General features: G+C 49.2%; 2 protein-coding genes across 2 annotated transcripts; one reads left to right on the forward strand and one right to left on the reverse strand.

Annotated features, from left to right (window-relative positions):
- The first annotated feature begins 9,676 nt into the window (after nt 1–9,676).
- Nucleotides 9,677–19,775, forward strand: LOC144175531 (uncharacterized). The gene is made up of 5 exons (XM_077704606.1): nt 9,677–9,720; nt 10,143–10,236; nt 11,815–11,910; nt 13,308–13,475; nt 19,665–19,775. The coding sequence occupies exons 1-5, from the start codon at nt 9,677–9,679 to the stop codon at nt 19,773–19,775; spliced, it is 513 nt and encodes a 170-aa protein (XP_077560732.1).
- Nucleotides 19,776–27,216: 7,441 nt separating this feature from the next.
- LOC144173533 (uncharacterized) lies at nt 27,217–33,285 on the reverse strand. Its single transcript, XM_077701915.1, has 2 exons — nt 32,733–33,285; nt 27,217–29,467 (listed from the first exon to the last, which is right to left on the reverse strand). Exons 1-2 carry the CDS (start codon nt 33,015–33,017, stop codon nt 28,388–28,390), a joined length of 1,365 nt encoding a protein of 454 aa, XP_077558041.1. The 5' UTR covers nt 33,018–33,285; the 3' UTR covers nt 27,217–28,387.
- Nucleotides 33,286–71,807: the final 38,522 nt, after the last annotated feature.

Raw genomic sequence — 71,807 nt, forward strand, 5'->3', positions numbered from 1 at the left:
AGTTATCAAGCCGCTATAACGCCGCTGAGTCGCCAACGCACGCCGCTGACGACGTAGTTTGAATGCGCTAAAGATATAAGGCGCGTCACTAACTCTGATATCAGCGTCGCCTCCGTGGCTTGGTCGGTAGAGCGTCGCGCTGCGGCCGCAAAATCCTCGGATCGAAACCTGGCGCCGGATGCTGTTTCTTTTTTAAATATAGAGGAGCACTGCGGACGCCGCCGCCGCCGCCGGCGGTGGATGGTTTGGGGTCGCTTATAAAGTGCATTCGCACTTAAAAAATGTTAATACACTGCCGCCAATGCTCTCCGTCATCATCGCTCGTCACTGCCGCTCGCTTGTGGGCCGCTGCTGACCGGCGAAAAACGAGCTACAGCGATGGCCCGTCGCCTGCCGCTGTCGTCGACCCCGGGGGCCCGTTTATAATTTTTTAACCTGTGGCTGTCGCACACACTATCTGCTAGCTGTACCCGATGAATTGGGGTTTACGTCACTCGCCGCCGCATGCGATCACCCCATCACCCGTCGTGTTGTCCTCCAAAAACCTCCGTCGCATGCCCCAGCGCGAGGGACACGAGTAAATGCAGAGCATTTGGGGTGGTCACGTGGCGTAGGTTGTGGTAGTTGGCAGTGGTAGTTGTAGTTGTTGTTGTCGTAGGGGTTGGGTAGTTGGGTTGCGAGACGAGAGAGAGAGAGAGAGAGACGAGAGACGTAAGTACGTAACGTGTTATTTATTGCCATCGTTTGCACACCACCCTCTGTGCATGGCAATGGGTTGGATCTTTATTATTATTCTTTTCTATCTTTTCTTTTCTTTCTTATTATCCTTCTCGGGAGGGCAGTGCGCCATCGTCGAAGTTCATAACCGATGGAAGCAACACCTCCAACCAGTACCGCAACGCAAGCCAACGTCAGCATTGCAGTACCAGTTCAAGACATCGTGCCATCCTCTTCATCGACGGCGGCAGAAGACAAGGCAGCGAGACGGCGCGCTGCCGACGCCGAACTTCGTGCACGAGAAGCCGCGGCCAAACGTCAACGTCGGGCCGCGGATCCTTCGCTCGGGCAACGAGTATATTCGTAGCGCGCGCAGTAGAGGGAGAGGAGGTAGCACCTGCTGCTGCAACGCCTCTTTCAGCGCCGGAGCACGCGCATGCGCGCCCGCACCTGTTGTTGAGAGCGAGGAGGAGCGGGGGAGGGGCGGTCGTGCTGGGTAGCTGCGGACGCCGAGTTACGGACGCATAACATCGTGAGTTAAAGAAATGCTCTGCATTTAAAAATGTTGATCGAGTTTACGAAACCAAGCAAGCGGACATTTAAACTGCATGTAGACAGCTTAGACATGAATCGCAAGACAAACGTCTATGACAGTTCTAAAAAATCGGTTGTTCTTTCTCAGAGGTAGCTAAATAAAAAAGCAGGCAAAAATACACTTCTGAAGCAACAATGGCCACGTTCCTCACCCTCCGTACGACCACTAACAGTGACGTTGACTAACATCCGTACCCCGATGCCGAAACGTGAAAATATTTCTTCGATCTTGAACGATAGCAATAGGGACATTGCTTCCTTACGGAGACATGGCTCTGCCCAAATATTCACGATACAGAATTCTTTTCGGGTGTGAATATTTTCAGTATTTATCGGTGTGACCGTTCTGAACGAAAGGGGGTGGTATTTTCATCGCGATGAAGAATACACAATCATCGTATTTGAGTAATACACACTCACCAGTCGAAATAGTTCGGGCTGCTACTTTTCCGCGTCCTCAAAAATAGTGATAGGCGCTTGCTACCGGCCACCCGATGCAGATCCTTCCTTTAGCGGTAAACTTAGAAAGAGTATAGCGACCGCTGTGCAAAGCTATCAGTGTGAAACCATTTAACTCATCGGCGACTTTAACTTTCTCGTTGTTGATTGGCCGTCTCTTTCTTCACCTAGCCGTGCGTCTGTAGAATTTATAAACTTAACTCTGGATTTTAAAATCTCCCAAACTGTTGACGCACCAACACGTGGATCTAATTTATTCGATCTAATTCTATGTAATGCTCCTGAAACTATCGGACGGGTAACTTATCGGGACGGTGTAAGGGACCACAAGTTACTCCATTTTTCTATACAATTGCCATTTAGCCACACAGGTAAAGATAGAAAAATTATAAGAGATAATAATGAGACCGATTACGCAGCAATCAAGTAAAATCTTGAAGTATTCTTTCTTGAAGGGATGATGCCGTTGTTTGATACTGGCACCTTCAACGAGAACTGGTGTCTCTTCGGGTACAGGGTTTGTGGCCTGGTCGATAAGTTTGTTCCCATAGTTACAATAACGAATGACAGGTTGAATCCGCTGTTCACTAAATCACTCCGCCGGCACAGAAACAAAAAAAAAGCGGTTGTACAAAAGCGCCCAAATGGGGCAAACTGAAGCTGCATAAAAATGTACGATGAGTGCGCGGTGAGCTACTGCTCTGCATTTAAGGATGTGAAAGACAAATATTTTCCCCATGATCTCCCTTCTCTTTTGAAATATAATAACCGAAAGTTTTGGAACTCGTTATCTCAGGAAGAGACCGCCAGCATATCTCGTTACATGGTGATGACCACAAACCCCTCTCAGATAGTGACTATCCTTTCGCCTTTAACAGGTTTTTTCATCAGTACACACAAGAGACGACCATTCCTACATATCATTCATTGCAGATTACGACTGCGCGTTTATAGAACCAATAGCTCTTACCGTGGAAAGTATTGCTTCTTTCACTGACCAACTTAAACTGTCTACTTCATCGGGGACCGACAACATTAACACAAGAATACTAATGAACGCAAAAAACATATCCAGCAAATTCTTACTTCTTATTGCTGCGAACCATGCATTCAGTTTGTTTATTTATGTTTTGCTTTTACCACCCCGCTGCACCGGTCTGTGTTATCTGTATGCCAAGGAAAGCGCGTGTTCGATTCTTCCTTTCTGTGCCGCATGCGTTATCTCTTCTGATAGGGAGACCATTCCGAACTAACGTGTACATCCTAGAATATTCTTCTTTGTTGTGGATGTAAATCGACGGTTTGAGAAAGAATCGGGCTGAAAGATAAAAGCCTGCAGAGCAGACGCCGCGGCTTTAATTCGACTCTCCGATGCTCGCCGACGCGCGTCACTTTGTTGACTGCTGCGTCGCCACCTGTGTACTTTTTGAATTGTTAGGAGAGCACAAGTGCTCTCCGAAAAAACGTGCTTTTCCATCAAGACAACTGCCTCATCTTTGGCAACGTGAGATCTGGTAGAGGTGCTGGGTACATCACCATAAGTCCTCGTCAAGCCGACAAGTGAGCCCAACTCATGTCAGCCGCCGACAGCAACGTCTTCAGCCAGAGTTTGGCGACGTGAAAACCACCTTCATCAATGCAGGCACCATGACCAGCGCTTCTAATCCTGACCTCGTCCTGCAACAGCCCCGGGAACCACTATCGTTCAGCGGATTCCCCGGAGACGACCCTGAGGACTGGTTTGAGAAAGTGGAACGCGTCCGCATCTTTAACAGGTGGGATGACGAAGAAACTTCCCGCCACGTTTTCTTCTATTTAGAAAATACGACACGAACGCGGTTTGAGAACCATGAAAGCTCTCTAACCGACTGGACTCTCTTTAAGGGCGAGTTCCTCAAAACATTCGCTCCCATCGTGCGGAAAGAACGAGCCGCCCTTTTGTTGGAAACGCGCGCGCAACACGCCAGCGAAGGGGTCGTGATCTTCGTTGAGGAGATGGAGCAGCTATTTCGCCGCGCGTACCCTGAATTGACGGAAGAAAAGAAATGCGCGATGTGAATTGTTTGCTGGACTTGTCCGTTTTGCGCCCAAAACCGTCGCCGAATTCGTGTAAAGCCCTCGAAATGCGTGCTAAGCAGTATGACCGTAACTATTTTGGCACGGCCAATGCGAATCGCGTCGACAGCATGCGCATTCCCGCAGATAGCCTGCGCGAGACTATTCGCGAAATAGCGAGGGAGGAGTTGCGGAAACTGCTGCCAAAGCCGCCGCAACCACAAGTCACTTCCCTTACTGACGTCATTAGAGAAGAAGGGCAGCAAGCGCTGGGAACATCAAGGACGCCTGTAGCACCTCGTGAGCCGCAAGCCCTGACCTATGCGGCTGCTGTCCCTCACTCTCACCCACCGGCGCCCTATCATCACGAGGCTCCGTACCGTCGTCCACTGTCACCGGCCCGACCACCTGCGGTACAACCCCCCTCCCCAAGGAAGACCAACGTGTGGCAAACGTCCGACAATCATTCGCTGTGCTACCACTGCGGAGAGGAAACCACATCTACCATCGCTGCCCCTACAAGAAGCTCGTTTTGCGAGGGTTCTCCGTCGACGCACACCGCCCACGAACCAGCCAGCGCCCATCGGGGATCGAAGTATATCTGTCCAATACCAGCCGTCAACCAGCCCGTTTCAACCGTTCGCCGTCGCCCTACCCATACCAGTTGACGAACCGTCATAGCAATGCTAAGTTCTCACGTGGAAGGTCCCCCAGACCACGGGGGGGAAACTAAAGGCAGCAACGTCTGGAGGTGAGGTTGCACAATGGCGGAAAAATGAAAACCCTCCAACGACGCAAGGGCGCGCCGAAGACCGTGATTCACGACATGCCCTCATCCCGACGACCCGACAATTCTCTGACGAGACTCCCGAACACGACGGCAGCTACGCGGTGCGGCGCGTACCCAACATGACCGAGACAGCCGCTGAGAAGACGACGCACAGTGCCCGACCATCAACACGTACAAGCCGAGATGCGACGCCCCGATGCACCCGAAACTTGAGGAAGGTGGCGTCCAACGTCTAGTTGTCCATCGACGGCCTTGACGTAGTCGCCCTCATCGACGCGGGAGCCGACTACTCGGTAATGAGAGGGTCATTCGCGTCTAAGCTGAAGAAAGTTACGACAAGATGGGGTGGTCTGCATATACGCACAGGAGGAGGCCATCTCCTAACTACAAGTGGAACGTGCACATCACGCGTCACCATAGGCGGCACCACGTACCCTGCGGGGTTCGTCATTTTGCCTTACTGCTCGCGCGACGTAATTCTCGGAGTGGACTTTTTGACGGACAACGGCGCAATAATTGGTATGCAGATCAAGTGGATAACTTTTTCCTCCTATCACTCCACGACGCCGTCACCGAACCCTGATCACCGTGCTGCCGTAACGATCGCCGACGATCACGCCATCCTGCCACCCCGCGCAAGCTTGTTGATCGCCATCTACTGTGAGCATGCTGATCCTGACATTGACGCTATCATAGAGAGTGACAGAAGGTTGCTTCTCAACCGCGGTGTCTCCGTCGCAAGAGGAATTACGCGATTTAAGTAAAGCAAATGCAACGTTTTAGTCACCTATTTCATGGCACATTAGGGTTCTGCGTTGACTACCGGCGTCTGAACAAAATCACCAAAAAGGACGTGTACCCCCCGCCACGAATCGACGACGCCCTCCACCACCTCTGCCATGCGAAGTACTTCTCAGCGATGGATCTGAAGACCCGCTACTGGAAAATTGAAGTGGACAAGAGAGACCAAGAGAAGACTGCATTTATAAACCCGGACGGCCTATACGAGTTCAAGGTGATCCCTTTTGGGCTGTGTTTGGCGTCGGCAACGTTTCAGAGTCATGAACACTGTGCTAGCTGGCCTGAAGTGGCACACTTGCCTCGTATACCTCGACGACGTTGTGGTATTCGCCCAAACTTTCGACGAACACCTCGCAAGTTAGGCGTCTGTACTCGAGGCCATTCGTATGTCGGGGTTAGCGCTGAAACCTGAAAAGTGCCGTTTCGCGTACAAGGAACTCAAGTTTTGGGGCCACATCGTGAACGCCGCAGGAGTCCGACCTGACCCGGAAAACTTGAGCCATAGCCAACTTCCCAAGACCCAAAGACAAGAAGGGCATCCGAAGATTTCTCGGACTGTGCGCATACTACCGGTGCTTCGTCCCAAACTTCGCACGCATTGCAGAGCCACTCACGCGCTTGACGAAAGATAGAACCCCTTTAAGCTGGAATAACGACCAAGAAAAAGCATTCAGCGAGTTGCAGCAACGGCTGCAAAGCCCGCCAGTGCTTGCTCATTTCGACGAAAGCGCCGAAACAGAAATGCACACGGACGCCAGTGATGTAGGCTTGGGTGCCGTCCTCGTCCAAAAGCAAAGCGGTTGCGAGAAAGTAATTGCCTATGCAAGCACTGGTCTTTTGAAGGAGGAGAAAAACTACTCTGCATCCGAGAAAGAGTGCCTGGCCACCGTATGGGCGATTTAAAAAGTTTGCCGAATGGTAGACCATTCAAGGCTGTGACAGACCCCCATGCTCGCCCACTTGAAGGACCCCTCTAGCCGTCTTGGGCGGTGGAGGTTGCGCCTGCAGGAGTTCGACATTACAGTCGTCTATAAATCCGGCAGGAAACACTCTGACGCCGAATAATTTTCCCACGCCTGTCACCTGTACCGGAATCTTGGAAGAACGCAAACATCAATCATCCTAATCCATATGAAATGTGACATTAAGGACTTGAAAAATTACAGACCGATCAGCTTACTGTCAGTCGTCTACAAGGTACTTACCAAGGTAATTGCTAAGAGAATTTCTGCAACCTTAGATTTCAGTCAAGGTAAAGAACAAGCACAGTTCCGTAAAGGCTATTCAATAATGGACCATATTCACACGATGAATCAGGTGATAGAGAAGTGCGCTGAGTATATTGAACCCCTATATATAGCCTTCATAGATTATGAGAAAGAATTTGACTCGGTCGAAATCTCAGCAGTCATTCAGGCATTACGGAACCAGGGTGTAGACGAGCATTATGTAAAAATACTAGAGGATATTTCAATGGGTCCACAGCTACCATCATCCTCCATAAGGAGAGCAGTAAAATACCTATAAGGAAGGGCGTCAGCCAAGGAGACACAATATCTCCAAAGTTATTCACAGCATGTTTACGAGAAGTATTCAGAAAATTGGATTGGGAACAGGTGGGAGTAAGGGTTAATGGAGAAGACCTCAGTAACCTCAGATTTGCTGATGACATTGCCTTGCTAAGTAACCCGGGGGACGAATTGCAAAGGATGCTTTCCGCACTGGACAGAGTAGAACCGTGGGCCTGAAAATTAATGTGCAGAAAATCAAAGTAATGATCAATAACCTTGGGACAGCACAGCGATTTGGAATAGGTGCCGAGGCAGTGGAAGTGTTAAGCGAATATATCTACTTAGGCCAAGTTTTGAACCCGGATCCCAACCATGAGGCAGTGATAATTACAAGGATACGAATGGGGCAGAGTGAATTTGGCAGGCATTCTCCGATAATGAATGGGAGCCTACCATTGTCAGTGAAAGAGAAAGTGTATGACAGCTGCATCTTACTGGTACTCACCTAGGGGGCAGAAACTTGGAGGCTCAAACTAAGAGGGTTCAACTTAAATTCAAGACGATTCGGCGGGCAATGCATCGGAAGGTGATAGGCGTAACATTAAGGGACAAGAAGAGAGCGGAGTGGGTCAGGGAACAAACGCGTGTTAAGGACATATTAGTAGAAATTAATAAGAAGAAATGGACGTGGGGAGGGCATGTAATGCGAAGGCAAGATAACCGCTGGTCATTAAGGGCAACAGAGTGGATCCCAAGAGAAGGCAAGCGTTGCAGGATGTGGCAGAAAGTTAGATGGGCAGATGAGACCAAGAAGTTTACGGGGATAAATTGGTCGCAGTTAGCACAGGGCCGGGGTAATTGGAGATTAATGGGAGAGGCCTTTGCCATGCGGTGGGCGTAGATAGGCTGGTGATGATGATGATGATGATGAAGTGTGCATGTTTACTGTGCGGAAAAGGGTAGGTGCGAAAACATTTGACAGAACACAGTGCTATTTGATGGAGGGTAGTTATTTGTAAGCAGGAAGCAGTATGCCGTCAGAGTGGCTTGTTCTCATGCATGGTTGATTTTGCTTGAGTTTTAGGACATGTTCAGTTGTGATCTTTGCCAGTTCGCTTTTCATAGGCTCCTGGGTAATGCCATATTGAGTTTCGCTATCCGACTTCTGGGAATCGCGCTTTTGACTTAGTATCTTATATGTTGTAGCTCAGCTCTATTGCTGATGCCTTTTACTGGGGCGACAGATGAGGTTTTATGCAGAAATGCAATATAGTCGGGGGTTGTCGTGCGTCCCTTGGCCGGCGTCCGCAGCGCGTCTGATGATGATTGTGGCATGATGCCCCTAGGGATTGGCCAACCAAACAATCCACCACGAGATAGCTTCGCGTACAACCACCATCCTCATCTTCCCGTAGGGGAACCGCTGAAGAAGAAGAAGGAGAAGAAGACAAAGCTGCGAGAAGGAGGACTGCGTGAGTTTTGGCTACCGTTATCCTCCTCGGCCGGGGCATCTTCCCGATCTGAACCCGGTCGAAGAGCGGCTCATCGCGCCTCGACTCCCCTTCATGAGCATCAGGCAGCTGACTTGGGGCAACGGGCAGTTTGGAATCAAGGAGCAGGCGGTGAACGTGCCCATCGACGTATCGAAGGTTATGCGGTGCCTTCCTCGCATGGTACCCGAGGACGTTGCGTTCGACGTTCGCATTTCTGCATCCTCACAATCCCCCTCGGGGAGGTGCGGGGGAATTTTTTTATTGCTATTGTGACAATAATAAAGGCAAATAGCTGTCAAAATGTTCATACAAAGGCCGTCTGATCTTTTCTACGGTGCAAGAGAAACGAAGTTGATGAGCATATTGAACTCCACTGTGATGGAGGTCATATGCAGTAAAACTTCGTTGCAAGAGACAATCAATGGACCTGAAAAACGAGGTCCCGCATATGCGATATTGCGGACATGGGAAACCTAGGAAAACCAACCAAACTGTATTAATTGCAGAGCATTTCAGTAACTCACGATGTCACCCGCGTTGACGTCCGCAGTCCGCACCGTCGTTGTCCCTACTATATAAAAAAGGAAATACTATCCGGCGCCAGGCTTCCATCCTTCGACCCTGCGGCGGAACGCAATGCACATGGTGCTCTACCCACTGCGGCACAAAGCCGACGCAGAATGGGATGCTACTAACGCGCCTTATATCGTTCACTCATTCAAATTACTGCTGACGAGCGCTCTCTCGTCAGCAGTTGCCACAAGTGCAATAACAGTAACGTAACGCAAAGTACTTAACGTCGTGCGCCCCCGGAAATGCTCTGCATTTGATCGGGCCCATAGCGAGGGGGATGTTTATTTATTTTAATGTCTCTTATAACCAAGTGTCTCTTGTAATGAGGTTTTATACTGTACATACATAGTCCAAGCCATGCTTGATCATTCATTTGTATTTTTTTTTCAGGCATTGTACGTAGTTTCTTTTTCTTTTTTGCAGCCCTTATGCGATAGCATGACAAGAAATGCCCCCAAAACCATCACCACTGTGTTGTGTACAAAAATATTTGCTAGTGGCCAGGAATGTCAGAAGTATTTGCGAGTAAATGGGGGGGGGGCAAAGGAAAGCAGGGGTGGAAAGTCAAAGCGGCCAAATTTGAAGTGTTTGCATTCTTTGGCAGCCTACAAAAAAGAAACAAAAACAGTAAGTCCTATATTGTACAGGTGCTTGTCCTCTTTCCTTCAAGCTAGCACTAAATCATGGTTCAGAGGAGCTTGTCCATGCTGGCACTCACCGAGCCCCGGTGTTTGTTGAGGAAATGACGACGAAGGCTAGATAGCACACCATCACCATCATTGGCTAGGGGAACAAATGGAGTAAAAGGTGTTCCACTTCCCGCAGTGGCTCCATGGCTAAGATGTTGTGCTGCTGAACACGAGGGCGCGGGTTGAATTCCCGGTTGCGGCGGCCGCTTTTCTGATGGAGGCGAAAAGCAAAAACGTCCGAGTGTACGAGATTTCGGCGCACGTTAAAGATCTCCAGGCGGTCAAAATTAATCCGGAGCTCTTCACTACGGCGCCCCTCATCGCCTGCGTTGCGTCGGCCCGTTAAACCCTACAATCAATCAATAAAAGGTGTTCTGAGCAACGCCATGGCCCTGGGTCCAGTTCCTCAACAGTGTTTTCTATCACCTGTTGTTCAAAATGTGTTTCCTTGATATCCCAGGTGGCAGGGGGCAAAGGTTCACCTGGTGGGGGGCAAGGGCCTGGAGGTCGTCCTGATGCGCGTCTTCCGGACGGACCACTTCAGCCTGCCAGGGGTGAGTCCGGCTGGAGACGGATGCACCAAATGCTGGACGGCATTTTCTTCTTAAGTCTGCGGCAAATGTGAAACTGATAATTGATAAGATTGACAGAGGATATGTTTATGTTGGCACCCGATATTGTACGTGCAATGAGGAGCAAATTACCGTACTTTTGCGCGCATAACCCGTACCAAAAATGCCAAAATTTTAGTGGCAAAGTAGGGGTGCAGATAATACCCGGGGATTTTCCTTTAGTGCAGCTTCACGACGATGTGTGTTGTGCCGTGAAGCCCCTTTGCAGTAACACTGACCACGTCTTCCGTGGCAGCGATTGCGCAAAACGTACAAGGACAAGGAAGAAATAACAAGAACGAAAACAAGAAAGAAAGAAAAACACAGACAACATGGATGGAACCGAAGATGACCTTGTTTACAACAGTCAGGGCTGCTGCTCAAGTGATAGCTCTAGCGAGAGCAGTGACACTGAGTGAATTGTTACTTTCGCCCTGCAGTCAGTGTATTCACTCGCTTTTTCTTTTTACATAGTTTTTGGTGTGTTGCTTGAGCAGTGGCTTTGATGCAGCCTTTTCTGTATCAAATATGCAAGCAATACGTGAGGATTTTTACTCTTTTCCGTTGGGCTGAAAGTGAAGGGTGCGGATTAGATGCAGGGGTGGGTTATACGAGCGAAAACACGGTATGTAAACAAGTGTAAATTTTCCATTGAAGCCATTTGCAAGATACAAGCTTCGTGTTCCTGATAAAAGTATTTAAATGCGTAAGCCATTTTATGTGCACTCATTGAGGCAAACCATCTTGGGCGCTTGGAGTGTAAGTTTACGAAGGGAAATTACAGGAAATTATCTGATGCCGCTTCTACCGAGCAGTTGTAAAAGTTACGGCGCCACCTACCTGGCAGAAGACATTTTATTTGGTGCATGTAAATGTCATAGCAAAAATCACTTGTGATTCATAAACTTACTTATCTAACTCCTGTTGGAAATAAAACTGGACCGAGGGCATTTAAAGCGTTTGCAAATTCAGCTGCCTTGAACATGATAATTTTAGACGTGACGCGCTAATTGCATCAGCAGAGAAATGTGCGACAGCTGACATGGCGCGCCCATTGACTTATAGATTCGCCGAAATTTCCTCACGTTATGTTGACGCAGAGTTCTTGATAGGATTGAGTTGGATTCTGAGAGGATTTCAGGTCCATGGTGGTGTTGCTGGCCACTTTGAAGCTTATTTAGCTTTTGAAAAAGCTTGTAACGCGCCCACCAATTTGAAGGCCACTTTTATCAAAGTAGGGTTTGTGTCACAATCGTGCAAATATGGTGAGTTATTCCTAAGGAAATGTCTTCCCAGCAAAGCATCTGCGTGTATTAGTGAAGACCAATTCCAAAGGGACCCAGTGTATAGCACTTGGTATTTATAAAACACAATGTTTTATAAATTGTATAAGGCCTTGCCTATGCAAACAGAAGGCCAGTCTGTCTGCTGGTTGGAACTTGGCCATTTGCTGGCAACCTAAATTGCACCACACTTTAACGTTCTGTCTCCGATTTATAAAACACCTTGTTTGGATTTCAGGACTTTGTCCCTGGAGAGGACAAGTACGCCATGCTCAAATTGCTCTTCAAGCCAGAAACGCTGTCAAAGTGCGACACTGAGGAGGACGTAAAGCAGGTGAGCTGTCCTTTTTTTTTTGTTTTTAAGCGAAAGCTTTCTTAGTGGGACCCCACAAAACTAATGCATTTCCCCAGGCACTGGTGGGCTCACCAAAAAGCCCTGATACGATCTTTTGGCACACACCTTGTTCTCAATACTGGGCTTTTCCATCGTGTGAAAATGGTTACTTGAAAATTGCGAAAAAGGAACGTTCTAGATAACGCAATACACGCATCGATCGTGAAGGGGTACAATAGTAAACCTGTATGTTATAACCACGTATCGGTATGCATTTAATCCTGCAGAGATGAATTTACTTAGTACTACACGAAAAACAGTTGCATATGGGTTCGTTTTTCGGCGGTGATTTGGGTTTTTCAAGGTTTGACAATCACTTGGATGCACTTTCAGTAGGAAGCACTTTTAGTTTTTGCGCTTCTGTCAACTCTTTCTTCGGGAAGAGAAGTTAATTTTTTTTTCGTTACCAAAAAAAAAAAGCAACGCTTGCGCCTAAATTTAATTACAAAATGTTCCAGTCATATTGCAATCTGTTTACTGGCTTCTTTGATTGAAAGCTGTGGTAGTAGAGTATTTATCAATTAGCTCTGTACTGACTTCTTTTTGTTTGCTGAAAGCCTTGCCTGCCAACAATGGTGTCCTCACCACCCTGGTAAGGGTGACTCTGAAGGCAGCCTATGGTATGGTCATTACAATGTCAGCAGTTTCGAAGACTACCACTAATTGCCGGAAAGGGCATTTAACAGATGGTTCTATAGACTCACAGCATTGACGTCGTCAGTGCTATGCTGCAGGGAACTAAGAGGTCGACATACACTCAGTGTCTGGTTTATTATTTCACTGCTTCTTAACGTGCGGCTGAAGTCATTGAAGCAAATGAAAGGAAGAAGGTCACACTTGTAGCGCTCTTTCCTGCAGCTTTAATTGCTGGGGTCAAACTTTAGGCCCACTGGAATGTTTTTTTTTCTTTTTTCTTTTTTAACAGTTGCCCATGATTGCTCTCAGTAATTTTTTTTTTCAATTATTTTATCCTTTCTTAAATAGAAAGCGTACTTGGGGCCATGGCATGGGGTACTTTCTTTTTTTTTAAACTCGAAACATCACCTGCCACAGTCCTATAGACACTGCATCAAATACATTTAGCAGAATTTTTCTTGAAAGTTTCTATAAGGCATGGCGGAAGTAAGGCTCCTGCTTTTTTTAAACTGGAGATACCCAGGGTTGAGAGCGAGCCAGTACTCCTTCTTTGTGGAGCAATTTTTGGTTGTGGAGCAATTTTTCTAGTTAAGCGTTAGCAATCACTACGTGGCTTGAAATAGTATGATGGCGCTGAACCAGAACCAGCTTGCACTGCGTTCTTTGCAAACTGTCTGACGGCTGCCGTTTCCCCGCCGCAGTTCTTCCGCGGCTGCCACGTAGAGGAGGAGGGTGTGGATGACCCGAGCGTGGAGATCCGGCAGCGCGGTTACATGGACGACCGCATGAACACGGACCACTGCTGGCGCGAGATCGAGCTGTGGAACGTCCACTACCACGGGCAGGACAGCCTGCTGGATAAGATGCAGGCGAGTGGCCCCGTGGCTCGGCTTTCTGTTGTTGTTCTTTTTATAACCAGAGTTAGTCACAGGGTTCGCACAGGTCCTTGAAAACCTTGAAAACCCTTGAATTTAGAAGTGTGAATTTCAAGGCCTGGAAAGTCCTGGAATTTTAAATGGTCCTTGAATACCCTTGATTTTTCCGGAGAGAACCAATTGCCCTGTCTTTTCGCAAGAATTTAAGGTGTTTGTCGTGGATTTTGGGTGTTAGAAATGTAAAGAAACGTTGTAACAATCAAGTTTCAGTGTATTGCGTGAAATTACGAGTTTGGTGGATTGCCATTATTACGAGACAACATTGGGAGCAGCACTCCTCAATAGAATCCATGTCACGATACAATCCAGTGGAGGCCGACTTCTGATCTCTACCTTGCATGTTCCATTTAGTCTGTGGGCGGCTGCTCATTGCATGTTTGCTGTGCCTCATACACTCTATCTGCATTTGCTTTTATGTGCAAATGGTGGACGTGTACATAGTTCATCCTGCCTTGCAGCAACACTTGCTGATTTAATTTCAGCCCATACTCTTGCTGACAAAACAGAAGATGCAGGCGAAATTACCGTATAAACCGGAATATAGGTCGACCCGGTATATAGGTCGACCCCCTACCTTGAGGTGGGAAAAGTTGACAAAAAAAAAATAATTCGGCACAGAAGCGCACTCACAATGTCTATATTTATTTTCGACGCCCGTCCGTCACTGCCACTCACTATGCCTCCCGAAGTCACTCGTCCGAGCTCTCAGAGTCGTCTAAGGATGACTGCTTCGCACTGTCATCTTCCATGCCATCAGGCGCGTTGCTGATGGAGCACTTCCTGAACGCTCGTGTAACCATGTCGTCGGGCAGCGACTGCCCATAGGACACCCAGCTTGACACGGTCGCAACCGGCCCGTATAGGTCTTTTTGTTGTCGCCGGCTATCCACTCATTGTACAGTTCGCGGAGCCCGTCCGCGCATGGCCTCCGGAGCGATCGTGAGCGAAGTTCCCAAACAAAGTTCCCGGACGAAGTTCGCCACTTTGTTCTCCAACTCGGGGTGCACCGCTTGTCGTCCACGGAACGATCGGTTTCGGGGGTTGCACGCGCACAGCTTAGCTTTCTGGCTCCGCCAGTACCGCACACTTTTCTCCGAAACGCCTAACTGGCGTTGCACCGCCATATTCCCATTCTGCTCGGTGACTCAATCGCCGTCAGCTTAAACGCCGCGGTGAACTAGCGTTGACTGCTGCCACTCATCTCGGAACAGAGACGTACAGAAATGTACGCACGCACGCATAATGAACGAGTAAAAGACAAAAAACTAGAGAAAAGCGAAATCAAATAAAGGCCTGATAGTGCGAGAGAGCAGTCCGACACGAATGACGATGGCGACCAACGTTAATAGGACCTTGGTTCTATAAACGTTGATGGCGACGGATTGCGCTTGCACATTGTTGCCAGACAACGATTTACATTCTTCCAATGACCGCTATATAAGACGAGGGGTGACTTTTGTGCGGATTTTTTGGGAAAAAAACTCGACCTATATTCCGGTTTATACGGTACATGGGGGCCTTGAAAATGTGTTTTCTGGTCCTTGAAAGTCCTTGAAAACCTTTGAATTTCTGCTTTTGAAGCCCGTACGAACCCTGTAGTCAGTATTACCAGTTTCGAAACCCCCATAGGCCCCATGCACGGAGCAAGATATAAAGAGGAGCGCCGACTGTGGCCCAGAAAAATTCTTTTGCTCGGGCCGATAATGTCCACGCACCGCCGGCCGCCAAGCTTTCGCTTTGCTCTCTTCCTCCTTTGTTTGCCCTCTCGTCGCTCTGCCTCTGTACATGGCTCTTCCCTTCTTCGCTCTCCCCAGAGGCGTCGTTTCTTTCGCAACGACGTCTGTCGTATGCCTGTCCAACTATGCAGGAGGAATGCCTGCACGCGTGGAATTTAAACACCCGTGCGCAGCCGGAATAGACGGCGCAGATAATCGCACGCCACCGCATACATGGCGATCGCTTATTCCCTATCGGGGGGCGTTTATTTTGACATTATGAAGACCCGCTAAAAATATTGTACTAACCCAGTAGATGTAAGACGCAACTGAACGATGACGACTTTAGAATGAGCAGGAGTAATATGAAACGCCACAACATGCAGTCTAGCGTGATTCTGCTTACGACAAATCGATGCAGTGCAAAAATTACCCTCGGTTGTTGGCCCGCTATCCGGCCGCCGGCTTAATTATTTATGCCGCTTCTGCGCCCGAACAATGCTTACAAGGGTCGCCCGGAGTCTCCATCGGCAAACGGCAATGAGACGCACATTTCTGGGCCAATGACTGAATTGGACGGCTGCCCTGTTGTAATAAGTGTAGAAAAACACTCATCTTGATAAGGCACCCAAGAATATCAAACGCAACCTTCATTGTAACTCATACCGCAACTTACCGCCCTACGTTCACTGTCGCTCTACGGACGTGTTATCTCGTCGGTAACGCCGTGGACTCCAAATAAAATGCTGCGAGTTGTATGGCTGCAATTTTGGGCCTACGGGGGTTCCCGGCGTTTTTTTTTTTTTAAGCGGCTGACCAGCAAAACAACCGGCTCGTCAAACCTTTTCTTTTGGCGAGTCATCACCACAGAGATATAGGGTCCGGACGAATTCAAATATCGCGAAATGAAGGCTTGTGAAAAGACCGCACTGTCAGGGCCTCGATCTGGAGCAGATTGCTACGTCGCGGGCAGTCGTGGGTGATGTTATCGCGTTTCTGTTATTTTCTGATGAGCGTGTGAGTGCCGGTCCGTGTTCTAGGCACACTCTGTTTTGGACGTAAGTTGGAGAACGGCGAGAACGCTGAGGCAACTTTTATAATCGCTAGTGATCAGAACCAGTTGCTCCTTTCGCCTTTTGTAAAACCTGTTAAAACACAGCCGAATTGGTGTTCACAAATTTACAAAACGGAGTCACATTTTCTGCAAGCACTGCGCAAAAGATAGTGTTTGTATAGCAGCCATATGTCTATATGTGCGCCCTAAATTTTGTTTTCTCGCCATGCAAACCAATCCTTAACGCCTCTTTGCCGTGCCGTACGACCACTCAATTCCTTCGGGTTCGGGTTACCCAGAAGGTGCTGTCGAACAAGTTAATCAAGCCGTGCGAAGGAGGAGCGCAATGAACGCGAAGCGGCGCCAACGCAGGCCCAAAGCACTCCGCGCCGAAAACTACCGTCGCCGAAGCAGACGACAAAAGCCGACGGAATGCGTTCCGCCAACGCTCCCGCCGGTGCACGGGGAACGCCGGCCGCTTAGCCGCCGGACAGAGCCTTCTATTTCGCTGCGCCATCTACATTGCGCTCCGCGAGTGATGGACTTTAAGAGCCCGCAGGATAGAGTGAAGTCGGCGCTCCTGTTTATCTTGCTCCGTGGCCCCATATATCAAAAGCTGGTTTGCAATTGCCCTCCCCAGGGAAGCATAGGGCAATATTGACTAGCCTGCTGCCATGTGTCGACAGCAAGATGAGTAGTGCTGACATGCTTGCGGCTGCTGCCGTAAGTCATAAAAGGAAAAAACGTGGAAACATTAGCAAGAAAATCAAGTGAGAAAGAAAATGAGAAAATCAAGCTTTATTTAAAAGTTAGGTTGTGCTATTGAGTGAATGTTCAGCACACTTCAGTTTTTGTCCGCGACGTGCCATGCCAACACACTTGTCCCTCAGCCGGGGGACAGCAGGGGGGCCCGCGCTCCTAGATTCTGAAGTGGAACTTCGCAACTGGTGTACATTGAAGAACTCTGATTACAACACGATATTGTCACATGCCCAAGGACGACGCAGTGTCCTTGAAGGGGTAACGTTTATTGGTGCAAAGTTGTGCTCCACAAAGAACTTAAGCGATAAGAAATACCTTTCTCTCTCTCTCTCTCTCTCTCTCTCTCTCTCTCTCTCTCTCTCTCTCTCTCTCTCTCTCCTCTCTCTCTCTCTCTCTCTCTCTTTTTCTACTTTATCCTATCACTCCCAATCTACTTCCCTTCCCCTGCACTGGGTTGTATGCAGGTGAGCTCCCTGCCGAGCTCAAAATATCCCCAGTGAATTTCCTTTCAATTTCCCGTCGCGAACCACAACCCCCCCCCCCCCCCCCAAAAGTTGGGAAAGAGCCAGCGAAGTGACATGCGCAGACAAGCATTGGCAAAACAAAAAATGTCGCGATGTTTGCTTGAACGTGCATTTATCGAGAAAGCTAATTTTTCTGTTACCACGAAATTAGATTGAGAACATTCAAGAACAGTTTAGCGAAGCGACCACTAAGCGACACCGTATCCCTATCAAATATGATCGCCTGTGTGGCATACAGTTTAAGGAACGAAAGGAAATGCACACTTTGCTTCAAATGCAGATAAGAAGACAGATGGGCACAGCAGGCGCTGGTAACGAAACACACAAGTATATGAATAATAGAAGGCTTGGTTTGCGGCATTTGTACTACTTCTGTTCGCACCTGCTTCTGTCATGGCTCCCTCCCCCGTTTGATGCCTACCTTTATGTTTTGTATAAAGGGCCCTATACACGGTATGCTAACACTTCTGAGCACATCACACCCATACACTGATTAATTTAGTCAGGTGACATGAATGTACAAAGACCACAAAAGAATATCAATTTTGAATTTCTTTGGCCTGAGGTACCCCCGAGCCATGATAAACACACCTGCTGCCCATCGTCAAGCTTTGTTGTCATTCATCGTCAAAGTGAGGGCTGGGACATCCTCTTCCATGCAATTTAGCTTTAAGTGTGATGATTTCCCTGGGCTCTTTGCCGTGCTTCCGCCCTGCTTTGTACTTTGAAGTGCGAAGCTGGATCAGGTATTGCGTCCCAGTCGTGCACTAGGACTGGGAGCATGGTGATTAAAAGGGGGCAGGTTAGAAGGAATGCAAACGGCCATGGGAAGAGGAGGAGGTGTGATTAAGGGAGGAGCAACTGCTGATTTCTTATGACAGTGGAAGCTCCCGCGTGAGCGTAATTCTAGTTCTCAATTATTGATTCCGAGGTCTTGACAAAATGAGCAACTCTTTAAGAAAAAGAAGAAATGGTTAAGAAAAACAAAAAAAAGGTCCGAAATTCCAAGGGGGGCAGTTCCCCCCCCCCCCTTGCGCCCCCCTCTAGACGCCCATACCCATAATGTAAATTTTTTGAACATGGTTTCAATAGAGTGTATAGAGACAGATATTTCAGGAAACTTGGACCAAGGATTAGAATGAGAAATATTGAGTTTCCTGGCAAGAAAATAAACTGCCGTAGTTCAGAATGTATTAGTAAAGTCACCCTACTTTAAGTTTTGGTTAGTAAAGGTGTTATAACCTTTCTAAAAATTAAAAAAAAATGAAGAAAGCTCGCACTAATGCGTGAGAATTGAAGGTAGCGACGCTGTACGCAACCTTCGCGACCATCGGGAAGGTTAAAGTTTACGATTGCAGCCAATTTGCTTCTTCTTCGCTGCCGTAAGGACCTTCACTCCATCACTGTTGCTATAAGTGTGAGCTTCCTTCATTATTTGGAACTGATAATCATTGGCCATCACCTTGGAGGGCCAAACGCTGTGACGTCTTTCTCGTTGCCAGCAAGTGCGGTTACAATTATGGTGAACGCTGGATTTGTTTTTTTTTTACCAATTGTGACCAGTCCGAGTGGATATCCTCGTTTTGGCCAATGTTGGCCAACCTTTCGAAGTCGGTAGGTTCGGCATTTTCTTAGTATTTTTAACTGCGGACACGAAAAATAACCATTTTCAAAACAGCTTTGCTGTAAAGACAAGTACCTTTCCTGTAGCGATAAGGAAATATTTGAGTTTAGAGTTCATATTTATGAACGACTGTACTAATAATCCAATTTTGGTGTTGAAATGTCACTGGTGCTTCCGGTTCCCTACTGTATTCTATTCCGCAGTATATACAATGAAACTGCAAAAGGGGAACAGCGCAAACGTGTTTGTCACCTTCTTCTTTTTCTTGTGTTTTGTCTGAGTTAGCGCTGTTCCCCTTTTGTAATCGTGCGCCAACTCGCCCAAGCCATAAACCCGTACAATGAAACAGAGCAACTTTTCCTTCACCTGCAGTTATTTTTTTTATGGGAGTTTCGATGAATGTTTTGTCGATTTAAAACGCGTTTCTCGTGTTCCTTCCTGCAGAACCACCTGCTTTGGCGTCTGGTCACGGAAGACCTCTTCACCAAGTTGCCCCTGGGGCAGTCAGTGCTGCTGCACGAAGTGACCAAGATGCTCCAAGCAAGCATCATCTAGGAGATTGCGACATCGTCTCGGCTAAAGGGCTCGCGTTGCTCCGATTCTGAGACTTAAATTAAGCAGGGCACATGCACCCGGCGAACCAGCGGCAACGCCACTGAGCCGACGTGAATGAACCACGTGGCATCATCCTCACCGCACCACCTCCCCTCACCGTCTGTGACAACCAAAGGATTCGCATACCGGCTACCACAACAGGCTGTGATCACCCACGCTGTGAAAACTTGCATTGTGTGATTTTTTTTTTTTTCGTTTCATGTTGTGCAGTTTCACGACACTTCGTTTTTGTTTGTTTGCATTTGAAACAGTAGCCGTTCACATATAACCTACATCTCGACATTGTTCTATTACGTGTTTAACCGTGACATACAAGTAATTTAACCCAGGTATACGTTTTTGCGCACCTCTTAAAAGAAGGTTTGTTGGGACGAGCGGTTGTTGTTCTATGTGATACATCTTTGTTGTTTGCAACTGGAGCAATTTATGCACACCCAAGAGCAGAAGCTTATGGACCACGAAAAAGGCAATTTTGAGTAATTTCTCTGCCGCACGGCAGCGCGGAGTACTATACGCAGTAGTTTTCATTAGTTCAGTACGTATACGACACCTCGAATGCATTCGACAGTTTGTCGGGCTGCTGTAGGAAGACAAATGACCTAAAATTGCCATTCCCCTGGTCCGTGAACTTTTGATCGTGGCTGCACATCCTACTCCTCAGAATTTTTTCGTGGCGTGTTTTCTTGAGAAAGAAGTAATTTAACCTGGATACACGGTTTAGTGCAACTCCTGAGAGGGGTTGTTGTTACAAGCTGTTCTTTGATGTGATACATTTTTGTTGTTAATTCGTTCGTCACGTTTTGGCATTAGTGAGTACTTAGCGAATACTTATAGGAAGTACTTAACGAGCACACAACTTGCAACAATGCAACACTGGCAAACTTTTAAAGTGTGTCATTTGCCTGAAGTTGCATTCGTGGCTGCCGCATCAATCAGTTAGTCTTGGCGTTCTGCAAGGCTGTTTATAGCATTGAATCTGAGTGCTTTCATTCTCATACGCATTTCACTGCTATGCCTACGTGTTTATGGTGCTATCTTATTGACTAGACACGTTGAAATTATGCGAAGCGTTAATTAAGACAAAGTTAATTTTATGTCTTGTTGTTACTGCTGTTTGTAGTGACCTGTGTAGCACAAGCAAATGCTAGAAGTACTAGCTTGCTTTGACAGCACAACCATTGTGTGCTGTTTTGCAGTCTGTGTGGGTCACAAAAGCCCGTGTGTTTTTATAAATGCATGCGACGCTCACGTCGATCATGCCCGCTGTTTGCATTGGAGAGATAGACGTAGCCTGGTGCCTCAGGGATTACTGTGACAATAGTGTTAGGACCACGGTAACAATTCAAGAATGCAAATCTTGTACTTGGAGAATAGATAGTAATGTGCAGGACATTTAATTCATCTACAAAACCTCTGTACAGTGTCTCGGTGTTTTTTTTTTAGTGTATGTTTTGCTTGAACTTGGTTTTAGGTCTCACTTTTCTCATTCCACCGATAATACGTTTCAAATGAAGGTTGATATGGTCTGATCCGCTAGATACAAGCAACTTTTGAAGAATGTGGAGTAAGTCTGCTGAAGCCCGGTCATTCCACGCATTGTAAAGCAATATTTCATTCTTGTGCTTGATAAGGCGTACTGGTGCCGTATCAATTGTTTTTCCTCTGGTTATGTCAACAAACCATCTTTTTTTAATGGTTAGATTTTTTTATGACTATTTTCACTGAAGAAAAGACAAACATTACAAAGAGAAATCTGATCCAGTGACTTTTGGAAGATGCTCACGGTATGAACGTCTGGTAGTGACAATACAAATTAATGCCAATGACTGGTGGTGGCAGCCTTCTTTAAAGAACTTCGGAAGTATATATAGATATTCGTAATTATTTTATCTAGTACTTTAGTGGCCAGCGTAGAACTTGTTGTTGCGAAGGTACGTTTAGTTTCTGAAAAACCGGTGCAGTGTTTAGCTAGGCCAGTGTCATTCCGAACAACGCTGCAAATGCGGTATACTGTGTACAGGTATCATCTCTCCACATTTTAAAGATGATAAAATTGGAAGATGCGCATTTAGATCTGAAAGATGTCTTAAACGGGACGGTCCGCAGTTCGTTTGTCATTCTACGCGAGCACGCATCACAGTGATACGGCTTTCGTACTTACAATGTCCAGGTGAAATCAACTTGCGGCGCATACCGGTGCTTTGATGCGTCCCAACTGATACGTTTTTATTTTGAACACTATTTGTCACATTTTGTTAGCATCAAGGTCCTCATCTTTGTTTGCGGCACGGACCTAATTGGTACGTTGCACCCGGCCTTTACAGCGTGTGCTTTGTAGTCGACAGTTCCGTTTGCTTTGTAAGTGTACGGTCACTCTGCTGCAAGCCTGCAGAAAAGTGTTTTTAATATAATAAACATGCAAGTAAGCTTTCCTTGCACACGAGTGAAAGCTGATTGTCATTCACTCCGCTTCAATGCAGGAAATGGAGCTACATGTACACTTTTCCATTTTGACCACCTGGGATCTTTAACATGTTCCAAAATCTTGGCACAAAGACGTTTTCGCTTTTTGCTTCCATCTGAAAATCAGCCGCAAGAACCTGTGTCCTTGGGTTCAGCAGCACAATGCCTTAGCTACTGAACCACCACAGCAGGTTTTTCCACATAAACTTGCTGAAAGTTTTTAAAGTATGCATGTGTTCTCGCTCTTCTACCAACCTGGGTTTTTGGTGTTACATGGAAAGCACAAAAAGACTTCACAACACCGTGAACTGGAATTACATGTAGGTATCGATCAAAAGTTAGGGGATGTGGATATTTTTTAGGTGATTATAATGCGAAAACGATTGCTTGACGAGCTGTCTGTCTTGTGAAAACGGGATATGATTTTTAATTGGGACAAAAAAACGGGACGGCAGAAGCGGAACTCCAAAATGGGCTGTCCTGGCCAATACGGGGACGTCTGGCCAGCCTTCCAGTCAGGTTACACCAGTTTTACCTCACCCAGTTCGTGAACCCCAAGTGCAAGTTCTGTGGTGCCGATGGAACTGTGGAGCACATGGTCTGGCTTTGCAGTCGTACCCCAAGCCTCCCGGTTCCTCAGCCTGGCTCTCGTCCTCCCTTGCTTTCAGGACAGCCCAAACAGCCGGAAGCCACCACAACCAGCAGCGTCCTCTTTCCCTCTCATCTTTTTTCTTGGCCTTGGAGGCTTATCCTGGACAGCCCCTCCCTCGAGGTCCAGCTCCTGTTGTTTGGCAGAGCAGAGGCCGCGTCCATGGCCCTGAAATTCCTCTGAGCTGGAGTCGGAGCCTCCTCTCCCCATCCCCTGCCGTTTCTAAAGGCCAATAGATCGCTTTTCACCACCACCACCTTGCTTTCTCCCTTCCTGTCATCTCCCTCATGCTCCCCTCTCTTTTGTGCTCACTTTGTGCTGTAATTGGGTCCCAGGTTGGGTATGCAAGCCTAATTCGTATAGGCAGTTCTGTCTGGTACGGCCCTGTACGCCTGGCTCCACCCACCCTGAGCACAAATAAAAGTATTTTTATTGTTATTATTATTACCCCCTCTTAAAATGTCGTGAGGAAAAATGACACGCGGCAGCTGGCATGCACTACTTCTGACTGATGTTTGGGATAGTGACCGCATTTCGCAAGGGGCGACTTCGTATTAATGTCTCCGATGTGGTTAAAAGCACCTTGTGTGGACCCAAGTTCCGTTTCAAAAGTTTTTTGCTAAGGCACCGGTGGCAAATCGGGATCGACACCCAAATCCAATCAGTGTGTTTGAAGCGTACATCCTGTCATCAAAGGTTGTGGCGATCAGCTTCGACACACTGTTGGTCTCGGATCCAGGCCCTGGCAAGTTGCAGAGCCTCTTTCACTCCCTGGGAGATCAGTTGCATGCCCTCGTGTAAGTGTTGTGACTTGGCAGATGTGGCAACATCACATGCAGCATCATGGTAACCAGTCGGCTGTGCACCAGGTGAAGGGGAGAGAAACAGCGTTTCTTAAACTTGTCATAGCCGTGTTGTATGTGAGCGGCGCGAAGGAGAGCACTTCACCCCATGTTTGGTCCGACTCACATGCTGGACGTTAGTGTTTTGCACAAACTGTGGAAGGGGCCATGGAGACAAATGGAACCAGCCTTTGCTATCTCACTCGGCTTCTTCCCAGCCCCGAAAGACAGTTTCTAACAGTGAAGCTGTTTAGCAAATTGTAATTGTTCGTGTCCGCAGTTAAAAATATCGAGAAATTGCGTAGCGCGCACACGTGAGCGCAGGCGTCGTGGCGACCGCCCAGCAGTTAACAAGACCAAGAAAATACTTGACGCTCGTGTGTGCGTGTATCACGGCAACCGCCCAGCGTCCCCGGTGCACGTTTGTCAAGCCAAGCATACCCACTTAGGGAGATTGGCCAAGATTGGCCAAAAGAAGAACTCCGGCGTTCACCGTAATCGTGGCAACACTTGCTTGGACCGAGAAAGACGCATCATAGCGTGCGTCCCTCCAAGGGGATGTGCGATGATTATCACTTCCAAAAAAATTAAGGAAGCTCGCACTTATAGCAACGATGATGAAGTAAAGGTTTCCGTGGCAGAAGAGAAGGAAATCGGCTGCAATCGTGGACGCAACCCTTTGTGACGGCTGGAAAAGGTTGGGTACAGCTTCGCTACCTTCAAGTCTTACCCGTTAGTGTGAGCTTCACTTTTTTTAACCGAGAAATGCAGGAAGTATTGAAGAGCTTTTAAATTTTGTGCTAGAGTGATTAATAAGTGAAGGAATGAGTTAATATAGGCTAGCACTAAGAACATGGTTATCAATGTATTAACTGCACATTAGCATTCAAGGGATGAGATCAGACGAAACTGGAGGTGCCCACTACAATCGGTCAGTCGTGTTTGTATGCAGTGGCTTTGGTAGACAGCTGACAATCGCACGAACAAGATTCTGTGATGTCATGGAAACGTCGCCAGAAAGTGGCTGGTTAGCTGCCACCGCTCCATCTGTCTTCTTTAATATCTTGATGATTTGTTTGAAGTTTGTGATAAATTGGTGTAACTGTTATTGGAACAAAGCAATCCAAACTTGTATTTTGCCTTCATAGCCCCTTGAAGTCAAGGTTCGCTAAGCCACGCGAGTTCATGATGTTGGACACCGATGCTGATCGCCTGGTCACCAGGCTATCTATTGGTTGCATTTGCACACGTCTTGGAGTTGAAGGAATGTCTTACTACTACACCTGTCTCGTACATGCTCTCTCTCACTGGGCTTATGATGGTGGTTGAAGGGACCGACAAACACTTTTTGCAAAGTGCATGTCCTCTAGCTTATAAGAATAATAATAATGATAATAATAATAATAATACTTTATTAGCATACATATATTCTGGGAGACCCAAGCCTGCAAGGGCCACAGAAGGCAGTGTGCCCATACCAATAGGCCTGCGGGCCCAGCCTGGGTCCCAATGTTCATAGCTATTCACCACAGACTACACCAGTGCTGCACTACGCAGTTTCGCTGAGGTCGTCGTCATCGGGCGGGAATGTTCCAGTGTAGTCAGATGGGAGCTGGCGCCATAGAGCTGCTGCACGGGGCAGCCAAGATGAGCCATGGCGTTGCGTGCGCGTAAGGAGCGGCTGAAGACGGCCTGTTTGTTGGCTCAGGCGCAGACCGTAGGGCAATTCTTGGTGGCCTGGGGACATTACTCGGCACACAGTCGTACTGTTGAGGCCCGTACTCTTGAGTCAAGGGGTTGCCAGGAGGCATGCCGGAGAAGGTTGGGGGAGGAAATTCCAGCATAGGGGAGTTGCTCCCTTTTCGGCGTAGTACGGCGACAAAAGGTGTACGCCGCGCGACGTTGGACGCTGGCATATGAAGGCCAGCATTTTATAGTGGGGTAACCGCAAGGAATTCGTAAATAAATGGGTAGAGATAACTCTAATTTGGCACTGAGCTTTCTGGAATCTGAAAGTTGGCGTCAAGTAGTGTCTAAACATGAGACTACCGTACGTGTCAAACAGCTCCGTTAGTTACAATGCATGATTCAAAAACTGCATAAAGGAACAGGAACGACTAGTTTATTATTGTTTTAGCCGGAGACAAGTTTTTAAAAACCTCTTTTCATATCGCGCACAGTTAAAAGTATGTCGCTGATTTAAAAATTCCACTTTCAAACGTTCTAGAGCCCTATCAGGGAAACCGTTTAAGTTCAACGTGTTTCAATTGTGATGCCCTTCCATTTGGTATAGAGAGCATGTACTCGAGAAAAATGGGTGTTCTGTCCCTTCACATTGAGAAGCTGATAGTTGACTTCAGATGCGAATCTTTCGCCGTGCTCTTGGCGATGAGCAACAAAGATGAGCTGCTCCATGTCCTTTTTGGAGACCGAATGCAAGCAGGCTTGCATGCCCGAGGCCCTAATTTCTGGCTCTTTAAGACAAGGTGCTCACCCTCTTCAAAATAGTAGCAATACATCTGTCATGCACACATTTTTTCGAAGTGCTACAACTGTTCGTAAACCTTATGAGCTACCCTGAAATCGTTAACACTCGCGAAAGGCGGTCAGAAAGTTTGATTACCGAAGTTTCTTATAATCCTTGTAATCCACTACTTCACTCGAGTGAAGAATGAGAGCGAAACAAGCCATTGACAAAGAATTCTTAAGAGAAGGGAACCTAAACACTCAAAATAAGCTTGTGTGCAAAAGTAAAGCGATGCGATTGTTTCAGTAAAGGGTATTTTCTTTTGTGGTTGAACTGAGGAACCTTTTTTCTTTAAAATTGAAAAGTCAAGCGAAATACTGTTTCGCACCTGGTTACATCTGTATTTAAATATTTTGTTGCGATAATTGCATTCTTTATGCCATTCGCTAAAATGCATTGTGAAATTCTCCTGCTTACGTGCTTGAGAGCTTACAACGAGTTGGTTCCCATGCTAGGTTCTGGCAACCTCTTGTGCAGTTTGTGCAAAATTCTGCGCAATCTTATTGCTTCTAGCCAAATGAATGTTCCCAGTCTACCTGGTATAGCTTCTTAGCAGTCCTGTCGCAGAAAGATAAGGTTGCATAAAATTGTACACATTCCCCTTCTACATAACCAAATTTGCAGCCCTGAATAAACACATAATTGGCGCAGAAAAGGCCAGTGCCATACGGTTTCAACTTTTCCAAACAATAACCATCTAGCCAATGGGAAGCGGCAGAAATGGAAAAGACGAAAATACCACCACGGGCCCAACTACACGAGTATATCGTTTAAACTTCAATTTTATTCATTTCAGATTGCCTGGAAGGTCAAGTCTAAAGAAAAATGGCAATGCCTTGCGAAGATCGCACCTTTTCACAGGAGCAGTAAACTATGACACAACACTGAAACGCGCTTGCAGAAAAATTTAATGGAACATAGAAAAACGTTCAAACAATCAGCACAACATGAACCGCACTACTGGCATAATGCTGAGAAAAAGAGTGCAGCATGTATAGAATGAGGGCATGTGCTCAACAGTGGACGGAACATACATGAAACAAGATATATTCAGGACTTCGACACGGTAAAAAGCGCACTGGACGGGGATAGAGGAAGACAGAGTGACACGTGCGGGACGAGCGCTAGACATCAACTGAGGGCTTACTGACAGGAAAGGCAACATAAATATAAATGCGCAGAAACGCTGAAATAAAAAAATACGGGAGGCGCAGCTTTCACAGAGAATGTGATTGAAGCTCTAGATAGGCTTCTTCTTTAGTGTGCAAAGCCAGAGATGGTGTGCTCACGCATGTGTCATTTTCCTTGATAATGCAGAACGCCTCAACGCCTTCTGCGTTGAATATCCTCAGGAGTCACGCTATCAACTTTGCTTGCTCAATATTTGCACAATTAAAGCACACGCAACAGTGACAGCATTAGAGTTTATGAAATAGGCATAGTGAGTATTGTAAATTTCATCGTATTCTTTTCTCTAAATCCCCCTCTAACCATGCACACATCAGGTACGGACATACTGCTCCAAATGGAGCCAGGTACGTTCAATGCATTCGATGCTCATGAAGAACTGCCTGGCCTTGCATTGATTTGCCATGTGGTAAGCACGACAACTTCAGCTAGATTTTTGTGATTCAGCGTTAGCATTCAAAGTTAACATCAGTGGACGTTAATGTTGATTGAAATGGTGATTGTTTGCTGAAATTTCTGAATCAGGTAATTCATGAAGTTGTGGCCATCCTCCTTTGTAGGTGTGCTCTCTGCGTACATTAACATTGCCACACATCACAAACATGCCAATTCCAACAGTTGACAACTTCAAAAATATAGTCACTTCATCCGTATTTTACCAATATGCTCATTCTGAGACAGCCGTATGACGAACGAATGATGCGCTAACGAATATCGCCACAAAAATCGTGTTATCTAGCTGCTTTTCATGCGCCCAGGGGCCTTTGTGGATGCCTGTTCTCGTTCATTCTCAAGCAGTAAGCTAAAATCTTTGGCCCTGCATACATTAACCACACAGCTAGGAGGCCACTACAGGTCCCTGTTGTATGCACACAAATACACGTCAGGTGAGGAGTGTAAAACACAGTTCAAGCTGGTCATTCTCGACGTAGCCCTCACGCTCCAGGTCATTCAAGTACAGGAAAGTCTGGATAAAGAACGTTGCATTGGAAGGGGTTGTTGGCCTCGAGTAAAAATTGCTCCGGCAGTCCGGATTGGTTTGAATGGACCGCTTTTCACCCGAGTCTGGATGCACAACCGACAGCGTCATCTTCCTGTTGAACGGCCACTGGAGGTACTCGTCCACCTCGCCTCTTTTCAGACACAGCTGGAGGTGAAGGGAAACCTCGTAACCGACCCTCTTGAGGTACACTCCCGGTAAAATGAGGTAGTGGCAAAGGTAAACTGCGTTGGCGAAACGCTCGGCCGAGCCCGCCCTCAAAGCCCTCTCTTTCAGCGAGCCGTACCCCTTCAGTATCCACTGGTGAGAAAACCGGGCCCTCAGAATGTGGCGCAAGATCGAGTCCATCCTCCGGAAGGTCTCCTTGCCAGTTTCCACGACAACGTCCTTCATGACATCAATGTCTGCCGCACGGCGGGCAGTAAGGTTGCGGTTTTGGCTGATGACGGCCTCCAAGTCGCGTTGCAGCGTTTCCTTCAGGTTCTTCACGGAGAGGGATATTAAGTTCCCCTGGTTAGTCTGCACTTCCTTCAGGCTGCGCACGGTGCGGAAAACGTCGCTTATCTGGTCAGTCTGCGCTTCCTTTAGGTCGTTCATGGAGTGGGAGAGATCGTTCATGTGGCCAGACTGCAAGTTGCCCTCCGACGAGAGCCGTTCAAGAAGGCCTTTTAGGTCTCCAAGCTGCCGCTCCATCCGCAAGGTCGCGGTAGAGAGTGTAGTCTTCAGTGCTGTGAGCTCTGTGGTTTGCTCATTGTCAACTGGCACCTGGGCACCCTCCGTCAGGCCGGGTTCCAGAGTACCAGTGCACGTTCTGAGGTGTGAACATAGGCTGTTGTAAAGAATCTTCGTTGAGCACTTTCGACAGGCGACCGTGTGGTGTCTGCATTCTTGGTAAAAGTGATCGGTCAGCTGACCAAGCGCAACTATGGTGCTGCAGCCGTTGTCTTGGTTCCAGCAGTAGACCTACGGAGAGAAAAAAACAAATACAACGGGCTGAGAACAGCAGTTTCATATCAAGCGTCTGTGCATGTGGTGTATTGAAAGTACCGAGGACAATGAAAACTCATTTCTTGCCATTCCATGGAAGTTAAATACTAGAGGGACCATGAAGATGAAATACAAGTTTGCCGTGTTAAAGGAGCACTGACACGAAAATTTTATGTTACACTTTTATTGCTTTTATTGATACTTAATGGTCTGGCCAACCTGAAACAGCACTTCAGATACTTCAGCGCGCGATAGTTAATTACATTGAACGGCCTGAAAATTGTTTGTTTCCAATTCCCGCACTTTCATCCCGAACGGCGCATATGACAGAATCCCGGCCTGACCTCACCACTTTGTACAGACGTCACCGGTGCCCGCTCGCCGCTCGTGGGGCCACGCATGTGAAGTGACGTCACGAGTTTTTGATGAGCGCTGTCGCGTCACTTCTTTTGGCCTTTTTGGCTTCACGGGGTGATGTCACGCTGATGTCCATTTGCTGAGTGCCACTCCACGCGCTGCTCCGTCGGCGCGATAAATGAGATCCAATTGAACTATGTTCTTTGCGTCGCGGGCGCTCATATTTCAGCCAGGGTATTCTGTTGAGTGAAGGAAGCGAACTGTGGAATATTATTAACGCCGAAAATTGGTGTCAGTGCTCCTTTAAACAGACCACTTTGTCACAATACCGCTTATATCAATTTTGATGCAAACTTCAAATGATTACTCTAGATATTCAGGAGAAGAGATGAAGCGGTGGCGACTCACCAAGCGCTTTCTTGCCCTGCTCTGATGATGTCACAGGGATTTACTTGTTTCTATGATTGGTGTCCGGCATTCAACACTACTGCCAAGAAACACTACTGTGCAACTGTAGTGGTTGGTGCCTTCAGTTCTTTATGATCGTACCACTCGAAAGCTAACCAATGGCTAACACACTGATATCTTGATTGTTTCTCCCATTATGCCTCTATTGACATGTAGTGTGAAATTTCAAGGTTTTCCTATATTTGTAATGGTTTTTTTTTGTGAAAATATGTCTCTAAAGCCAGATTGAAGTTGAGTGAATTAGATATTTCAAATTAGGCAAGGTTGTGTTTCGGTTAAGAGGTGAAGTGCTTACAAGCCTTGGCGGATCCAGAGGGGGAGGACTTAAGGACTTAAATTTAAGGACGTAAATTTGGAATTTATACCCCCAAGAAGATGACCCCTCAGGTTATAGAAGAAGTCTAGCTGATGAAATTTTTTTCTTGTATTTTTGGTTACCCGAAATTTTGGTGAGTACAAAAGCTACTATGCTCCTCCTCCTCATCATCAATGATTCATTATCATCGCTTATAGAAGCTGACCCTCCCTTCAGAAAAAACCTGGATCCGCCCCTGCTTATACGAAGGGTACTTTTTCCCCCTGCGAAGTGCCTCCATGTATTTAAAGCTATGAGAAATGGATTGGGGGATCCTATTTGTGGTTACTAGAGCATGCTGCGATGTGTTGACTCCTTCAGTGCTCGAACTTGTTTACTTTTTAATTGATACTCTTAACCTGATTTTCCATTTTAACAGTGTGCTATTTTTGAAACCTATCTCGTCCTCGGACCCAACACCAGCCATGTTCAGGTGCTGTCAGAAGTAATTGGAGCACGGGAGCTGTGGCCGAACCGCATAGGAGCGCAGTGTAGCTGCATCGGCGGCAAATGAAAGGGCGAGAACACGCATGCGCGCCTGGCGACGGCGACAGCCCACAAATACTTCTCAAAACACTTCCACCAGTGATTTCCCTACACCCCCCCTAGGGTGTGTGTAGACCCCCCCCCCCCCCTAGTTTTTCTGGACACCCCCCCCCTTGAATCCCAAATTTCACTCTTGTCAGTCCTTGTATGGACCTTTTTCAGTATCGCGATGTGCGCATGCGCGGGCTGCCCGTCTGCTATTGCGCCCCCCGAGCTTGCTGTTAGCGTTGCACGTATTTATTTCCATTTTTTCGACAGCTCGTGGCAAATTCGTATGTGCACACAAAAAAGGCTTTCAAAGGAAAGCGGCAAAGTGGTTTGAGGCTGACTACGCTGCGAGCACGTTGCTACCAGTCAGGAAGTAGCGAAAAGCGCTACGGAAGCTAATACTGGCGTTTTAATAAATCGGGAGCGTCCAATCGGTGCCTGTGCTGCATAATTCGTGTACTACCTAAACATTGTTTCAAGAACTCAAATTTTTAAAAAGTTCGAAAATGTCCTTATACGTCGAAAAATGGCGAGAAATTAAAAAAAAAAACTGAATATGGACCTTTCATGGTAAAAAATGAATTTCTCTAAATTTGTTTTTTTTTAGATTGAATAGAAAGCACCGCCTCTCAGGTGTATATAATCTATAGAAAATGAAAAACGTACGTCACGGGGATGAGCGTTTGGTTAACAGACGTCTATTATTTAACTAGTGGGATAAAAAAACAGCTTTTCTAGTTTATGAACCCCCCCCCCCCTCCCCCAGAGCCATTGAAACACCCCCCCTTGATTCGATGCCTGGGGAAACCCCTGACTTCCACACTTCCTTAAGCTGGCTTCGAGCACTCTTCGCAGCATACTGGGCTCGGCGATGGCGCTGAGAGCATACACACCTACAAATATTTGAAGAAAAAAAAAACTGTCACTGCGGAACCCTGTGAGAGCGCCGCTTCTCCGGCCGCTCGCGTGCTTTGGAAGTGTGCCAAAGACGTTGTCAGATATTGGTCTGCTATCAGCGCCATCGCCGAGACCAGTGCTGCGATAAATGCAAGAAGCCAGGTTAAAAGAAGTGGTTTGACTATCGCCGTCGGCAGCCGCGCATGCGTGTTCTCGTCCTTCGGTTTGCCGCCGATGCAGACACGGCGCTCCTATGCGGTTCGGCTACAGCTCCCGTGCTCCAATTACTTCTGACGGCACCTGTATGCACCTAGGGGTCCAAGCAACATTTTGGGCACTATACAAAGTGCTGCTACATGGGTGCTACCAGCCATTACTTCCATTAACTTGACTGAAAACTGAAATCGCCACGGTGTTTCGCTACCGTGCACGCATGCTGGGTGGACGAAGGCAAGGTAGAAACAGCCGTTAAAAAACGTCATTAACCAGTCGCGCATAAAGCGGTCCGGCCGGTTGGGTTAAAATCGGAACAATGAGCTCTCTCGCAAAAGGGCGGCCATTTTGCAAAACTTTTAAGATTAAAAAAAAAAAAGGTGGCTCGTCTCACGATTTCAACATAGCCCGTCTTACCGCTCTGTCCATGTCCGCGGCATGGAACGTCGTCCACTGGACGCGCTTTTGAGGGCACGCTTCGCCGTCCAACGGGCAGCACAGGGACCCGCCCAGCTGCCTCTGTTGCAGGTGGCAGGTTCCGCACAGGCAGTGGCCGCACAGCAGCAAACCCGTCCGCCTGACGACGATGCCGCAGGCGCTGCATACACGGTTGGAGGGTACCTGATCGACGAAGTGCACCAGTTTCCAGTCGAGCTCGTCGGTAAAGTTCCGAAGGATATAACGCTGGCTGCCCGCAGCCATCTCTCTCCACGTGGTCAGAGCACGCACGGCGGACGGAACGCGCTGCCGACTTGCCGTAGCTACGAAGCTGTGCAGCGCTTCCGCCCCGCTTTCCCCTTATCTCAAAATCCCACTGTTTGTAATCCCTGTCTTTCTTCCCACGTGTTGCGCCTCCGGGCCCGTGCCGCGAAAGCCCTCTCCTCGAGCTGGAGAGGGGCGAGCAGGGGAACCCCGCCTCGCATTGTGCGAGCTCGGGGGCAAAGGCGGTCGTGCCTCCCTGCCTGCAAGTAAAGAAGAAAGAAGTGCCTGCAGCCGAGGAGTAAAGTGTGTAAAACGTGCTGTTGGGCTAGTTAATGCATTATGAATAACGAAAATTGCGCTAAAAGGACAGAGGAAGGACGACAGACAGAGCATTGTCTGTCGTCGTTCCTCTGTTTGTCCTTTTAGCGCAATTTTCGTAATTTATTACAAAGTGTGTGTTCTTTGTGGAGAAATTTGAATGCTTCCGTCTGGCCGGGTCGTCAGTGTTAGAGAAGGGATAGTTAGGTTTTCTATAATAGCATGGAACCTAGACGTTGACGACGCGGCCTAAGTAGGGGCTCATTGCTATAGGTCGTGAGGCACATGTGGGCGCATGGCAGGCCAGTTAACTACTCTCAGACAGCCGGCAAAGTGGCTCAGTGGCTGTCTATCCTTTGTGGAGAAATTTAAATGCTTCGGTCCGGCCGAATCGTCAGTGTTAGGCCCGGAAAGAGAAGGGATACTTAGGATAAAAGCATGCATGGAACCTACACGTTGGCGACGCGGCCTAAATACGGGCTCATTGCTAGGTCCTGAAACACATGTGGGCGCATGGCCGGCCAGTTATCTACTCTCCGACACCCACCGCGGTGGCTGAGTGGCTGGCGTTGCGCTGCTGAGCACGAGGTCGCGGGTTCGATACCCGGCCGCGGCGGCCGCTTTTCTGACGGAGGCGAAAATAAAAAAACCCCGTGTGTACAAGATTTCGGCGCACGTTAAAGATCCCCAGGTGGTCAAAATTAATCCGGAGTCCTCCACTACGGCGCGCCTCATCGCCTGCGTTGCGTCGGCTCGTTAAACCCTACAATCAATCAAGCATGCCTAGAAAACATGCCTCCGACATGCCTAAAAAAAAAACTATCCTGGGAGCCATAACTAAGCAACTCCACTTCTTTGAATTAACTGAGGAGAACACGGAAGCAAGCAACACAGCAGTTCCGGAAGTGGGAGGAACGCCCACCCACCGTGACAAAAAAATTTCCCATGACGGGCGTGCCGGAAGTTACGGACAATCTCCTTAACAACAATAATTTGCAAACACTTTCTGTACGTAGTCCGTCTGCGTGCTCACTTCAGTAAAAAATTTCGAAATGCTTATTGCATAGGCCTAGAGTTGACATTTTCGAGGAGGGGGCAGGGGCAAGGTGAGCAAGACATTCGGTGGTTGTGTGCGCGCGCTCGCGGGTGAGGGGGGGGGGGGGGGCAGCATGCCTGCGTAAAATAAATGGACGCGTGTGTGGGAACTTCCCATTTACAGTTCTTTTTTTAAGTGCGAATGCACTTCTTAAGCGAGCCTGAATCGTCCGCCGCCGTCGTCCGCATAGCAACAGCTGCGGGTGCGCGCGCTCCTCGTCTTCCCTAGCAACGGGGGGAGATGGGCGCGCGCTACTCTCCTCCTCCTCTCTCCGCTCAGTGACTGCGGGTGTTGGGCGCCTCCTCTCCACTTCGGGCGGGAGAGCTCTCGCTCGCGTAGCGGGCGCTCCGCATTCCGACGCGTGAGGGCGCTCGTGTAGCGGCCGCGTGGCGCGGGAGGGTATTAGTCGAGCGCGCGCCGTCGTCGAGAGCAGTCGCTGGTCCTGCATCTCGATAACGATGATGGCGGACCGGGCAACGGTACCAGCAATAACGAGTGAAATATCTTTCTTTGTAGTTGTGTGCGTGTGTGTAATCTCTCGACTACTCATTAAGATCACGATATCCACCGTAATCGCGCAATCTACAATCGTGCATTCGCACTTACACACTCTCCCCCTCGGGGAAGTGCGAGGGTATTTTTTGTCTTTATGGACCCATATGACATCTGCGCGCATACATTTTTAGGTGGCTAGAGCAACCGAGAATAACGCTGAACTTTCTCTTTTACAATAACGTTTTCTTGCGTAATTTCACTGACCTGGAGAAAAGCTCAAAAAATTTCGTAAAGTCAGCACGTCTGCTTCGCAACAGCTTGTGGAAGAATGGATGAGATTATGACCAGTGAGGAGCTTTTGGCTGATGAGCTTTCCGCCTGAGCTGCTGTACAACAATACAACAATTCAGCGTGCCAAAGTGTGATCCCGCCCTCACATTCCAGAAAAGGACTGCTTATCTACATTTATGTTTGTAATCTGGGAAAACGAGGCCGCATTAGTGACAACGTACGTCTACACGTGATGATTCTTTCCTATTCTTGCTACTCTGTACGAAAAAATGAGCAGACCACCATCCCTATTCCCTCGCCATTACAACTACACCTTCTTTATTAAACATTTTCAACATTAGCTAGCCATGCACCGACCCATTTCATAGTGCCATTGTAGGTGAGGATGCCAAGCAGTTTCGTGGCCGCGTGTTCGCCAGTGCCGATCCGCATGACTTTTTTTACAAGACGTGATAGAGAACGCCAACGTGTACGTGTTTTTTTTTTTTTCATAAGGCGAAGTGCTTCTTATAATTTCCTAGAGGGGAAAAGGGAGGCAGAAAGGGTATTTTCCCATGGTAGCCGGAGGGAGAGGTGCAGGCGCGTCCCCAGAGTTTTTTTCTTTGGGAGGGGTGCTAAGGTAGCACGTACCCGTTCGGTAGCTTACAAGCGCCTGTGCATACACGTCTCTCTTATGAGATTGGTGTTGAATCTTCTGGTCGTTTAATGCCAGGTGAAGTTTCTAGCTGGAATAAAAATTACAATTCCGCGTGGTGCAAATCCGCGCGTGATACACGACGTGTAATGCACGCACGGGCACCTTGTGCAGACATTACAGTACATGACGACAGCTCCACAACGTGTGTGCCCGATGAGCGTGGCATCCACAACAATATAATTCATTTGGCTAACATTTCGGTACAGTCCCAATGTCCAGTGCACTGTAATGAGTTCACCTTCGGTGTTCTGAAATAGTTACATTATTGTCTGTCAAGTTTCCCGTGCATGCTTGATGCATAGAGGCCATCGGTCTGACTGAAGGAGTGGGCTATTTTGTAACTTGCCTGAGCCGAGCAACCTCTCCAGGCCTAGTTCGCATTCCTTGATAGGGTAGAGTAAGTCATCGGAATGTTCACTAATAAATGCATGTAGAACTTTATTTTAGCAAAAGAGATACAGTCATGGCTGGTTAATTCGAACTAGAAGGGAATCTTAAATAAGTTCGAATAAAGCGAAGTTCGAATCAGCCAGGGCCCCAGAGACACCACATATGGAATTGTTATCGCGAATAACGCCTGATCCGGCCGTTAATTTCAAGAATTAAGAAAATGGCGCTTTGAGAGAGAGAGAGAGAGAGAGAGAGAGAGAGAGAGAGAGAGAGAGAGAGAGAGAGAGAGAGAGAGAGAGAGAGAGAGAGCTGTATTTAACTAAGGGTTAGCGCAGCTTGGTGGCCGTACACCGTCTGCCCGACCCGTGAGTGACTTCTGGAGATCCAGGCTTGAGCGTCCCAGCGCTGCTTCCCACTGGTCGAGGGAGGTGATGAGAGGGACGGGATCGTACTTGCAGGCCCACATATGATGATGTAATGTGGCCCGTTTGGCGCTTTGAAACGACTTGCGCCGGAGCATTGCCGATGCCGGCGGCGCCTGCTGCGCAAGCGAAACCTGCTATCGTGCTGGCGTTTGCTTGAGCTTCTCTGTCGTTGGTTTGAGTCTCGGGTTTGGTTTTGTAGCGCATTCCATTCACCATGGGCCGGCTTCCATTTCCGAGGAGCGGTGTAAGCCGGTGCTGCTAGTTTGAATTACCCGCTGTGAACACCGACGCGGCCGAATTAGCCGTAGTTTTCCCGCGTTTAATATACACAGTTTTTTGCCAGGACCCGGGCGTCAGTTCGAATTAACTGTAAGTTCGAATTGAACGAGTCCGAATGAACGAGCTTTTACTGTAATTATTCAAAGACGGCTGCGTCTGATTATGCTTTGCGGCTAGTCATGTTCCGTGAAAGTTAAGGAACAAGCCCAACTGAACACGTCGAATTAACTTGTTCAGCAACGTCGCGAAGCTCGGAAGTTTGAAGGCTGCATTGTGTGATTCTGGGCGAGCAATAATAGCTTACACAGTCTCTCATACGCTACCAGCCCTATACCGCAGCGAGTACTTCCCCCGTGGCGGTTCATGCAATTGAGTGGCAACAAACCAACTGACCTTCGTCGTCCAGATTCCAACATTTCGACGTCTGCCCTCAAACAACGCATCGCCGACACGGATAGCCACCTTCCACCCGGCTCTACCATATTTACCGACGCCAGTATACAAGATACTGTGATTGCCACTGCCATTCATTGCACTAGCAATCCAGCCCTCAGCAAGACGCCCAGATTTAAGGTCCCGGAACCTCCATCATCGTTCTGTGGAGAACTTGTAGCCATTATAGAAGCTCTGATTGCTGTAACCGGAATCACTGCGGCACCTTGCGGCGACGGGCCTCCGCGTAGACGACGCCTCCGCATACGCCGCATGGATACATGGGCACCAAGAGCTACCAAACGAAAGGCTCGAAAGCGATGCATAAAAAAAAACCGCTTCCTATAGTGCATTCACCAGTGTTCATAGTATTGGAAAATATGAAGATTACAGTATTATGACCAACACTGTTGTCGTGTAGCCGGCACGGCGACACGTAAAAGTATACACACTACACCACTGTACGATCCATGACAATAACCCCGTTTAATCAGCGAGTATCGTTTATATACACACGACCGCAGTGGCGCCATCCATTGTGTGTCCAATGACTCAGAAGGCCATCTGGTGTAAACGAACAACACTACATCTACCCTCTCCCTTAACAATAGAACACACATTATGTGCATAGAACAGAAACAGTCACTACCTGTGACAGTAAAATTATAGTAAAGTCTCCACTGTAAACAAGTCACCGCACATAGTCCCCGAGTCTCTCTGGTGGTCTTCGCTCCCGTGTAGAGCGACGGAGGGGCACCGGCTGCTTCTCTGGCTGGTGGAAGGCCTCTGGTTCGTCGGCACGATCAGCACCCAGTCATTTGTTCGTGGTCCCCGTTGGTGGAGGTCGTGGTGGGCTTGGCGCATGAGGAGAGGTGAGCCGCCCACGTCTGCCTCCCAACAATCCTCCACCTCCAAATGCACCCCACTATTCCCCAGACCTCATTCGAGAACTACAGGCAATACGCGCCGAGATTGCACAGCTACGCCAAGAAAATATCCTCCTCAAACAGGAAAACCTCGCTCTCCGCAACACTCTCGCCACACCCAATACCAACGCACCTCCCGCGCCCCCCACGCCTTCCGACAACGACATGGAGCTTGAAGCATCCCAAGCCCCTCCCCACAAACGTAAGGCCCCGCCACCAGAACTCCCCCAAACTCATATCGATAACGCAACGAATGACCGCCTCGGCTCCATTGAACAGGCTTTAACTAATCAAAGGCAGGAATATCTTCAGTTACACCTAACTCTAGTAAGCACCCAAAACGCCTTACAAGCTGCTATTACAGAACTTCGCGGAGAAATACAGTCTTGCGTGCGGGCGCTCACAACAAATGCTAACCTAGCCCCGACCCCACAAGAAGTCCCCCTCCCCCCTTCTGATTTTGACAATGAGCAAATCTAAACTTAAAATTCTAGTCTGGCAGTGGAACTGCAGAGGTTTTGGTAAAAAGCGCCACAACCTGCAAATGCACATATCCACTCACGACCCCAGTCCCACCATCATTGCGCTTCAGGAACCAGGGCTCAAAGTAAAACTCACGGGCTATCAAACCATACAATCCCCTAACAACCCATTCACTGCTACCCTCGTGCACCGCAACGTGTCTGTTGAGTCCACCCCCGTTGAGGGTACGGACATACCACATGATTTTATTATTCTATATCCTCCTGCTCGGCAAGCCCTTCGCCTCTACGTATTGAATGTTTACAGTAGCCCCAAAGCCACAGCTCACAACTTTAGCTCCCTCTTTACTCATGCCATCCGAGCAGCACAGCATCATCCCCTGCTAATCCTTGGTGATTTTAATGCTCCCCATCTCGCTTGGGGGTACCATCGCACCACACCCAAAGGCCGCCGTCTGTGGGACCTTGTCCAAACCAAACGTCTAACGATTGAATCTGACCCGACCACCCCCACGCGCATGGGAAACAGTGTGCAACGCGATACCATGCCTGATCTCTCTTTCTCCCGCAACATCCATTGCTTACGCTGGCACAGCACACCTCATTCGCTAGGCAGCGATCACTTTATCATTGCATTGGACCTCCAACCCATCCACTCGCTTGCATCGAAACCGCGTCAGCAGTGTAATACTGACTGGCACCAGTTCCGTACAGAAAGTGAGCAGATCCCGCCACCAACAAGCATCGATGCCACCTCTCTGACCACTTGGATCGCCGGACTTTTAACAACTAAACGATCTCAAGACAAACCCCTCGAACATGAAATTCCAAGCGACGTTGTTGATACTCGCCTCCACCATCTCTGGGAAGCTTATAGAAGTATTGAACGAAGGTGGCGAGCTGGTAAACACCGCCGCCGACTCCGGGCCAGATTAGCGGAACTACAAAAAACTATTGAGGCCCACGCCCTTGAACTCGCCCGACTCCAATGGGTACAACTCTGTGACCAGATGCGCGGAAATCTGGGTATGCGTCGTACCTGGCACCTTCTCCGACACCTACTGGACCCTAGCTCCTCCCGAATCCAAACCCAATCACGACTCACTCAGCTTGTCCATAAATATCCCGGCACCAACACCCAACTCTTAGATTATCTCAAAGCTACGTACATAGCACAAGGCCCCACTTTTATCGCGCCCAACTACTCTGGACCCCCACACCCTGATTTAGACCGAGAAATCACACAAGCTGAGGTACGCGCGGCGCTCCTCAAGATCCGCACCAACACAGCTCCCGGCCCGGACGGCATAACCAATAAACTTCTACGAAACCTTGATGATACCTCTATAGCCACTCTCACCAAATACTATAATCACTTCTGGATTACCGGCACTCTACCTCCCAAATGGAAACATGCTAAAATATCCTTCATACCTAAACCTGGCAAACCCCTCGCACTCGAACATCTCCGACCTATATCTCTTACTTCCTGTGTAGGCAAAGTCCTTGAACATATTATTCACACCCGCCTTACTCAATACCTGGACGATTCCAACGCCTATCCCCCCACAATGCTTGGCTTCCGCTCTCGGCTATCAGTCCAAGACGTCCACCTACAACTCCTTCATGACATCATTGCCCCTCCTTCCAGAATGGACACGGCCGCCATTCTAGCTCTTGATCTTCAAAAAGCTTTCGACCAAGTCTCCCATGCAGCAATCCTGAGCAATCTTGAATCATTGAAAGTTGGCCACCGTACCTATAATTACATCCGTTCCTTTTTAAGCAACCGTACCGCGGAGCTTCACCTAGGAGATGTCACCTCCGCACCAATAAAAATGTCATCCATGGGAACCCCTCAAGGAGCAGTGTTGTCACCGTTGCTCTTTAACGTAGCCGTCCTCCAACTACCACAACAGCTTTCTCAAATACCCTACCTTCGACACAGTATGTACGCGGATGACATTACCCTTTGGACTTCTGGAGGAAGCGATGCCCAAATTGAAGAAACACTTCAAACCGGTGCAAACATGGTCCTCGCTGCCGCCGCTCAAGCAGGGCTCACATGTTCCACAGCAAAATCCGAGCTACTAATTCTCCCTCCTCCTCGCGGTAAACCCCCGAACCCTCCTACCATTACTATAACTCTCGGCCAGAGCCAAATTCCTACGGTGCCCCGGATAAAGGTGCTAGGGCTCTCAATACAACAAAATCGCGCGAACTCCCAATACCTCACTCAACTAAACGCCCAGATCACTCAAACCATTGGCCTTCTCCGACGCATCGCTCCCCGGCACCAAGGCCTCAAGGAGGCAGAACGCCTACCCTTCATTCAAGCTTTCATTATCAGTCGCCTCACCTTCTCCCTCCCGTACCTCAATCCCACCCGAGCAGAACTTGACAAAGTAAACCGCCTGTTGCGTAAAGTCTACCGAGTCGCCCTGCAGGTACTCACAGCACCTCCACTGCCAAACTAGAACAGCTTGGTATCCACAATACCGCTGAGGAACTAATTGAGGCCCATCTAATAAATCAATACTCCCGTCTAGCATCGTCCCCTGCGGGACTAACAATTCTCCGCCGATTACACATCCGCATCCCAATCTTTACTAATTCTGCCCACCCAATTCCACCTACCATTCGAGACAATATCCTAACCCGGCCGCTTCCCCGCAATATGCACCCCACAAACCACGTCGCTCGAAGGGAACAACGCGCTCGTTACCTGTCAGAAAAATACCCTGTTAAACCGACAACACACTATGTGGATGCTGCTAGCTACCAAAACCACACAGCCTATGCCTTGGCGGTTATCAACAGTCCTAACTCCCCCCCACTCACATCTCTCACCATCCGCACCCACTTACCTACTGAGGCGGAAGAGGCGGCAATAGCGCTAGCCCTTTCTCACGGTCCTACCCCCAAAGTCATCTTGTCCGATTCTCAATCTGCTATAGGGAACTTTGCCCGAGGGCTCATATCAGCCAAAGCTCTCAAAATTATTCTTCAAAACCCCCCCAAAACGCCCGTGGAGCTCGTGTGGACGCCCGCCCACACCGGCTTAGGGGGTAACGAGGCGGCCCATACAGCAGCTCGAGATCTTACTGTCCGAGCAGGCCCTTCGGTTACCCCTAACCACGGAGCGCAATCCACTCGAGATAGCCTTATTACGTACGCGGCTATCACCGCGCACTACCGCCTCCTCCGCCTGAAATACCCCCCAGCCCACTCCTCACTTTCCACAAAAGAAGAACGCTTGTGGCGGCTCCTTCAAACTAATACCCTTCCGTGCCGCGCCAGCCTTTATCGCATATACCCTGATCAATACCCATCACCCCTATGCCCCCACTGCGGAGATGTCGACACCATCTGCCACGCTATGTGGGCGTGCCCTCGAAACCCCTTACCCCTAATTCCCTCTGTTGATCAATGGTAGGTGGCGTTGGGCGGCTCTGACCCCGGGGTCCAGAAAGCCTTGGTGGAACGTGCTGCCGAAGTCACCGCTGGGCTGCGCCCAGTGGTCACCACCCGCCCCTAAATTGCATACTGCAATAAAGTTTATTCCTCCTCCTTCCTGTATTGGGATATTTTGGGACGTGTTGCTCTTTGCCTTCGAGGACGGTGTCCGTGCTGTGGTGTTTCCTGCCGACCCGTCTATCTCCGTGTCCTCCCGCAGCGGTTCTTGTCTTGGCCCTGTTTCTTCGTGAACAGCTTCATGGGGTACAGCAGACAGTTGGGAGGCATTCCAGGTACGGCCGTCCTCCAGGTGGAATGACCATCGTCCTACCCGATTCAGTATTTTGAGTGGAGCACCAAACCTAGGGGTGCCTTTCATTCCAGGTACCGGCCATTTCACCCGCACGTAGGCTCCCACATTAAATTTGGGCTCCCTGGCTGCTCTTCGCTTGCCTGCATACGCCTTATTTCTTTGTTGGTATTCGCAGACACGACGCCGAAGTCTACGCAGTTCACGTGCGGGATGGGTGCCGAAATCCGCTGACGGCTGGCCAACCACATCTAATGATTTCCTCATGTGGCGGCCATGAAGCAACACTGCTGGGGAGATGCCAGTGGCGCTGTGGGGTGTGGCTCCGTAAATACCCAGGTACTCTATAACAGTGGTCTGGATTGGTCGCTGCTCTAGGAGAGCTAGTTGTATATACGATTTCAAGACCCTGTTTACCACCCTCAAGCCATTGGCTTGAGGGTGGTAAACTGCCGAGAAGAAATGCTTGATGCCCCTGTCCGCAAGGAAGCACTCGAATTCACTCGACGTAAACTGTCGGCCGTGATCCGAGACCAGTTCAGTAGGGTAACCCTCTCGCGCAAAGACAGCAAGCAGGAAGTTGATCACCGTGCGAGAAGTGATGTCACTGCAGAACGCACGTAGTAGTAGTCCACTACCAGGATGACAAATCGACAGTCGGCTGGTGCACGTTCAAAGGGGCCCATTATGTCTATTGATATTTTGTCCCAGGGCCTGTCAGGAAGCGGGACATGCTGGAGTGGTGCTTACCAGTTCTTGACACTCTTGTCCGAGGCTTGGCAGACGCTGCAGCTCCGGACGGCGGCCTCTACATGCTTGTCAAGGCAAGGCCACCAGTACTTTTCCCTGATGCGCTGCTTAGTCTTCACTATTCCCGGGTGCGACTCATGAGATAACTGGATGAATGTATCCCTTAGCTTGGCAGGCACTACAACGCGTTCTGTGTGCAGAACCAACCCATCTACTACCGAGAGCTCGTCCCGTATTTCGTAGTACGGCGTCTGTTCTGCGGCAAGTCTTTTCCTTGTTGGCCATGATGACTGGACAAAGTGCACGACCTGCCGTAGTATGTCATCCGCAGCGGTAGCAACCTGAAGATTGCCCCAGTGTACAGACGATGTAACCAAGGACACAACCTCTTCATCAACCTGGAAGCCACCTTCTGTGTCTGGCACGGACAGTCTGGACAAGGAATCTGCTACCTGGTTGTGGGCTTCGCTGCGGTACTGTATTTTGAAGTTGTAGCGCAGCAGTCGTGCGGTCCACCTTGCGTTACGAAGTGGCCGCTGTCCTGTGCTACGGGACGAGAGCAGTGCCACCAAAGCCTGGTGATCCGTCAGTAGAGTAAATGATCGGCCCCAGAGGTAAACGTGCCACTTCTCGCAGGCCCACAGACAGGCAAGGGACTCACGCTCTCCGGCCGAGTATTTTCGTTCTGTCTCTGTTAATGTCCGCGATGCAAATGCCACAGTCCGCACATGGGACCCCTCCAGTTGCTGCAGTACGGCACCGAGACCGTACGCAGAGGCATCTGTTGCGACAATGACAGGTAGCGTTGGGTCAAACATTCGGAGGACCTTGTGGGATGCTAGAAGTCTTTTTACTCCCGCGAAGATCTCTTTCACGGCGTCATCCCAGTCGAAGTGCACGTCTTTGCGAAGTAGACGGCGCATTGGTTCTACTTCCTCTGCCAGTCGCGGCACGAATTTAGAATAGTATTCAACTAGCCCCAAAAAGGAGCGTAGCGTGGCTGCATCTTTAGGCGCAGGAGCATTAATGATTGCATCAACCTTGGCCTGGAGCGGTGCTATACCCTCTGCGCTGACGCGATGTCCTAAGAACGACAGCTCCGACGTGTTGAAGACGCATTTTCCGTGGAGCTTGAGCCCAGCTCCTGCTATTCGTTCCAGCACTTGCTCCAGGTTTTGCCTGTGTTCGCTCTCAGTCTTGCCAAAAATTATTATGTCATCCAAGTAGCACAAGACCCCTTTGCAACCTCCAAGAATTTCCGTCATGATCTGCTGAAACGCAGCTGGTGCCGATGCCAACCCGAAGCAGACCCTCTTGAATCTAAAGAGGCCATCGTGCGTTATAAATGAAGTTAGGTCTCTGCTAGGTCTCCCGTCGCCGAGGAGGGCTTGGCGACGGGGTGCGGGTAGCTCGGTCGCTCCGGACGCCAGCAGAAACCTCTCGAATAGGCGTAACCATCGGGCCCATGGAACATCGGGCGTGCCGGGGGTGGCAAGAAAAGGAGGCGGTGGCAAAATGCCCGTGGAAGACATCCTCGTCGTCAGAATGTCGTGTAGCCGGCACGGCGGCACGTAAAAGTAAACACACTACACCACTGTACGATCCATGACAATAACCCCGTTTAATCAGCGAGTATCGTTTATATACACACGAGCGCAGTGGCGCCATCCATTGTGTGTCCAATGACTCAGAAGGCCATCTGGTGTAAACGAACAACACTACAACTGTTTTGTCTGTTGTTCCTCCAAAAAGGCTAATTATATCCGATTATCTTGGGAGCTAATGGACTTGCTCCCAAGATAATCAGACCCTGACTACAAGAAGGCAGCAGGGCGGCAAGGGCTGGAGCCCTCGTCGACTTACACGCCCAGGAAAAGCACGCTCGCTATGTAGATGCGGCGGAATATCCACAGGAAGCCCTCGCTGCCGTTGTCATGAAGGCCACCACCGGAGACACCGTGACGGCGGCAAGCGTCAAGTGCACCGATGCAGAAAGCGCAGAGGAGGCGGCCACCACCCTGGCCATTACCGACGCAGGCGGCCAGTCGGTGATCAGCGACTCACGAACGGCAGTTCGAAACTACGCCAAGGAACGCATCTGCAAAGAAGCTTTGCAGGTGCTACGCAATGCACGTCTAGAAGGCCCAAGAACTGTTCGAGTCAAGTGGATTCCGGTGCATGCGGGCAAGAACGCGTCGAGTAAGAACGCAAACTACAACGAAACGGCCCACGCGGAGGCGCGAGCATGCACTCACCAACCGCGCCCCCGCAACTGACCGTCCAACGTGGTTCGGTGCTAAGGACCGAATGACAGACTATGGCGAAATCACCAAAGCCTACCGCCTGGCTCGCAGGACCTTCCCACCTCCGGACCCGGTGTTGAGCCGGGCGGAGGCAGTGCTACTGAGGCCGCTTCAAACCGGGTCCCTACACACCCCGGCTCTGATGCACCGAATGTATCCGGAGGCATACCCGACTGACAAGTGCCAGCTCTGCTGCTGCAGGGAGACTGCTGACCAGAAGCACATCTTAAGGAACTGCGTCACGAACCCAATGGAAGCGACGTCAGGAACCATCCCGAGAAGACTTGCAGAAGCCGCAAGGTGCTAGACATAAGAACATCAACACTGGGCCGTCCAGCATTAGACTCGCGCATGAGACTCGCGAGTCGGCAACGGCGAGCTCACGTCTCGGATGAGTAGCCACCAGGACGACGTCGAGGCCCGCGTCGCGGCGCGTAAAAACGTCGTTCTGTCGGCTTAAATAAAGTTTATTCCAATTTATGCATCGCTTGAAACTCATTTTATAGCTCCTTAATTTTCGGTGGCACCAGTGGCAAGGAACCATTTTAAGTGCCCATTTCAAGCACCAAAGTTTAATGAGTTGATTAGGTGTGATCGGATTCGGTGTGTAGATAGGGAGCGGGCTTTTCTGGCGGAGAACAACCCGACCGGCCAATTATTCTCCGCGTGGCGACATAAGGCCCGTTTACATTGACCCGACGAGGGCGCGTTGAGTCGAAATAAACAGGTTTTTTGGACTCGACACCCCCATGTATAAGCGGACGGGGTGGGTCAGAGAGCCGTCGCGGCGAGTCCAGTCAACTCGGAGGCAGGGGGTGTGTTAGCTCGCTCGTCGGGCTGAGTCGGAGGGCCGCGGGGAGCAGAATACCGTATTTGCGCGGTTCTAACGCGCCCCCAATCGTAGCGCGCGGATAACTTCGCGCAGGAAAATTCTAAAAAAAAATGTGACACTGACGGTACTGCGCAGATGGAAAGACATGACACCACGTACCTGAAAGAGGGAGATTTTATTTGGCATGCAGCTCTAGAAGCCAAAAATGAATTGCGCTTCACAAGGTTGCTTATCCATCTGCTGCTGGAAATAAAGTTTAGCGGGGAACACTGAAGTTGCTTGCGATTTCAAGTGCCTTGATCTTCATAATTCTAAGCGTTAGGGGCTAAGCAGAAGCACAAAAAAATGTGCAACAGCTGACCAGGGTAAGCGGCATGCCATTAAGGAATCAGTGCGCCGAAATTCACTCACGTGGTGTTGACGGATTGTTTTTATTGGATTGAGTTGGATTTTGCGGGTACTTCGTGTCCGTTGCGCATGGCAATGCTGCTGGTCGCTTTAAAGCCTATTTCGGTTTTGAGCCCGATTGTAACGCGCACACAAATATTAAGCTACCTTTTAGCAAGAGAGGGCGCGCGTTAGAATCGGGAAAATACGGTAGCCCCTTTTCCGTGAACCCCGCCGCTCCCCTCACCTCGACTCTTTGGACGGGGTTCATATAAACTCGGACGCGTCGAGGTAAGCTGAACCCGCCACTCAACTCACCCCGCCCCCGTCGCGTCCATGTACACGGGGCTATAGGCGACATGTCGACACGCATTTGAGTGTCGGGCAGGACAAAAGGACAATGCACGCGTTCGGCGTCCCCCGCTTAGTTTACCCGAGGTTGCCATCGCTTTGGGTGCTTCGTTCTATGAAAGCGCCCAGGCGTCGGACAGGCATTGACACGTGAATGTTTCTCATAGCGACACTTTCGAAGGATACGCGTGCCTTTGTTTACACGAGACGTACCGCGCATAATAGGGAGCACGGCGGCGGCCGGAAAAATGTCGGGAATGTCGGAGGCCTAAGCCCAGTCAGCCACGGGATAGGGGGACCTGCACTTCAGCGGGCGGCACCTGCACAAAGCAGTAATGTCTTGAGCACATAGCTGACAATTTATTGGGGGCGGAAAATACTACTTCCACGTTAGCGCGTTTGCCTATTTTTTTCAAGTTATGTGCAATTCGATGCAAGTAGGGAATCACAGTTATATTTTGGCTTCTGTTTTGATCTGATACTTGTAGGCTGTCCTGCGTGTTTCTTTTTAATTTTTGTAGAAACGCTTCCGCTACGGATGATAGCAACTGTTTTGGGTGCCCCGCTATCTGAAGTCTGTCCATCTGCCTGATAAAACTGTCAGGCATACAGTGAATACATGATTTGTTTAAGGCGTTTTTTTAAGCACGTGGTAACTATCGACGTTTTTACCAGTTTGGAATGGGATGACTGAAACGGAAGAAGTGGCTTGCTGGCGCGTGGATCATACGCCCAGCAGATGTGATTTGGCGAAAACCGAAGCTTGAGGTTTAAAAACCTGATTGTTTTTTCCGCTGGTAATTCAACTGTTCAAACAAGAGGCTTCAAACATTCACGAAACTGTTGTAAAACCTGAAACATTAACGGTTCGAGACCCACCTCGTCAGTATTAAGAATTACTAAAAAAGTATCTACATATCGTAAGATTCTGGTTACACTTGAAATCTGTAGTTGATCATGCAGCAGATTATCTAGGTGGGCTAAGAAAAGATCGCGCAGAATTGGTGCTATGCAAGACCCAATGCAAATCCCATTAGTTTGGATGTAAAGCTTATCATCCCATGTCGTAAAAGTCGAGGTTAGGTACATCTTTAAAAGTTCTAAAAAACCTCGAACTGACAAGCCTGTGTTATTTTGAAAGGCTACGGAACCGTAATTGTCTATACAATCTTCAACACAGATCAGAAGTTCCCGATGTGGCAGAGAGTAATACTGTATTCACTGTATGCCTGACAGTTTTATTAGGCAGATGGACAGACTTCAGATAGCGGGGTACCCAAAACAGTTGCTATCATCCGTAGCGGAAGCGTTTCTACAAAAATTAAAAAGAAACACGCAGGACAGCCTACAAGTATCAGATCAAAACACAAGCAAAAAGATAACTGTGATCCCCTACTTGCATCGAATTGCACATAACTTGAAAAAAATAGGCAAACGCGCTAACGTGGAAGTAGTATTTTCCGCCCCCAATAAATTGTCAGCCATGTGCTCAAGAGTCAAAAAAACAGCAAGAACAATGCAGTCTTGCTCAACAAAGCATGAAAATCGGTTTGTAGACTGCATAGAAGGTGTAGTCTATTCAGTTCCGCTGTCCTGTGGTAAACAATATATAGGGCAGACAGGAAGGTGCTTAAATGAAAGACTGAAAGAGCACAACTACAAAGTAACCAAGGCAATCAGTGGCCACCTGGGCCTCCACTGTAGGGACTGTAGTGTTAGCGGATGCAACCCTATTTTTTCTGAAACAAAGGCCATAGCAAAAAATAAGCATAAAACCACCAGAGAAATAATTGAAGCTGCCGAAATCGCCCGCCTAAAAGATAAATGCGTAAGCATGCCCTCTCTGACCCTCTCCCAAAAAGAATTAGATTTTTTGAACCCAGGTTAGTGCAGCACGTGTTTTTGTGGCGCAGAGCGAGTGGTGATGTGTGACGAGCAATGGTGATAAGAGACACTATCGTGTTAGTCTTGCTTTTCCTTGTATTTTTAACCGTGGTGGTATATATGTGCCCGAGCGGTAAAGAATAAACTGTTGTAAGTCAGCGCTGTGCGTGTCGTCTCCTTCTTCTCGTGTCTTTCAAATTTGCGCTGTTCCCCTCCTTCGAGGTTAATTGAGTTACTACCGAGGTATTTGGTGGACAGAATAGTTACAAAAATACTTAAGAAACAATAGGGGAAGCTTTATTTGCGTTGGCTTAAGTTTATTAGAAGTGAGCTTCATATTCCGCAAGTAACACCATTGAAGAATGTTACGCCTGCATGGTCTCGGCACAGCAGCTTTTACGGTATAACACACAGTTTACTTCGAACAGAGGTAAATCAGAGAATATTGCATAAGCACTTCATTTATACGTAAATTAGAACCAGCAGGGTTTTTAAAAGGAAGCTTGTAAGCGTGCTGAAAGAAAGGGATGAATGACGAGTTGATGTTACTAATAGCAAATTTCAACCATCTTGTCGGAAACAAACCCCTTTCATAGGGGGCGAGTGTGTAATCGTAATATTTCTTGAAGAAAACTTGGTAAATGGCCTTTACACGTATGTCAAAAGGCATGTTAACACCCCAGCCGAGGACTGTGAGTCATCAGCGCTCTGTTGTGCTGTTTTGAGGATCAAGAGCTATTGTACAGGATCCACTTTCTCTTCTCACTTTTGTCACCATTTTTCTTAGTCATTGCATTCTTGTACTTGCGGAGGGAGCTAGGAAGCATGAAGACAGTCGGCACCAACTATGAGACGAGTTACCTCAGGCTCGGACAATTGCTGGAGAGGCTAAGCAATGTTTTTAAGATCCCCAACTGTGAGCTTTCACTTTTTTGCCAAAGAACATCTAGGGAAGTCTTTGAGAACTGTCCAAAATCATAAACGTCACTATTGTGCACCCTAACTAGACGATCCACGCATGTTGTATGCCTCGCATAAAATCTATCAATGCAAACCTACACTTTGAACCTGCCTAATACTTAGCAGAGACTCACTGCATTGTTGTTTCATTGCATTGCGTGGGTAGGCTACTGATTTCCACCTATGGAGCCTGTGGGTTGAGTTTCCAGTCTTGCTGTCAAATTATTTTTTTGGAAGATTAGCACTACCGTGCAGTGTAGTGCCATTGATTCCTTGGGTTGGCCATGGGAAATTCTAGTGAATCGTTACAAGCTACCGAATCTGGCTGGCAAGTGAACATTTGTTTATCGACCACTGTTTTGTGGCCATGAAGAAAAAAAATTATGTTTCGTTCATTGAAAAGACTGTAACAAATGACATCCATTTTATTGCAAACTTCAAGCAAATATTTGATATTACAGAAAATTTGTAAAGCAGTGGGAGCTCAATAGCCACTTTCCGGCTATTTCTCCCTTGTCCACACAAGACATCCTTCTGCAGTTGAAGGAAGAGATCATTGACCGGCTTTCTAATACACACAAGAGGTGCATCCTGACCATGTACATCAAGGGCGCTTTTGATAATATCAGCCACCAAGCCATCCTTCAAGGACTAATTTCAATCAACTGTGGGTAACGAATGTACGACTACGTCGCAGACTTCCTGACCGGACGCACAGCAACTATAGGAATCGGTCACCTTCGCTCGACGACAATCAGGACAATACCCAGGGGCACCCCTCAAGGATCTGTGATATCGCCGCTTCTTTTCAACATAGCGATGAAGGATCTTCCCCCTCTTCTGGAAGACATCCCGCATCTCCGGCACACACTGTACGCAGATGACCTCACCCTCTGGACCCCCACAGGATCCATAGGTGAGCAGCAAGATGCTATGCAAACAGCCATAGAAGATGCGCATCTTTATCTGCGGGCTAGAGGTCTCGAATGCGCACCAGAAAAATCAGCACTCTTTACTCTCAGTAGTGGGACGGCTCAACGAAGAAAGCGCGGTGCATCACGGATCCGGAAATACACATAGCAGGCAAACCAGTCCCACAGGTATCCCATCTGCGCTTTTTGGGACTTAAAATCCCCCAAAATGGATCAGGCCTCCACACCATAGCCCCACTACAAAGGACGCTCAGGCAATTGGCTCAGTTAATACACCGCGTATCAAATCGCCGATTTGGATTGCAAGAGTCGGACAGCTTGCGCAAGGTGCAGGCAACACTAGTCAGCCGGATGGCCTACGGTGCGCCTTGCTGATTCTCCAATTTTCACTTGCATTGCTTCTTTCTTTGAAGAAGTCTGCCTTTGTGTTGTCTCGTTCTCGGTGCTTATCCAGGTCTCGGGCGCGACAGGGTACCTCCGACACACTTTACGAGTAAAGTTGGGCTTAGAGTCCCGGTTGTGTCATTTGAAAGCTCTTACTGGCTCTGCCTGCGAGGGCACACGAAGAGGTGGCGATTCTTCAGCACTGTGTGACGATGGCGTGCCTAGGTGCATAGTCGAACGCGTTGTAGAATTGACCGTATTATTTGAATCACTTGGCCTTTCCTCTATCGGCGGCGCGATTGCAGTGCCGTTGGGCAAATGCTTGCACTGTTTCTTCGGACAGGGTGAGGTTTTCTCGAAATGCGACTGCTACGGCACTGTTTGCTCGCAAAACGCAAACCATCGTACCAGTCGCACACTCGAGGGATGACTTCTGTCGACTGGGTCCTTGAAGGCTCCACCCGAAGACACTGTTTACTGCTGCGAGTTCTTCCACTTCGGCGCTCCAGATAACTCCTACCGTAAGCAAGCGCCAGATGTACTCCGATCCGATGAGGATACCTAGGCCGGGTTCCGAATCTACACCTATCAGCCTGTGCTCATCAGCGAAGACCTTGCCCTGCCTTCGCAATTCACGTACAAAGGACATGTCAGCTGATGGGGCCGATACATCTTGGCAGATGACGGTTACCGCTATCGCTTCGATGGTGTAGACATCTGTAGCCTGCTGGCTGCGAAGGGGGACCTTCACGACTTTGCTGTTCTGCGCGCACGCCGTAGAGGCACTGCCGAACGTGTTGAAGGCGATCATCGTCACGTTCATGACCTTCAAACGCAGCTTGGTTGCGAGATCTTCTGTAATAAAGGATCTCTGGCTGCCGCCGTCGAGTATACCTCGAACCTGTCTGCTCCTCCCGTCAGGCACGTAGGCAGGGGGCCCCGGCCCTTCCCCCCTTCCCCGAAATTCGTCCAGTCGCCCTTTAATGCCAGAGAATCTTACAAGTTCTTCAAAAAACGTTAGAAAGCGACAGGCTCCTTTCCCCAAGCAATTGCGCGCAACCACGCAGCTGTTTCGCATGCGCAGGAAAGCGGAAAAAAATAATGTTACTTTCGCTGATTTTTCAAATAAAGATACTAATGATGATAAGTCGTCAGAGATAAAAAGAAATAATCAACGATAGTATTATTGAAAAGCTACGCTTATTCCGGCTATTATCCCGCAGCGAAATAGGACTTTATTTGGTGAGGCCGCATAACTTTCCACAGACTTAAAATAACGCGGAATTAAGAGCAAGAGCAGGGGTATCGTGGTCGAAGTGACTGCGGGGTATCGTGGTCGAAGTGGACGAGGTTGGTGTCGTGCCGGGGCAGTCATCAGGACCAAGTCGATCGAGAAAGAAAGCTTTATACTAGTATTTTCATGTTCAGGGTCTGAGTGAACAGGCATTGCGTTCCTGGTGGGGCGAGATTAAATAGACTTTGTTTGGTCCATCCCTGTTCTCCCTGTCTCCACGCTGTGGTCAGGAGGCACCGATCAGGAAAAATTCCGAAGAGGTCAAAATGCACGCACGCGCGCGCTCACACACTGAGAGGGCATCTTTCTACCTCTCGTAGCTGAAAGTGTGTCGCCTCCGGTGGCGCTTTCTGCCGAAGGTCGACGTCCCCGAGACCACCAATATCGAAGTCCCGGAAAAGCATCTCCTCCTTTCTCACGCTCTGGGACTCGTTGAACAACAGCTTCTCGGGCGTCGGCCAAATGCCGCCAATGAGGGAAACCGTCAGCACGCAGCACGCCGACGAAGGGAGATGCCGCCCAGGGCTTTGTCATCACCTACGGTCGTTAGGACCGCATTCGGCCCGCCGAGGGTATGTGTGCTCGAAGTCGCCGACAAGCAGATGAGCCACCGCAGCACGGATCGCCGCCGTGAGGTGGTGGCAACTTGGGGAGTATTCAAGTGCTTTGTTTGACTGATAGCTGCGCGGCGTGGGAACACGCACGCGTACGGCTTTGCTTTGCTGCAGACGCAGAGTTTTTCTGCGACCTAACGGTGGAAGCTAACCGAAAGCTAGGAAAAGGAGACTTGTGTATGGAAAGCGACGTCTTGACGACCCATTAACCCGTTCGATTCCGCTGGCGCCTCTGCGCACCCCACCAACTTTCGTACGCTGCCTGTGCCGTCGGGCAAGCGCCCGCGTGGCGGAAGGAGTAAACAGGAATGAGCGGATAGGCGGCTCTCCAGTAAGTGTACACGGGCGGCGTCGTCTCCTCTTACTTTGCGCGTGCGGCCGCCTAAGTACGGCGGTGACTTCGCGACTGATTGCATCTTTAGTGGATGCACAACATGCCAAAGAAAGCAAAGTGCGGGATTAGTTCTCAGCTGGGTGACTCCGTTGAATGCCGCGCCCCCTGGGTCGTGCCGTCGGCGCCCGTAGGTTCGTTTCAGCCGCGAGTCGGCGCGAGCAGTTCATAGGTCTCCAAGTAGGACTCTCCACTGTCCGCAGTTTGAATTCGACGAACGGACTTGCTGGGGTCCGCCGAAGAGGGAGAAGGGAGGGCGACTCCTCGGCGCTCCTTCCCAGGTATGTATGTAGGGGCATGTTCGCCGCGGGCTGGCACAGCGAGGTATGGTTCAGCCGATTCAGCACCTCTGTTCGGCGCTCGTTCAGACCAAGCAAACTTGTGTCGGGGCGCTCTGGCGCAACAGCACGCAGCCATGGGGAAAGAAGGTGCCAGCCAGGGTTCAACTTCAACGGCCAGGAAGCGACCAGGACAAACGATGATATTGACAAGCTTCTTCGACAAAGTTCCAAAGGTGGGTCCTGTGTTTCTTATTGTCTTTGCTTGTTACGCCCGCTTTAGCGAAGCGGAAACTTAGTAATTCCCAGCTTGTGAGCTTCTGAGCAATACTATGACACTGGTTTTGCCATAAATGTCTATTTCTGGGATGTATATTTAAACACGATGCATCTGTCGAGGAGTGCAATTTTCCTCATATAGCGCGAGTGCAGTCATCGCTTTAAATATCTTGTATACTTGCTACAGGTATGACTGCAGGACGCTTTTTCGTTTTCTTATCACTACAACCATGCCACTTGCTAATCGGGCCATCAGGAAAGATGTCTCCATGACCGCAAACGATGGCCCGGTTACGCCATCCGTAAAACACGCATTCTATTCCAGCCCAGACGGCCAAATTTACTCCAGTCTAACGCAAAACAAATTTTTGCAGTTTCAATATAGAAATGCACTTGAAGGTATTGGTAGCAGATTTTAAAAATAGTACTGTACTATGCTCCTATGTTGACGATTTGAAAAGAAGACAAAGATGGAGATAGACATGTACAATTTGTCCCTCTTTGATTGAGCAGTTGTTCTCCTGGCAGTTAAATCTATTGTATAATACAGTTCGCGTGTTAATTCAAGGTCTTTTACCTTGACAGTTCCATCTCCAGAGATGGCAAAAGTTCGCTAGTGCGTTTGTGTTCGAGGCACGGATATCTGCTTTTGCGCTACTCACAGTCACCACGACGTCGGGCACGCGACGCAGCTGTATTCAACATGCTAAAGGTCTTTTCTTACACGACAGTTTTCACAATAAAAGCGGCGCACCACCGTTTATAGTTCATTAGAACGCTGAACGAATGTTCGCGTACTCGCAAAAATAACCTCCGTCGCTTTTTTGTAATGACGATGAGTCGATTACACTCCATTTGAACCCTTCGATGAGATCATGGGAGGCTGTTACAAAACCCGCGAACGTGGTTGCGGTTCAATATTCGGTTTTAAAGTGCAGGCAATTTTTGGACTCGTATAAATTGGAGAAAAGGTGCGCATTAGATTGGAGTAAGTTCAGTTCCAATAGCGAACCGCTAGGAAATGAAAAGGGTTCAATGCCATGATTACGATAACACTGCGTTTCAGATGACTTCCACAGAACTACAACGTCAATTCTATATAATCGTGTTTGAATTAACGAGACTCGACTGCATCTAGTATAAATCAAAGAGCACTATACACAGGCACATATGGCGCGAAAAATGAAATGTATTGAATGTACGGATACTCGGAGTCATTTTTATTTAGGGTGCTTGTAAAAGCGGAACTTTGCATAAGTCCTACGACAATAATTAATTGAAACATGAAGTAAAAACTATTGTCAGAAAACTTATGTATGATTATTTTTTATTTCTATCGTGCATCGAAGCCTTCTTTTATCAGAAGGCGGCTCTACCTCCGAAAACGTCACAGTACCTGCAGACTTGGATGTCGAGAGAACGGATAACTGCGAGGACGGCGTGGGAACTGTCAGCCCTCTTTGTCACAATGATATCGGAATGTTTGTCAATAACACTGACATACCCGCTGACATCCGAGAACGGGTATACTCTAACGTATGGGTGCCAACCCCGAGCTACAAGTTTGGAATCTCGGTCGCCAAAAACGGGAAAAGGCGCACGTTTCAGTCTCACTGGCTGCGGTGATATGAGTTGCTTGCATTTTCTCATGTGCGGAAGGGATCTTTCTGCAAAACCTGCGTACTTTTTTGTCGTAAGAGCGGTGCGGGTAAAGGCTCTCACCAGACATGTAAGAACCTCGTGACAGTTCTGTTTACGAAGTGGAAGGATGCCCTTGATACATTCGAGAATCATGCACGGACTCAATACCACAAGACGGCAATGGTTGACGCCGAATGCTTTCTTAGAGTCGCCAGAGGAAAATCATGCAGTGTCCACGTACAGCTTAATCAGCAAGCAAAGGGCGAGCTCGAAGACAACAAGGCAAAGTTGCGCGCGATTGTCGAGACAGTTTTACTGTGAGGCCGTCGAGACCTCGCGCTGAGAGGTGACAAGGATTCGGGGCGTCTTTCTCTTGAGGAACCCTTACAGAACGACGGCAACTTCAGGGTGCTCCTATGTTATAGAGCGAATGGCGGAGACATCATTTTGATCATTCACATTCGCACAGCAGGCAGCAATGCTCTTTACTCCAGCCCGCACATTCAAAATGAAATTATTTTGATAATTGGCAAGCTTACACAAGATAAAATTGTAAGACAGGTAAATGAGCCCGGATTTTTCTCGGTGCTGGCAGATGAAACAACGGATGTATCACAAACCCAGCAATTCTCTTTGTGCGTACGCTACGTCGATCCTACTACTACGAGCATTCGGGAAGATTTCCTCTGCTTCGTACCTGTTGACGACGTCAGTGCGTCTAGCCTGGCTGACAAACTGTAAAGGGAGCTGCTGAATCTTGGCCTGCACTTGAACATGATGAGAGGGCAAGGATACGATGGAGCAGCAGCGATGAGTGGGGCATTCAACGGCGTGCAGGCGATAATCCGGAACGACTTCCCAATGGCGTTGTACATGCATTGCTCGTCGCACTCCCTGAACCTTTGTTTGAGCTACGCCTCAGCTGTCCAAGACATTCCACGGGCCTTTGGAACAATTAGTGAGGTATGCACTTTATTTCGGCTATCACCCAAAAGGACAGCGGTCCTGAAAAAGCATCTGGAAGCGTCTGCAAAGTCTTTCCGCCGGCTGCGCCGATATTGTGAAACAAGGTGGGTGGAACGTCATGATTCAGTCGCATTGTTTGGAGAAGCACTTTCTGAGATAGTTCACTCACTTGAAGAGTTCATGGACACCTCCCCTGAAAAAGCAACAGCGTCCACCGCTCATTGCCTCCATCAGCGAATCTGTTCACTCAACTTTCTTTTATGCCTCGCTGTTAGTGAGACATTCCTAGGCCTCACACACCACTTGTCTGTGTATCTGCAGAGCCCAGCTATTGACATGAGCGTCGCCTTGGAGCAGGTTGACCTGGTGCTGACTAAACTCAGAGATGGGCACTAACGCGGAGGCAGAATTCCACAAAATATTTTCCCTATGTCAAGATAGAGTAACGGAGTTCGGAGTGAAGTGCGAGATTCCACGGGTGGTAGGAACACAGAGATAGCGGACAAACTACCCTTGTAGTTCTGCGGAAGAGTACTACAGGCGAGCCACGTTCATTCCATACATAAATGACCTGAAAGCTTCCCTCAAACGGCGCTTTGCAAACCATCGGGAAACACTGCAAAGTTTGGTATTTGTATTGCCAAAGCATGCCTCGAAGGGAAAATTTGAATCTGTGCAGCCGGGATTCGATTTTTACCTCGGAGAAATGACAGCAACGCATATCCTTACACTAAAAGGTAAATGGTAAATCTGGAAAACTAAATGGCAAGCCATGCAAGAGGAAGAACTTTCCCGCTTTGCGACGGACGCTTTAGTTGAATGCGACAAAGACCTCTTCCCGAACGTTCACACACTCCTCAAGATATTGGCAACGCTCCCAGTGACTACAGCTGCTGCAGAACGCAGCTTCTCGACACTGAATAGAGTGAAAACATATTTGAGGAACCGGACAGCTGAAGAGCGGCTTAATGGCCAGGCCTTATGTCCATTCACAGGATGCAAGTTAGTGTTGACGAAGTTATCGCTGTGTTTATGGAGAAACCACGACGTTTGAAAATTGCAGCGTGAACCGCTCTTTTCGGCCAAGCTACGTGTTCGTTTTTTTTCTTTTGCATTGACTTTTACTATATAGTAAAACAATCGCAATGCCATTCATTAAAATTGCTTGCTGTAGAAACGAATGTTAGCATTTTGCATCTTTTGTGATTGTGAAAGCATCCGTGTTTTCGTTCTTTGTGTTCAATAAAACTGATTTCCCAAATATGTCTCTGTGTTTAAGAATTGCTGTCATAAAATGGCTCACGTTCTTCTCGCCGGCCTGTTGTTGAGACACCAAGTGAGAAGTTGGGTAGAGAAAGCGTCCGACAATTTTTTTATTTGCCGCACATCTCCCTGAGTAGGCGCCTGATTCCTTTGCACCCCCCCCCCCCCCGCACCCTTTTTTTTGTCACTCCTCTTTTCGTGACTGTCTGTGTACGGCCCTTCTTGGTGGAGATTATTTGGATGGAAACTGCACACGCACTAGCTTTATTGCAGTGTCAAAAACTGGCTTTCCATCTCGGATTAACTCGCCTCTTGCGCTGCATTCCCTTTTGTTGTCGTTCTCTTCTAATAATTAGGCGCCTTCTATATTTCTGGGCAATTGTTTTTTTTTTGCCATGGAAAGAGTTTGTTTCGAACCATTAGGCCTTGGATCCCCCCCCCCCCCAAAAAAAAAAAAAATCCTGGCTATGTGCCTGCCTCCCGTCGAGGCTCAGAAATGCTCGGAACGTCTGGAGGTACACTCCGTTGTCCTTAGCACAAACGTTTGTCTGTTCGTGCCCCCCAGCGGCTAGAGCTGTGGCCGAGACGCAAACTGTAGTTCCCGGCGCACCTTCGGACGCACTGTTGTTCTTCAACGAAGGGTCGCACATGCTGATTGCATGCCTCTCGGGGCGCGACGCACAACTCAATCTGGTCTTGCAGTCTCTAGCCTGGTGACCCTTAGACGTGCACCTAAAACAACTTCTGTCCTTTGCGAGGTGCTCCTACTTAATGGCCAGAGAGATGTCGGCGCTGCATGAGCACGTGCCGTGCTTCTTAGAACGGAAAAAGAAGCACTCTTCTTTGCGGTCAGCGATGTGTAGTGCCGACGCCGTGAGTAGATTGTTTCGCTGCTTCTCGGGACGGTTGTCAGCGAACTCTCGTTGGGGCAACCAGGAGCACTGCTCGTGACTCTCCAGCTCATTCTTCAGGAAGGTTAGCAGTTCCTTCAACTCATTGTCCGACTCAGTCGACGCTGCCTATGAATTGACTGGAAGCGAGTCGTCCGCTGGGAAGGAGCTCACCGGTGGATTAGCTGGAGGCGAGTCGTCTGCTGAAGAGGCGTTCAGCTTTCGATGCCGCTTTTTTTTGGTGAAGCTCAGAACGACGTCGTGTGTGAGCGCGTGCTGCAGAGTGTCAACGAGCATGGCCGAGAAGCAACAAGTTGGCACATTCAGGGCGTTCAAACAGCGGATGTTCGATTGAACCACATTGTAAAGCCTTCTGAGCCCTCTTTTGTCAGCAGACGATTTTACTGGACTCAGATTCCTGAGCGCGGAAAGATGATGCTGCTGGATCCTTTTCTTATCTCCGTACCGCTGCTTGAGGGTTTCAACAGCATCAGCATAGCAGGACTGTGTGGTTGGTAAGCCTGAGATTGCTGCGGCCGCCTCCCCCGTCTCGTAACGGCGTAGATAATAGAACTTAGATGTGGAACTAAGGTTACTGTTGTTGTGGATGGTCTACTCAAACTGCTCCCAAAATCACGTCCAACGCTGGGGTTCACCTCGGAAGACCGGTATGTCCAGCTGTGGAAGCCGGGGTCCCGTTGTCCGGTCTGAACGGGACCCCTTCGTTGACGGTTGGCGATTGTGGGGCATTTTGAGCGGCCTTTTCCAGGAGGTCGATTCTGCAGCTAATTTGCACCCAGAATTTGCGGGTACGATAGTTGTATTCCTCGGCTGCCTCAAATTCGATGTCTAGTTCCTCCGCCGTAAGAAAGTTCTCGAGCTCCCCGCTGATCTTCAAAAGCTCGGCGTGGTTGGCCACGAGGCGATCTTGCAAGCCAGTGAGCTTGGCGATATCTTCGCATCCGTCTTCGAGTAGCGAGGGAGCTTCATTTATGAGCCTCGTGTTCTTGGCTCTCCGCGGAGACAGCTTGCTCTTGAGGCGCTCCATTGCGTGGCAGGCTGTAGCTGGTTGTCTCCCCGCCCGCGACATTCCAGGGCCACTCCGTCGAACGATTCCTCCCCCACTCGCAGTGCGAAGTGGCGGAGCAGATGAGAGATAGGGCCCTTCGATGCGTACATAGAATTAAATCGTTACCGCACGGGATTACGGCACCAAATGTAAAGAAATGGACGGGCGAAGAAGAGAAGCCAGAGACTGGAGGGCACCGTTCCATGCAAGCTGCTGCTTCTTGGTTGGTTCAAAAAAAAAAAAAATGGCTCGTACCCACTCAGGGGGATTGGCCAGGAAATGGGCGCTAACTGAGAGAAGAGGAAAAACTGAAATTTGGATTAAAAGAAGAAAAGTGAATAAATACAGGAAAAAGGTGAGTATAAACGGGAATAAAAAGATAATAAGTAAACTGCCAGAAAATGAGGTGCGGTAGCAGCTAGAGCTCACCAACTTCTTTCTCTTTTCTACTTCGTCCTCTTTTTCTACACCGCCCGCATAGGCACAAGCGTCACTAGGGACACCATCCCAGACCTAACGTTCAGCCGTCATCGTTTAGACGTTTAGCCCTATCGTTTAGACGCAGTTATGTGCGTAAATAGAGGGGTGCAAAAGGGGCAATTCCACTTCCAATTGCCCCACAAGAAGAGTTGCCTACTTCCACTTTTTCTTCGCCCTCCCCTCGCAACGCAAATCCTGCCGACGACCATAGCTCAGCGACCTCAGCGCAACGTGCTAAACGCAAAGAAATTAAAGGTTTTTCCTTTCCACAAAACGTCTGTCACGAAGTGACTATGGCACGTCTTGCGTAGATAGCCAGAAGACATTATTAGTTGGTGTCTTCGATTCTAAGTTAGAAAAGACGTGTGCATGACAATGATTGCAGTACAGCTAGACGATATAGCGTCATTGAAAACGTCTTCAACACCTTTTTAAAATGCCATCTCTTAGTTGTCTTGCAATCAACGTCATGTAGACGTGTTCAATAGCTGAACATCTGACACATCTATTAGTGATATCTTTCAGCTGTCTACACAAAACGTACTGTAGACATCTCATGGTAGACGCTTTGTAGGTGTCTTAAGAAGCTTACATCAGCCAGCTAGGACAAACGTCTTGTACACGTTTAGGTTCATATGTCTTCTAGCCATCTTAGCACACATGACTTATCAACATCTCACGGAGCTCAAGACGTCGGAGATCTTGCACAGGTGTCCTGTAGCTATCTCTTAAGACATCTTTGAGACATACAAAAATAGACGTCTTATAGGTAACTTTTATAGCGCAAGATGTCTAAGACCTCGCAAGACCATGGTAGACATCTCTAAGACGTTTTGTGTTCAGTGGGATATATACCAATAATCTCACCTGGAGTTTTCTACCGGAAACCTTAGGAAGTGACCACCACATTATCAAGATAACACTTCCCGCTACTCATCATAGACACCTAATCGGGGTAGCTAAACTGACAGACTGGAAAGCTTTCCACGAGGATCCCCTCCCAACCATCACACCTGTGGATGACTTGGACCGCTGTGCACGGAGCCTCCTTGAAACTTAGTGTCGGCACGCCAAAACCATCGACCTGACTCCAGAAATCCCGGCAGTAGACGCCCACCTAGACCACCTCTGGGAGGTGAGACGTAGCCTCCTAAATCTCTGGCGACGCAACAAACATAACCGCAACCTGAAAGGACACATAGCACAACTTACTCAAACTGCTCTACAATATGCGAAATGACAAAATGAAAATTGGCGCACCTTCTGCGATCAACTCGCCGGCGTGCTCACCACCAAACTAGCATGGCGCATTATCCGAAGCCTCAAGGGCATCACCACCTCCAAAACAGCCACCAGCCAAACAATTTCTCGACTCATCCCTAACAATCCAGCCTACTGGCCTCGCTACGAAACTGACTCTTCGCAACGGCTTCTACACCTTCGCCCCACCCGGATTACAAGGGAACCCCCAACGAGGCCCTACACGCCCCTTTCACCCGCACCGAACTTCTACGTGCCCTGTCCACCCATACTCGCAACACCGCTCCGGGCCACGACCACATCACCCACAATCTCGTTCGCAATGTGGACGAACAACACATCGACGCCCTCCATGAATATTATAATCACGACTGGGCCAATGGCACGCTACCTCCTCAATGGCGCCATACCGACATCTGCTTACTCCCCAAGCCAAACAAGCCCGTTAAACTGGACAACCTACGCCCAATCTCGCTAACATCTACCGGTAAACTACTAGAGCTCCTTGTTACACGCCACCTAACTGCCCACCTCAACCATACAAAACAACTCCCACGCACCATGTTTGGCTTACAGTCGCATCTATCAGCGCAATATATTCACCTAAAACTGAATTAAGACATCAATATTGGCACTGGACATGAAAGGACCGACCGACAATGTGTTCCACACTTCAATTTTCAATCAACTACACCTGTCCACCCACAACTACGTCCGTGCTTTCCTGACCGATCGTATGGCCACGATAAGCATTAGCCCCATCGATCTGATCGCTTAGCACACCTGCCAAAAGCACATCATTTCGGCTGGCATACCCGGAAATTTTCCCACCATTTTAACGCGAGGCTTACATGGTTGCCAGACCACGAATGCCCTCCCCGCAAAAAGTGGCGGCAAGGGGGCGCCAGTTTACGTGACACCTAACCACATGGAGGAAAGAAAACCTAACCACCAACGCCACCGTGACCGTAACCACCGACGCCCGCTAATGGCGCCGCCTACAAACACAGACGTACAACAACCATACTAGCCTTCACTATGACTCCCCCACCCTCTACCCATTCAACTGCCCATATTGCAACTCTCCCAACACCTCCAGCCACCTAGTTTGGACATGTCCGTCCAACCCCCCCTCCGCACCCCTCTCTCCTCCTCTCCTGAGCATAAGGAACGCGAACTGCGCTGCATCCAGATCGAAGAACAGGAAGCCCTGATTCTGCAGGCGACGACTGCAGCCACAGCCCGCGGTCTACCGGAATAAGATGGCCACGCATTGCTCAATTTTTAAGTGCGAATGCACTTTATAAGCGACCATGAATTCCGGTGACCGCCGTCCGTCCACATAGCAACAGCTGCGGGTGCGCGCGCTCCTCGTCTTCCTTGGCAACGGGGGGAGATGGGCGCGCGCTGCCTGGCCGCTTACATGGCACATACCCACGTGGGGGATTGGCCAGGAATCGGGCGTGAGAAGGGCTAATGCACCCGCTTAAAGGAGTACTGACACGAAATTTCAAAGGTGAGATCCGCTCTAGCAATCAAGTACAACGACAACACAAATTGGTGTCTGTGCATGCCACATACCCACGTGGGGGATTGGCCAGGAATCGGGCGTGAGAAGGGCTAATGCACCCGCTTAAAGGAGTACTGACACGAAATTTCAAAGCTGAGATCCGCTCTAGCAATCAAGTACAACGACAACACAAATAGGTGTCTATGAATAAATGCATCTTTCTTTCTTTGTAGTTGTGTGTGTGTGTGTGTGATCTCTCTTTCGCGAGCATAACCGAACCGCGCAAATTCAACTCCTGCATTCGCACTTTCACATTCTTCCCCTCGGGGAAATGCGGGGAAATTTCTTTAACCCTAATCCCTCCCCCTCTTTTCCTTACAAACGTTTTCATCAACCACAACAACCGCCGTTTTCTGCTCGGCATTCACGATAAAGTTGGCTTTGCCGCAACACGTTTTTGTTCGCGCTGAGCCCGAAATACAGGGCCTCTCGCCGTATGCAATTTCAGTGTAATATTATTGTTCAGGGCGACCACTTTTTAGTGGCATGAACCTGTATATGCTTCGCACCTGTCGTGCAACCCTGTTAGGGGAGTATTCTGAATTCTATTTCGTCGCCGCCTCGCAGATCAACGCAATCAACTCGAAGAGATCAACTAAGTCACACGGAAGACAGTAGAGAGGGTGTTTCAGCCCTTTTCACCACATCACGTGCAGCGTGAGGTCCGAAGAACGACAAAATGGAGTGGTTGGCCACTTCTTTAAAGGGACCCTGCAACACTTTTTTCGAAGTTCATCTAAATCTTAAATTCTTTGCGAACGTAGTCGACAAACACATCCTGTACTCAAATTACGGGTGGCAAATTACCTCAGCTGAAAATTTACGCCCTCTGCCCATCAGATAACTTGAAAACCTGTTCACACGATATTTCTCTATTTCCAAAGTCTTGACATTCTTTTAGCGCTCGAATGACGTCATTACAGCAATGTGGCGCTTATTGGCTGCTTCATTTCCGTTGCAGCTATAAAAGTATATGATGACCGCTTTAGAAAAAAGGCACGCTGCAAAACAGAGACGGAAGGTGGATGGTTCTGTTGCGACGAGTAAATCACGCACACCCGCTCCGTGCTGTTGACAAATATAGTTTTCAAGTGCTTCCAGACGCGAAGGAAAGATGGTAAGCGTTTATCAGAAGTGTTGCAGAGTCCTTTAATAAACGCCAGGCGTGGAGGACGCTTCGAGGGTTGCGGACGGTGCACTGCCGTTTCGCCGTGTAATTCTTTGATTACGTGGTGAACATGACGTTGTATTAGCTATGATTGATGTGCTGTTTCACACTCAAGCCTTAGTTTCGGAAGCAAGGAAGGCTACCGGAGTGCATAACGACAAGGCAGAAAAAATGCATTAGAAGAGGAACTTACATAGCTGGGTTATGACCGCAATTTTCTGTCAGGAAGGAAGCTCAGGGGTGGGAGACTGCCTCAAAAACCAACTAATCAGTGTTTAGCGTTTTACACTCGCTTAATCTGTTGCTTGTGCAATCAGCAGAGGTGCTTATATGGCTGAGGTTGCGTACCACGACGTCGCCGATACTCGTGTAGCTGAGGTCCCATTCCAAAAGACTTGGCCGTAGGTCCCCGCGAACAATAGACATCAGACTCCTGCCAGAAAAACCACTGCAGCCATTCAAGCACACCGTCTCCAGGCAGGGCATCCGGCAAATCGGCTTGAAGGCGCTCCCTCTTAGGGGTGCCACGCAACGCAGGAAAAGCGCGCGTAGCCCGTTTAAGTGGGTAGCCAACGCCACGATGGTATCCTTAGTAATGCTCTTGCAAGCGGATATGTACAGGTAGGCCAGCCGGGTCAGTTTCTGCGCATTGTAGGACAGAGCACAGTCCTCTATCGGAAGAACTATAATGCGAAGTGTGGTCAGCCTCAGAACGGATGGACCATTGGCGATGCTCATGAGGCCACTGCTGCTGATGAGTTCACCGTGACTGACCTCCAGGTGATCCATCGGGAAGGACCGGGTGGAGAGCATGTGCAGCGTCATAGGTATCAGGTTTGTGCAAGCCAAGCAGACCAGCTTCCGTAGCGTCGGAATCTTGGCGATGTTCTCTATTCCAAGATCGTTCACAGCCGCGCACTGCCACACGTCTAAAACCACGGGGCGGGGCGCGCTAAGGCTGATGTACTTCAAGCCGACATCGCCTGCGGTCTGGCGGTCTCTCAAGGACAGAATTTCGAAAGATCTGAACGCAGCTGTTTCTGATGGTAGGCCCTCGTCGTTTATTCCAGCTAGTATCTTGAGTCCGGTGTTGCTCAACTGACTTTTTTTCATTTCGAGAGTGTTGGGTTTGGAAAGGTTTGCAGCAATTTGGCCGGGGGAAGCGTCAATGATGCACTTGCAGCCATTGAGCCACAGATGTTCCAGATTGGGCATCCACCTGGTGACCAAATTCATGGCCACATCGGTGATTCGGAGGCAATGGCTCAGCTTGAGGGCCGGCAGGGACGTCCACTGAGGCCCCGTAAATGGCACAAGAAGGACGTCGTTTCTGACGTTATCGCAGTAGGTGAGGTCTAGCGACCTGGTTTCGGGCAGGGCCGCGATGAGCCGCCGCAGATTTACAACAGTGTTGTCCACGCATGTCAACTTTAGCTTTAGGAGGGCGCATCCCTGCAGGCAGGCCAGCAGTTCCGTACGAGCCCTGTCTGTGAGTTCCAGCGGTGCAGCTTGGACCGTCCACGCGTTAGGCGCATCCGTAACGGCATTCCACACGCTACACATGTGCGCTAGCTGGCCGCCGTCTTCTGCGCAGAGCTGGTCGAAGATGAGCCTGACTACTTCAGCGTACAGGCTGTCCATGCTCACCGTCGGTTCCATAGTTCGGCCCCGTTTTGGCACCGGCGCTCGCTGGGGATCCCCCATGCCGTGAAACGTTCTTGCTGCAGTGTGTGCAGGCGCTGCTGATGCCGATGGTGTCGAAGGCACCTTACCAAGTAAGGAGCATTGGTAGGGAAGAGGGAGATGAACGACGGAAAATAGGAAGATCGCAGGCAAAAACCGTTTCGTAAAATAAGTAATGTGCGCATTGATATGGCCGCTCAAATCATGGTATGGTCAAGCTGACCATCACATGATAGAATATCTGGTAGAATAATACAATGAAATAGTAGGACGCAACGCTCATCTCAGTCTTCACAAGCCACACCCCCCTAGGAGCAAATACACAACCTATCATAGACAGTGCCATTCCTCCCAATGGACATTTTTCCAGTAGCGATTTGCGCATGCGTGGGCTGCCGGTCCGCCATTCTTGGCAGGCGCCTTGGGCAAAATAAATAAAAGCGCGCCTCTCGGTTTTCTGCTTAGGGAGCGGCTATAATCTGTACGCTTTCTTTTTTTCTCTCTCTTTGGACTCCTCGTGGTGGGTTCGTACGTGCATACAATAATGCTTTTCTAAGAAAAGGGGCGAAGACGCTTGAGACTGACCACGCTGCCAGCACATGGCTGCCAGTGAGGGGGTTATGAAAATGAAAAAAAAGAGGGGGGGGTGGGGAGCTTCGAACACGGCAGATTAGTCACGAGAACGTTCGCCTGCTCCCATGACATTCATGTGAAAGGTGCGGGTGACGGGTCAGTGCGGGAGGGGCTGCAGGGCCAAGATATTTTGTGCACGAGTTCTCCGAAAGCCAAACTTTCTTGGGGTGTGCCTTACTGCCATTTTTAGTTCGCCGTGGTAGACGCTAGAGGGACCGGTACTGGAAAAAGGTCCATTCTCAAAACATGAAAAGCCCTCAGACCAGTAGTAGACGAGGAGTAAGATAGCCCCGCTCCATCGCGAATGTGATTGCGTTCTTTTTAACAGAGGAAACCTAACTCATCGTTTCGAGGGGAATGTCACTCATCGTTTCGAGAGGGATCTCTAACGGCTGGAGCGGTTTAAAGAGAAGGCTTACATTACTGGTCTTTATTTGCAGTCCACATGGATGATGAGGATGACAAGGACCCAAAAGACTTCAATTTATATGTCGATGAGGGAGAGAGAGAGAGAATAACTTTAATGAAGACCAGCGCTGTTAGCCGAGCCATCGGGCTGGCTTGCTACGTTAGATGAGAGAAGAAAAAAAAAAAGAAAAAAAGAGGAAAAAGTGTGAAAACGAAAAGATGTCATTTGACGCGGCCAAAATTTTCAATCACAAAACTCTGTCCAGTTCTGTGCTCCGAAGAAACTCCAAAAGAGCTTTGATTGCACGTGCAGCCTGACGGGGAGCCGACCATGGACCCAATACAGCCCTCAGCTCAAGTCCCGCACCAGGCTGCCTGCACAAAGATACTACGAGTTTCTTTCTGTGCGCGGTGTACTTTGGACACAGGCATATAACATGATGGAATTGTTGTGTTTTGCACTACGGAGCGAGGGAGGCCGTGGACACCGCCATCATTTTCGAAATGGCACTGCTTTATTTTCCCGTCTTCACTTGGCCGACTGCTGGCTCGCGGATTGTCTTTAGTTGGCCCACTACACTACATTCCTCCCTAGCTTAAATTGAGCGTTGCAGACTAAACGTTTGAGAGTACACAAGTTAGGGAAGAAAAAAAAAACGATTTTCACTCAGTCTGTAGCGCAGCGGCTTCAGTCCTCTTGACGCTCTGATGGGGTATCGTGCTCGACTTCCCTTTTTCTGGGTAGTGGTGCCAGGTTGTGATGCAGTGTTCTCCAGTTGTGCTTGCCCTCCTTGCCTTTCACTGTTGCCAGCTTGGGATGGGGTATTCTCTGGAGGTGACACAGCTGCATTCCTTGGGAGCACGAGATCCTCATATTCGTCATCTGATTCGTGAGACTTGTGTGTTGAAGATTCCTGAAGAGCAGTTTGGCTTCTCCCCAAAGCAGACACCAGACGACCGACGCAAACCGCACCGGAGCGGCAAAATAACATCAGAACAGCTGCCCCAAGAGGACGCGCCGGCAGCATGCCAGACGAAGAGGGAAGGGAGGATGCCCGGGCCCGGAGCGCGACCGCGGTGTGTAACTGCGGGAAGGCGTCTGGTATGCAGACGTAGAGGAGGAGGGGGGCGGTGGCGTGTCTGGACGGGAGCGGGGTGCGGACGGGCAAGTGAAGCACAGACCGTCGCTGAATGCAGACCGTATGTAACCGAAGGAAAGAAATCTCGTTTTGTTTTAAGTCCCCAACGTATTCGAAAGATCCCTTTATTCTTTAGGGTGCCGAAACCCGGGACTTCATCGGTGAACGAGCTAAGCGATTCTTCGGACTGCTGACTGTGTGCACAACGGAAGATGGAACGACTCCTGACTAAAAGAAAGGTGACGCGAGACGAGCTCCAACGGCTCAGCGAGGAGCTGCTTGCGTTCCCGATCAGCGAGCATGATGAGCCCCCAGACGAAGATCGGCTTGCCGAGATGGCGGAAGAGGTGGAGGCGCTTGCCAGAGATTTAAAGCAGCAAGACGCCCTCATCGAGCCACACGTCATTGATGCTGGTCTGGCTGAGGAATGCGAAACGGTTCGTCGAAGTCAGAGTCTCGTCACATGGATGCTCACGCGGCTTCGTCGCATGATCGAGCGGGCTTCACCCAAGGAAAGTAGCGTCATGGACTCGGATGCGCTCTCAAGTTCCGAACGACCTCGCAACTCCGGACACCTGAGGTTGCCGAAGCTTGAGCTTCAACAATTCAACGGCAACAAGTTGGAGTGGCAACCATTTTGGGAGCAATACAAACAGGCGATCCACGAGAACAACTCCCTCTGCAGCGTGGAGAAGTTCCTCTAGCTTCGAATGTCCCTAACGGGAAAGGCGGCGGCGGTGGTGAGCGGCCTCCAGGCGACAGATGACAACTACAGCAGCGCCGTGGACATGCTCAAAGAGCGCTTCGGCAGGCAAGACATTCTTGTGCAGGAGCACATCACGCAGTTGCTCAATTTGCTTCAAGTGAAAGCGTTGAACGACGTCGCAGCCCTCCTTCGCCTTCACGATCACGTACAAAAGAACACAGCTGCGCTGAAGACACTAGGTGTCGGCTCTGAAGGCTACGGGACAATGTTGTGTGCCGCCTTGTTTCGTGTCATGCCAGAGGAGTGGGCGGTCGAGTACCGCAAGCAGAAAAGTGCAAGCAAGGGTGTGCTCGACAGCTCGACGCTCAGTGATATCTTGCGCTCGATACGGCTCGAGCTAGAAAGCCGAGAAAAGGCCTGCCAGCGCAACAGTCAAGCCCAGACGCCACCTGCAAACCAGCGCGATGACAAACATCCGTCCAGTGACTACGGCAGAAGAGGAAAGGGCTCAGCAGCCGCTCTCCAGGTTGGTGCCCAGTGCCCATCGGAAAAGTGCTTCCAAATCACATGAAACTCCCAAGTGCGACGCAGCTTTGTCTATTGAAGAAAAGAAAAAAAGGCTGCGGAGAGACGGGAGGTGTTATCGGTGCGCAAAGCGTGGACACAGTAGCCAACAGTGTAGGAACTGGTCGCTGCGCTGTGCAAAGTGCGGTCTCCGCCACATCACCCCACTGTGTGATCCGCCTGCGCCATCGGCGATCGACAAAAGGAGTACTGAACAGCAATCTTCGGTGTCTCTCCACAGCGGTGCCAGGAATGCTGTGCTGCTGCAGACTGCGCGGGTGTGGGTGGATGGCCGAGATCGGAAGCGTTTGGCGAGGTGCTTGCTGGATGGGGGTAGCCAGCGCTCCTTCGTCACCGAGGGCCTCTCACGAGAGCTGAAACTAGAGGTGGTCGGTAAGGAGGAGGTAACCATCTGCCCCTTCGGCGGGACGCAAAACGTTACGAAGAAGAAGCGACGTGTTGTGCGAGTGGGGCTTCGGAGCCAGTAGAGCCGTAAGGAGCATAGCGTAGACGCCTTAGAGATTGAGGACATTTGCTCTGATCACCTGGCCTTGCCTGACAACGTGGTGCAGACCATCGGTGAGGTTGGACTGGATTTGGCTGATATTGCTGTTTCCCCAGCTCTCCGAAATTCGGAAAAGATCGACGTCCTCATCGGTGCCGACTACTATTGGGAGATAGTGAGTGGCGAAGTTCGCAAGTTACATGGATCCCTGGTGGCGCTGAAAACTGATTTCGGATGGACGCTTCAAGGCCCCATTCCGCAACCATCCTCCGTGGTCACGAGCTCTGCTGTTGCTGTTCTCCGTACAGTCGTCACCCAGCAGAACCCCAACCTCTCTACGGAGCTTCGGGCTTTCTGGGAGCTAGAGAGCCTTGGCATCACAGAAACGAACTGCGGCAGAGGAGGCGAAAATGAAAAGGTACGAGAGGATTTCATTTCGTCGCTTGCATTTATCGACGGTCGCTACGAGGCCGGCCTCCCTTGGAAGCCCCTGAACCGGCAGCTGGAAACTAACGAGACTGTAGCAAGACAGCGCCTGCTCAAGCTGACGTGTCGGCTAGGCAGTAACACCGACAGGCTGGTGCAATACGACGAAGCGATCAGGGAATACATAGACAAAGGCTACGCAGAAAGGGTTCCTGAGAGTGAAGTCGAAGTCTCATCCAGACCTGTCTACTACATGCCTCATCGTGCTGTTTACCGGCCTGACAGCTCAACGACAAAGATACGAATCGTGTTCGACGCCTCTGCTAAAGCACAAGGATCTTTGTCACTCAATAATGCGCTGTCAACCGGCCCGAACCTAAACCCTGATCTCCTGCAGCTGATTCTTAATTTTCGCTGCCATGTCATTGCACTGACTGCTGACATAGAGAAGGCGTTTGTACAGATAGGTATCAAACCGGACGACCGTGATGCCCTCCGTTTCTTGTGGTATGCTAATCCACCTACAGATGACGCGAAGGACCCGGATATCGTTGGGTGGCGCATGACGCGCGTGCCTTTCGGCGCAACTTGTAGCCCTTTTATGCTGGCTGCTACTATTAAGCATCACCTGATTACAGTTGCAGGGGACCTTTGTGACACTGTAAGGGTTCTGGAAGTCTGCCTTTAGGTCGACGACCTAATTACAGGCGCTGAGACTCTCGAGAGGGCAACTAAGTTCTACCAGGAGGCGCAGCACATACTCAGCTCGGCAGGGATGAAGCTACGGAAGTGGAGTTCCAACAGTGAAATCATGCAACAAAAGTTCCACAGAGATGGAGTGGGAAACCCATCGTCTGAAACCGAAGCCTCCGCATCGCCGGTGACAAGAGTGTTGGGTCTCGAGTGGAACAGAAGCAACGATGCACTGAAATTCTGCCTCGGAACCACGCTAGAGCTCCTCACTATCAACCGCAACACTAAGCGCTTCATCCTGCAGGTATCGGAAAGAATCTTTGACCCTCTTGGTCTTCTGGGTCCTGTGACAATAATCGTGAAAATGCTGTTCCGAAAACTGTGGACCCTTGGACTTGACTGGGACGCACCGCTTCCAAAGGACCTGAGTGACAGTTGGAGCCAATGGGTTGAAGCTCTTCACCATCTAGAGGAGATCTCTATTCCGCGT

Source organism: Haemaphysalis longicornis, unplaced genomic scaffold (assembly GCF_048455015.1).
Source record: "Haemaphysalis longicornis isolate Haplotype H1 unplaced genomic scaffold, Haemaphysalis longicornis Haplotype H1 scaffold_3, whole genome shotgun sequence".
NCBI classification, from domain to species: Eukaryota; Metazoa; Arthropoda; class Arachnida; order Ixodida; family Ixodidae; genus Haemaphysalis; species Haemaphysalis longicornis.

Coding starts and splice junctions, on each gene's coding strand:
- LOC144175531 (XM_077704606.1), top strand. CDS start 9,677: ATGGTTCAGAGGAGCTTGTCCATGCTGGCACTCACCGAGCCCCG. Junction 9,721..10,142: donor CTGGCACTCACCGAGCCCCG/GTGTTTGTTGAG, acceptor TTGATATCCCAG/GTGGCAGGGGGCAAAGGTTC. Junction 10,237..11,814: donor ACCACTTCAGCCTGCCAGGG/GTGAGTCCGGCT, acceptor TTTGGATTTCAG/GACTTTGTCCCTGGAGAGGA.
- LOC144173533 (XM_077701915.1), bottom strand. CDS start 33,017: ATGGCTGCGGGCAGCCAGCGTTATATCCTTCGGAACTTTACCGACGAG. Junction 29,468..32,732: donor CCGCGGACATGGACAGAGCG/GTAAGACGGGCT, acceptor TTCTCTCCGTAG/GTCTACTGCTGGAACCAAGA.